Source organism: Mytilus californianus, unplaced genomic scaffold (assembly GCF_021869535.1).
Source record: "Mytilus californianus isolate M0D057914Y unplaced genomic scaffold, xbMytCali1.0.p SCAF_10, whole genome shotgun sequence".
NCBI classification, from domain to species: Eukaryota; Metazoa; Mollusca; class Bivalvia; order Mytilida; family Mytilidae; genus Mytilus; species Mytilus californianus.
In genome coordinates, this window is record NW_026262582.1 from 26,323,701 (window position 1) to 26,395,789 (window position 72,089).

General features: G+C 32.9%; 3 protein-coding genes and 2 long non-coding RNA genes across 6 annotated transcripts in view; 4 read left to right on the forward strand and 1 right to left on the reverse strand.

Moving 5' to 3' along the window:
* Nucleotides 1-2,932, reverse strand: part of LOC127717850 (chitin synthase chs-2-like) — an 11,350-nt gene extending 8,418 nt beyond the window's left edge. The window contains exons 1-2 of the mRNA XM_052223707.1: nucleotides 2,815-2,932; nucleotides 1,573-1,780 (exon numbers count right to left, since the gene is read on the reverse strand). Of these exons, the coding sequence (XP_052079667.1) occupies nucleotides 1,573-1,780; nucleotides 2,815-2,928 (322 nt within the window). The 5' untranslated portion in view covers nucleotides 2,929-2,932. The remainder of the gene's footprint in view (nucleotides 1-1,572; nucleotides 1,781-2,814) is intronic.
* Nucleotides 2,933-22,994: 20,062 nt separating this feature from the next.
* Nucleotides 22,995-26,194, forward strand: LOC127717855 (uncharacterized). The gene is made up of 3 exons (XR_007989441.1): nucleotides 22,995-23,667; nucleotides 24,332-24,497; nucleotides 25,162-26,194. It is a non-coding gene; the product is annotated as an uncharacterized LOC127717855 (long non-coding RNA).
* Nucleotides 26,195-40,132: 13,938 nt separating this feature from the next.
* LOC127717856 (uncharacterized) lies at nucleotides 40,133-43,143 on the forward strand. Its single transcript, XR_007989442.1, has 3 exons — nucleotides 40,133-40,478; nucleotides 41,534-41,857; nucleotides 42,800-43,143. It is a non-coding gene; the product is annotated as an uncharacterized LOC127717856 (long non-coding RNA).
* Nucleotides 43,144-43,466: 323 nt separating this feature from the next.
* LOC127717853 (uncharacterized) lies at nucleotides 43,467-46,950 on the forward strand. Its single transcript, XM_052223712.1, has 3 exons — nucleotides 43,467-43,505; nucleotides 44,488-44,591; nucleotides 45,289-46,950. The coding sequence occupies exons 1-3, from the start codon at nucleotides 43,492-43,494 to the stop codon at nucleotides 45,624-45,626; spliced, it is 456 nt and encodes a 151-aa protein (XP_052079672.1). The 5' UTR covers nucleotides 43,467-43,491; the 3' UTR covers nucleotides 45,627-46,950.
* A 15,629-nt stretch (nucleotides 46,951-62,579) lies between these two features.
* Nucleotides 62,580-72,089, forward strand: part of LOC127717851 (uncharacterized) — a 15,232-nt gene continuing 5,722 nt past the window's right edge. The window contains exons 1-6 of one of the 2 annotated variants that reach the window (XM_052223709.1): nucleotides 62,580-62,879; nucleotides 63,919-64,251; nucleotides 66,731-66,835; nucleotides 67,259-67,286; nucleotides 68,031-68,134; nucleotides 69,371-69,973. In XM_052223709.1, coding sequence (XP_052079669.1) covers nucleotides 62,759-62,879; nucleotides 63,919-64,251; nucleotides 66,731-66,835; nucleotides 67,259-67,286; nucleotides 68,031-68,134; nucleotides 69,371-69,636 — 957 coding nt within the window. In that variant the 5' untranslated portion in view covers nucleotides 62,580-62,758 and the 3' untranslated portion in view covers nucleotides 69,637-69,973. Of the gene's footprint in view, nucleotides 62,880-63,918; nucleotides 64,252-66,730; nucleotides 66,836-67,258; nucleotides 67,287-68,030; nucleotides 68,135-69,370; nucleotides 69,974-72,089 lie in introns of those variants that run through there. The other variant, XM_052223708.1, reaches the window with a different exon arrangement.

Here is a 72,089-nt window from a genome sequence, read left to right on the forward strand (position 1 = left end):
TCTTTTTGTTGTTGGGATGTACAAGTACCCGACCACGTCCACTTGTATTTTTGTCCATCTGATGAGTTATGCCTTTTTCAACTGATTTTTATAGTTCATTCTTATGTTGGACTGTTCTACCACTGTCCCAGGTTAGGGGGAGGGTTGGGATCCCGCTAACCGTGATGTTTAACCACGCTACATTATGTATGTATGTGCCTACCCCAAGTCAGGAGCCTGTAATTCAGTGGTTGTCGTTTGTTTATGTGTTACACATTTGATTTTCGTTCATATTTTTATATAAATAAGGCCGTTAAAAAGTTCTCGTTTGAATTGTTTTACATTGTCATTTCGGGGCCTTTTATAGCTGAATATGCTCATTGTTGAAGGCCGTACCATAATTATGACGTCTTGAAAGGCTATTTATTATATTTTTTCTTTCTTTGACGCCTTACATCGTCGCAGAAGGGCGTCAAGGCAAAAATTTAGAATTGCCTTCCCAGACGTCATAATTATATGGACTAGAAACCTTAAATTCCTGCTATGAGGACGAGATACTGATAGAATCCCACACTTTTGTTTGTGGATTAATAAAATATATCATTGCGTGATGTGTGATTAATGTATAAAGTAAGAGGTGATTAACCCAGGCGGAGTAAACACATAGACTGACTGAGAAGATAGGAGTCTCCATATTCATTTGCGCACAAAAAGTCCGGTGCTAATAACACAAAAAGTCCGGTGCCACTAATTTTTCAAATTAACCATCATTTAAACCTTAATTGTGCATGAAACAGTTCCGAAAGGGAAAATGTCTACATTTAATGAATAATAACCAAAAATTTACTTGGAAAAGAAAACAGCATGCTTAAAACACGCTTCAATTAGACATCTTTCCATGAAAAATGTTTGTTTTCAAGTTCGGGTACCACGTTGGTGGAAACAATTTGAAATAAATCGTAGCTTCCCATGAATATATGATTAGCTAGCCAGCAAAATAAATAATTTCCCAATTCCGTGACATCAAGCTTATTTGGAAATATCAATTCTGCTTTAATACAAGTTGAAAGAAATAACCACTTACGCCAAATGTTGACATCTGAAAACGCGATAAGTCCGTTGCCGAACCCGATTAGTGCGGAAACGCCGAAAAAAAACCGATAAGTCCGTTACCATTCTACACCGTGTAGTTGTGTCATTGGTAATCATACCACATCTCCTCATTTTTATATTGAATGTTAATTAAAGCTTTTTAAGTGTTTTCCGTTATGGGTCCAATGTTTGGTTAAATTTATTTTGTTTTCAAAGGCTGTCTTCAATTTTATAATTATATTATATAATTCTGTTTCCAGATTATAATTACTTTTTTGTTTTTATTTTGATAAAGTGGTCTCTTAAATCTAAAAGCGGACTTGTTGACCTTCTTTCAATGCAAAAATACTGACGAATATTTGATTGCTGGTCCAATATTGCGACATTTACTTTTTTGTGGGAATGAATTTAAAGTGCGTAATGATTTTTCTGTTCCAGTGTTCTCATTTCAATTTATTTTTGTATTTTGTTCCGTGAGGTACCCGGACCGAGTATTCTTACCTGTTCCTATTGGATGAATTCTTCCACATGCAGCTCCTACAATCTTTGATTTATTCATGCGCCTCATCAAACTGAGCACTGCTTCCGGTTCAAAGTCAACGTCGCCATCAAGCGCTAAAATGTATGTATTCTCTGCAGCTATTTGTAAGTCCTCTTTTTTGAACTCGCGCTCTAATTTCCATTGCAGTATGTAAAACATGTACATGACCTACGGAAAATTCAAAAGAAAGAAATTGATGTAATGTTACTGTTTTGTTATGTGTTGGAAAGTTTAAATCTGTGGAACGTCTAAATGACCGCCATTAAAAACGAATATAAGCTTATTGTTCTAATTTTGAATTTACTGATAAAAATTCTAAATCATTTTAAATTCAAGTGATATATCTTCCTCGTGCATAGCTCTTATTCCATGTTTAGATACTCCTTGTTTTTAATCAGATCTTCAACGCTCGTATAAGGTTTTGTGCATTCAAATATTGTAACCTCGATCATCACTGTAGAGACATTAATTATCGAAATGCGCATCTGATGGAGCAAGAATGGTACCGTAATTGTATGGTGCTCTAATTTAACTTTAGCCATTGTAGCCTGCGATTATCTATCTCATCGTGCTCGTCTTTTTTTCTTATTCTATTGCATTGGTTTTGTGTTTAGGAATTCTTAGAATTCAGACACTCTGATTTTTTGTTACCTCAGTCGTTATTCTATGGAACTATCACTTTGTACTTCGATTTTAGATCTGTTGTTTAACCTTCTGGCATTTGTTATCATCTTTTCTTATTTTCAATTTGAATTGTCCTATATGCCCCAAACTTGACTGTGATATGCATGAAATGACGTAAAATTTACGCTCAGGATGTGCAATATTTAATTTATTTTCAGTTGAAAGATAATATGCCATGTTAACATAATAGAAAAAAGTGAAAATATACAAAGAAGGAAGTCACAGATCATTTTAAATTATCTAAAGTAAGACATTCAACACCCATCTGTTAAGAGACAAAATACCAAAAGACAAGCAATTGTCCACAATAACACGATTTTGTTTGATGTTTATAAGCGCAGTTATTTCTAGCTTTTTTCAAAGTTTATTTTAATGACCAAGAAAATTATTCACTTATTTTAAATGCAATAATTAAGAGTACGTCTAGCTTTTTCAAAGTTTATTTTAATGACCAAGAAAATTATTCACTAATTTTAAATGCAATAATTAAGAGTCAAACATTTCAATGTTTCACATACCTGACTCCATCTTTTCTTGTGTCGAATTTTAGTTTTATCCTTGAGATGTATGATTAATTCATTTCCTCCCGGAAGTTCATAATGAAGTCTGCCTCCATATGGAGTTCGATACATTTCACCTGGTGGAACGCTAATTCTTTTGCCGTGAACAATGCTAAAATAGCAATAATTCATGAAATAGAACTTTATTTGTATTGCTTTAACTTCTCAATAATGAGCAAAATAATATTGTTTGGGCATCTATAATGTTATGTTGCGTCTTTAAAGATTCAGAAATAAGAAGTCAAGTTTTCTTTAATTATACAAAATATGTTGCCACGTTCATTGTTTCGCACTTTCCCATAGTTCTCTCCTTTTTTTAATGTCTGTATTTCCTGTTATGAAAATTAACAATAATTAAACACACCAACCACCAACAACCAATTTGTTCAAAGATTAAAACGTACAACGATGGCAAACTATATCTAGCAATGAGCTATACATTGGATAATAAATCAAAGAGATACGCAGAGTTTGTGTTTTGGATGCAATTGTCAAAATCTGCTCGCTACCGCTATAGCGAATTATAAAATTTTCAAGGAAGACAAAGTTGTTTATTACTGCAGGTTAAGACTACACAATATCAGACAATACAAGATACAATAAATTTCACGAAGTGTCATCACAGAATTCATTGTAAATTGACATGGCAGTATTTGAGAAATGATTAAACCAGTACTAAAGACCCTCTTGAACTTGCAGTCAGGTGTGTTATTTTTCTCCTTGTTGAAAGTCTTGTCATGACTTTGAAATGAAGAACAGCAAGAAAAGGCAGTTCATTGCTATGCATTGGGTTTTGTCACGTGATATTTTCTGTCACGATTTATGTTTATTTCTTTTTGGTATAAAATATAACAACGACATATCTATTTTTTTCAATTTCAAAAATTTTACAATCATAGTATGTATCCGTACCTGCCAGCCTCTTCAATGACGCTTGTAAACGTTTTCACATAATCATTAACATACGGAAATTTCTCTCCATCTTTTAGTGGTTCAAACGCATCATCAAAGAATACTTGTGCTAAAATGAAAATACAGCTTAAAGGGTTGAAATACAATTAATGTTCACGTATTTGCATAACTGTAACGGAGCCTGATGGACGAAACGGTCAATAGGGTGTCGGATGGAACTTAACAGATTTGATCACTGTTTGTGACTTCGGTGGACAAAATAATCTTGAGTGCTAATCAAAGGGAGGTAATCGATTTATATAAGTATCACTGCACAATTGTTTTCAAATTCTAAATTACCAGTAATGACGATAACCCTTACAAAATACTACTTTAACATTTAACATGCTTGGTAGCAGTTTTACTACTTGCAAAATACCTTTATGAGTATTAAAAAAAATGAACTGTATAAAATTATGTTATTGCAGACTGTAGATATCTATTAAATATGATGAATATTTTCATGTATTTTTACAATAGCTATCGGATTTGAATTATCCTATAATGAAAAGTTCATTTAGTACTGTCATGTCCATTGGCGGATCCAGGGGGAGGGGGTGTTCCGGAGGTTAGAAACCCCCCTTTTTTCGATTTATTTGGTTTTTGGTTTTTGTTTTATAATTTTGTGAACGTTTCATGGTGTTCCGGGGGAGTGTGTGTTCGAACCCCCTTTTTTAGATGACTGGATCCGGGCCTGATGTCCGTGCAATATTCAGTTTTACTTTTTCTCTTCTATTTACGGTTGGTAGCGGTGACTTAACTAGTTTTCACAATTAGTTTTGCTAATTGCATGGAATACCGATATTCATTACAAACATTAAATGTTCCCTAAACTGTGGCTTGTGCCTTATACCGATAGAAAAACCATAAAGTTTTTTTTTAATTGCTTAGTACTTTAGTTTGCTGTTATTTTGTCTTTGCTAAATTTGCGATCGTTTTCGATTCTGCTCTCTTGAATTGCTCGTTTGAGAAGCCATGGTGGTGTACGCATTGTCTTCAGACTCTGAACGGCATCTAAAGTAATGAGTTCATTTATATTTACCTTCAAGATCAAAGGTTTCAATGTCATTTTCGTCATCATCTCCTTGAATTTTTTCAGCTATAAGATTATTTTTGTATTGTCTCATGTCCAACCTTGAAAATAAATAAGAATAGATATCGTGTGTGTGTGTGTGTGTGTGTTTTGTTTGTTTGTTTTTCTATATACGCTCAAATGTATAATCTACATTATACGTTTAGATAACTAAAGGTAATAATTTACAAAGCGTAAAGAAATACCACTGAACGTTCGTTTTCTGTCTCCAGATTAAGCGCGGGAAGTTGATTGTTTTGCATGTTACATAAGGCAGTTTAAAATGGTTTCTCTGTTCAATAGGTACATGTATCCTTATTCACAATTTAGGGGAATTTGAATTTTAGATATCTTAAAGCTGCATACAGTCAACAAGAACACTTCGGAACGTATGGAAAAATCCAATTTGTTACTGTAAATAATTCAGCATAATACAAATCATACCTAATCATATTTATCCATATTTTCTCATAGCTTTATGCATTGATTTATTTTGAATTAATAGGGCTTGTTTTGTTTAGTTTTGTTTATATTTTTTTTTATTCTGACCTTGATGTCTAATGTACCGTAAGCCAACTTATTTTCCAGAAATTCATTCACGCAATTTTTCGACTCGATTATTAGTCGTCGAGGATATGCCAAACTTTGATTTTCCCTTGCATGAATGCATGAACAAAGTCAATTTAAGAAAATCGCAAGCAGTGATTCGCGAAGTAGGATAGAAAGTGCTAAAGGCGGAAAAAGTATCAGGCAAAATAAATTGGCTTACAGTATAAGGTCGGAAAGCCAATACAAACGCACCAAGATCAGTGCGCGAACTGGTGACAAAATATTACCTCTCCTGTAAACAGTGCGCTCTTCTGACTAGAGGCGATCGGTAAAGAAAAACGGATAATGCCGGAATTGTTTTGCTTGTTTGAAATGAGCTAGCACAGACGAACTCAGACGTGTCAACATAATGTGAATATGATAATGAATCAGGTAAATTATTAATTGTTAAGTTTATCACCTCATCGTATCTTCATATGATAGGTAAATGCGTGAATTTTCGATTTTTAGTGTCGTCAGGGTTCAAACTTGTAATCATGTCATCCTTTCATTATTTTTTTTTAATATTATCCAATGGTTGGAACACCTTGATTTTCTCCCAATTTGTAAAGTTGATCATGTTGCATGATATATATTTTTATCGGGGAAAAAAATTGATATGCAGCAAAGATTGGCAATTTTTTATTTGCTTTGCCATGTGAAATAAAGGGAGATAAATTAAAGTAAACGAAGGCGCGCTTTTTCAAATAGTAAACAATTTAATGCAGATGCATGGTATTTTGTCAAATGATAAAGAATATCGTAGAAATTTACTAGAAATTCATCTAATTTATGCATTTTTCATTAAACATACTGAAAGCCGAAAAGGGTTAAAACCACCATACATTGCACAAATTAGAGGGGGGGGGGGGATGTCGGGTGAAAATATTACGAAATTTAGATTATTTTTATCTGTGGTAACAATCATTTGATTTTCTGTGCAAACATTGGTCTAATATTTTCAGGTTCTCTTTGGATTGCCAAATAATATTATTATCACCTAATAGTGAATGATCAAATTATTTTGCAGCGATGTTCTGTATGGAAGGAAGACTGTCACAGAATCCAACAGTTCCGAAGGGGCCTTTAAACTGCTTAACATCAAGATCGATGTAAGATTCAAGTGCCTGATCCAGTGCAAGTTGTAGCCAGTTTTTCCTTGTAATTGTGGCAGAAAACTCACTAGCTCTCAGCTGGGTAAAAGACCGTTTCTGGCATTGAAAGGATATCAAACGGATGTTTTATGGAATAATCTCAAGTACATATGACGATCATATGCATAGAAATGTGGAGCTAGTCTCTTTCATGCAGCAATTTGTAATTCCCAATTTAAACTCCGAAAAGACAAGAGCAAAGAAATGTAAATTAATGAGAAAAAGTCTGTGTGAATAAAATTATTCCAAAACTTAAATGTGTCATTAGTGTTGTATTATTTATCAGTAGAGATAATCAGATTACAGTAAGATTGCCCAACTGAAGGCTTTTGTCGGTAATGTTTTGTAAATCTTGAAGACTTCTTTAGCCTCCATTGTCAGTAAAACCACGTCTTTCAATATTTTGTTTGTGGTTTGTTTACATGTAAATTCTGAATTCTCATGTTTAAAATTTCTATTGATAAAGAAACTGAGCAAAAGGGAAAGGAGAGACCCACGAAAGTTCATCTGTAAATTCAATTTTGAACATTAACATATATGTTTTGGCATCAACGGCATTTAAAATAAGACCATAGTTTAAATTTTAGTCTAAAGTTTCATGACATTTTAAGCTATATTGGGACATATTTGACAAGTGTCCGACCTTCTTTTTTTTGTGGAGGACCCTGGGGTTTGATCATAAGCTATGATTGTCTTGTTACCAATTTAAAAAAACTCCGCAGGCTTGTTCATATTATGATACGATCTGTTTGCCGTCTTAATTCCACATTTGGCACACTTGACATTTTTATCAAGGATGGGCTTTTGGTTTCAGTTTGCATGACATTGTAGTTCACAAAGTTTATGACAAAATAAAGATTTAATTTGTTTATTAATACGACATGCCAAATTATAGTCCGAGGTTACCCTGACGTCCAACGGCTGTTTTGCAAGACAAGCTGGGCCGTGCTTGTCTGGGAAAACAGTCGTTGAACGTCAGAGAACTAGCCAAGTTATTTTAAAAAAAGCTCCTCGCATGCTACCCGCCTGATTTACAAACTTTCATCAGAGTCTGAATAGGGGAGGGGGCAGGGTTCCCGGCCGCTCCTTTCAGTGCGAGACAAATTGATTAATTATATACGAAATCACTGAAGCAGGACTGGAGCGGGCTTCCTTTTTTTAGGCAGTCAGTGGGCATCCCCTTAGGTTTCAACCATTTTTACTTCAAAACGGGGGGGGGGGGGGGGGGGGGAGGGTTTGTTTTTTTTTGTCCGAGTCAAACATTTTTCATATATTAATAAATTTAGATTTAACATATACTTTCCTATATGTAGTGTTTGTATAAAAGTATTACCAACAAAATTCATCAAATTGGGGATCATAATATTTTTAAAGAAAAATCCCATAACCCCCTTTTTTCTTAAAGTTAATTGGTCGTTCCCTTAGGAAAATTTCTTGAACTGCCACTGTTTATACTTTAATATGCAAGTTAAAGATAAAGATTTCACATGCGGACTTCTGAATCAACACCTGCAAAAAATTTTCAATTATACAAAAGATAAGAAAAATTAATGCATTTTTAATTTGACTCGGATGGATATTTTTATTTTGCACACACTCCAACATATTACATGAACTGACAATAAACATAAATCAAAGTTAGAGAAATGAGTATATTCATATCAAAGAAATACAAAATAAAAATACCCATGATTTTTGAACAAAGAAAAAACTATTGCGTAGTGTGTAAGTATTTCAATTTTTCTTTTTTTTTACAGATTTGAATTTGTAAGATGCGCATACCTGCTCATCATAAAAGTGCAAAGTCTATTGTTTAACACACGTGGTTAATTTGGATCACATGTTTTCTAGTCCTATATTATAGGAATTCGAAGGTTCATATCATTTACATTCAACGTTTTTATGCGATTTTTTTTTCACTATCAATGTTGAACCTCGAGTTTACATTTATTTAATACAAAAAAAAAAATCCGATAAAAAACGTTGAATGTAAATGATATGAACCTTTAAAGTCTTATATTATAGGACTCATGTTTTTCAAACATAATATGTTGATCATTTATATTATGATGATTTCAATACACTCCACATTAGGTAATTTGTCACGTATATTGATTACACTATATCGAGTTCTCCCAACGATACACTTATCGGTGTGCTCGATCATACGAATTTACAGACATTGATATAGACAAAATGACCCAACTTTGAAATATTCTTGTGGCGAAACTACATTTTGGAACACGTTAAAAATTGGATCCTCAGAAAGCTACATTATTAAGGTTTTATATATATTTTTTTTAAGAAAAACGAAACATATGCAGTCAAGATTGGCAGTTTTTAATACACCCTATGTTGAGCAATAAATTGTTCAATTAACAGCATATTTGGCATCTAAAAAATCATATATCAACAAATTTAGCTTTAAAATATACTTTACTTATAGTGGTTATATAAAAGTTATATTATGGTTTTGTGTTTTAAGAGATATTCACCCCTATGCATATCGAGTTTTATGTGTAAATTATCTTTCCTTTATATTGACCTTTTCTATCTCTTTCATAAGAAGAGTCACTTTTCTATTGTTCTAGTGTCACTGGAAATCTCACCGAGATCAGTTTCAACAAACTCGATTCTGGCATGATAACGCTGTCAGAAGATAGTTAAGTTTCAGAAACCAGATGACGGAATATTGGTTTGTAGGTGATGTGTCATGTCAGGGCCATATGGCGTTACTTTTTAAACCAGTTGGTAACCCTAGGCAGATTCTGCTACTCTACATCTTACGTTAGGTCTGCCGAGGTGCGCCGAATGTTCTTACACTTGCCGTTCAAAGGGAGGCGATCTAAATGAAATTTAAAAAGTAAAAAACACCATGAAGTGACGAGTCACCCCGACTGGCGACTTTCATAGCCGCTTCATCTGGTTTTCTGTTTTGTGTGCGTGCGTGTTTGTATGTTGCATTGGTATTTAAACATATTAACCAACCTGAAAACAGACTTTAATATCTGTTTCATCTCGTTTTTCTGTTTGGTGTGTGTGTGTGCGTGTTTGTATGTTGCATTGGTATTTAAACATGTTAACCAACCTGAAAACAGACTTTAATATCTGTTTCATCTCGTTTTCTGTTTCATGCCACATTGTTGCACAACAAGCGTATAACATCTTACGACCTGAATTTCTGGCGGGTATGTTTTCATCTGTCTACAACAATATATTTTATTCATTTTATCATTTTGGATTGCTTCGTAATCGTTTTTCTCTTTACGTAAAGTATAAGTAAATATGATATATCCACACGACATTATTGTGAATATAATACACAAAAGAATAATTGACCCGTCCATTTCGTATTTAAAATGCTCCTTACATGTAGAAAAACAGACTAGACGCTTTTTTCTACACAGTCAAATTCAAAATTAATGGTATATCTGAACGGTTTTTATTTAATCCAAGATGTTAGACATATTCGATAGCATATATGTAACCATGAAATATCATATAAATAACAAATAGCTAAGAGAGTGATAGAGCAGATTGTTACTCCGAGAAAGCATTGTCAACCAATGCGAAGCCAAGGTTGACTTTGTTTTGTTTAGGGGTAACAGTTTGCTTCACCACCCTCTCAGCTACATGTCTTTCAGTTATTTGATATATCAAATTGCTTGTTCTGTTATTATTGTCTTTTGAATTAAGGGGCCTGGGTGGCCAAGTCGTCTAAGTAGTCTCTATGGTCGGGTTGTTGTCTCTTTGACACATTCCCCATTTCCATTCTCAATTTTAAACTTCTGTATCAATAGAATGTCAACACTGACGTTGTGAGTTCGAACTCCAAGCTTAATTGACTAGGATTGTCAGTTTTCCCGCCGAAGGTCGGTGGTTCTCTCCGGGCACTCCGACTTCCTCCACCAATTAAAACTGATCGCCACGATAACATACTATATACCTTTTTCAAAATGGTGTCGTATTCTCTATCTTCCCTTCGTCGATTCAGCAGTAGCGAAATGTCCAGAAAGACACCGCAGTAGAAAGGGGATACAAATATCCTTTAACATATTACAATACATGAAATAAAGCAAATTTGTTTAAGCTATTTAACTAATCTGGTTTAAATAATTGTTTCGAATTTTGTAAATGGAAATTGAGAGTGTAGATTTCTTTGTCCGAAAATATATATTGAATGTCGAAGCTCAAAGAAGTTGACAGAAGTTCCTTGTTTGGATCGAGTATCGCCATCTCTTCCCTTTGTCCAAGTGTTGTGACCTCATAGTTGATTAAAAAAAGTATTAATTCTAAATTGTGTCAATTACATTTCATTTCTGTATATATTTAAACCATATCAAATACTCTCCTGGCGTCTTACATGTGCATTTTAAGAACATTGATGGTTTTTGGTTGGGTTCGTGTTGCTCAGTCTACAGTTTTCTATATAAGAATAAGACGATGTAGTATGATTGACAATGAGACCAGAGACCGAATCACGTAGAAGGTTAGCAACTGTAGGTCACTGTACGTTTTACGTCAAACCAGCTATGTTGTGTTCTTGTTTTGTATACTGTTGTTTGCATGTCTTTTGGTCGTTTTTTTTTGCCATGGCGTTGTCAAAATATCATCGGCTGATGAGTTTGAATATCCTTTCGGTATCTTCTGCCACTATTTGAACATAGAACATAGAACAAGGCTTTAAATGTCCGAATGGGTGGGTCTCTCTTATATTGAATTTTTTTTTAAAATCTTTTGACAGAAAAACAAAGAAAATGGGGTATCCATCCATGACGATAAATTAGTACATGCACAGCCAAAAAAAAAAAAGCAAAGGAACAGCACTTTTATTGCTGTTCTTCATCTCAAAGTCATCGTCTTTTTTCTGTTGATAATCTTACCGTGCAGTCTCGCCATGTCTGTAACCGTTCACCTTCAGAACATGTTTACAGATCAGAATCAGTGACAAGTAGAACATTATAAAAGCACCAATTATCATGTAGAATTTATCTTCGAGACCACTAAGGTCTTTTATACACCAATTCGAGAAGAAAACGTCACACGATTCAAACTTCAACGTTTCCGGTCTATACATCAAACCAGATAACGTGAAAACCGTTGCTACTGGCAACACAAAAAGCAGAACGCCAACTCCAAGCCTTTGGCAGTTGATAACACATATACTTTTTATAGCCTTATAACATAGATAGTCAGAGATGATATTTATGATTGCCACAACAAATGGTACATAGTCATAATAGTCCGGGTAATTTCCGACTTGAACATTTCCATTTGTCAATTCTAGGTCTGATTGTCCTTTGCCAAAAATTGTTTTCAGTACATCCATGGAATTTGCATTTCTGGCTGCTGCAGTAAAAATACTGATAACGACCAAAAATGTAAAAAAGATTTTCCACATGCTTGTCAAACAAGATATCTTCGTACGACCTTCTTGGTGTTTGCGTTTTATTTCGCGCATTGATGCAAACCGGTTTCCTTCTAATGAAATAAAGTTTTCCCAGTACTTAATAGAAACTAAGATACTGCCAGCTACATACATTCCGATAAGCCGACCCCGTTCTATATAAGCCCCTACCAATATTATTCCAACTAATTGTAAAATAAGCCCAAATAATGGAAAAGGAAGAAAAGCTAGTTTCGACTTTCTAGTGAATATTTTAGATTCTTTCCCCTTATTTTGGCTCGCAGAAGCTGTGTCAATAAAGTCAATCGCTGCTGGTATTACTGCTACACTCATATACACTATGGACGCCGACGCTGGATCAAACGATGGTAAGACTACAAAAGCTAACATGGAAAGACCCACAGTATGGATTGTTTCAACTAACATTACCTGAAATGTAGCATTGTAAAGAGTAAAAAAAAAAATCATTATTTCACATGTGAGGCATATTGCTTCTTTCTTTATTTCACCATGTGCTTTCCCGAAATTTTCTACATTTGCATTACTACTCATATGGGTTTTGTCATTTTCACGTGCCTAAGAGGGCCAGTCCACTGCCTTTCAAATATAATCTTCAATTGTAAAGATATTGAGAACAAAAGGTTTAGTAATTTGCATGGATGTTGTGCGTGCAATTCATACAAATATGATGAAAGAAGAGAAATGCTATGTGTACATAATTATGATACTTTTCAGACACTTACTCAGTTTTTCCCAAACCAAGCATGTAGACGGGTGATAATCACAGCATCAAATCAAATTCTGATGCATGTATGCCCTGCTTTGTATATTTTTCTTGTTTTATATAATAGTTCCAAAAAATCTATTGAGATAGTATTTAAAACTATCTTAAAGATGTTTAGGGCTTCGATTACATTCATTTATCGTCTCGGAAGGAACATAACACGTAGCCTGGCATCCTGACCCAATCTTATACTTCGTCGATATACTGTAAGTGTTAGCAATCAGTGAGCCAGAACCCCAGGCTACATAACACGTTATGAATTTGATTTACATGTATCATCATTAGAAACGCTGAACAGTAAAACTAAAATGACAGCTACATGTAAGTTTGTATGAATACCACAACACGACTTAACGTGAAAAGCTGTTAAAATGAACTAGGAAATTCAGTTCAATTCCATCATACCTGTCGACATACTATAAGCCTCTGATGTTGCCGCCATTTTTAAACTAACAGCCAAAAGCGCACAATGTAAGGTAAACAAAGTACACGACAAACTTCGATGTGTTGATCATTGTGGTGTAAAAAGCGATAACAATTAACTGTACAGTATATTAAAACAGCAGTGAGGGATATCTGTTTGCTTTGTTTACATGACTGATACATAGACACACAGTTAATCATATGTACAATTATTTATCAAGAGAAATGATTTAATCATAAACGTGTTATATTAAAATTTTGTCTTTGGCAATTCATAATTTTACTATAACAACTGTTGTTATAGATAACAGTTGTTATTATGATAGTAAAAGTATGATTTGCCAAAGACAAAATGTTAATATAACAAACGTACTACTAATAGAACTTTCCATTCTAGTGGCTTATTTGATTTGAAGCAGATTCTAAACAATGTAGAGAAAAACGTCAGAAAGTACGGCGCAACTATGATAAAAAATAGTGCCCAAATCCAGGAAATATCAATCGTATCTCTCCCTTTCGAGGTGGCATACGTAGTACCGCTGGTGCATTTAATACAGTTTGACCTCAGAGTCCCACCAAAAGAGGCAATCGCAGTTGTATTTGTTGTTGGTGGGTTGAGATGCCATATAAGAATGTGCAAGGTGATTCTGGAAACAAGCCCACTTCCGGTTATCAGAAGGAATAAAAAGGCGGAAAACACAATCTTCAGTACTTTCTCCTTCGTCCATTGTGTATCTTTTAAAGGAAGTTTAAACGATGGCGCTATTCTGCAATGATATACAGGAATATATATACATATATTGTATTATATTTGCCTTCGGGTTTATATGATCCGTTCATCCTATTTCGACTCTTCAAAATTCAAGAGTCTATTCTAAATTGAGGTAAATTATATGGTCTTCCAAATACCGTTTCGATTCCTAACATCACTGAAGAGACATTAATTATCGAAATCTGGATATGGTGTACTAATGTTTGCTCCTTTTTTGCGGTATACCATCTTTTCCGCAAGTGTATTGTTTTCTGTTTGGTATTAAATTAATAGTTAATTTAACTTGTATATATATATATATATATATATATATATATATACAGCACAAACAACAATTTCCAAAAGACCAAAAAAAAAAAGTGAAAAAGTCTATTTTAACAAAACACATTTGACAAACAGGTCGAACAACTGATGTTCTTAAACCCTGCTGACTGCCATTGGCGATTGCCAAATAAATTGATCACCAGATCTAACAAAATGGATCTTAATATTAATTAAATACCAAACAGAAAACAATAAACTTGTGGAAAAGATGGTATACCACAAACATTAGGTGCAAAAATTTGTACACCATATCCGGATTTCGACAATAAATGTCTCTTCAGTGATGTTAGGGATCGAAACGGTATTTGGAAGGCCATATGATTTACCTCAATTTAGGATAGACTCTTGAATTTTAAAGAGTCGAAATAGGATGAACGGATCATATAAACCCGAAGGAAAATATAATACAAGCCCAAACGAAAAAATATAAAAAGTCTAAATTGAAAACAACGTTCAAACCTATGATTGCGTTGGATAAAAACCGCAATTTTTATACGTGTGCATGCAAAAACAAATTTCTTGGTAGAGGGGTCTAAATACAGCACAAACAACAATTTCCAAAAGACCAAAAAAAAGTGAAAAAGTCTATTTTAACAAAACACATTTGACAAACAGGTCGAACAACTGATGTTCTTAAACCCTGCTGACTGCCATTGGCGATTGCCAAATAAATTGATCACCAGATCTAACAAAATGGATCTTAATATTAATTTACCTCAATTTAGGATAGACTCTTGAATTTTAAAGAGTCGAAATAGGATGAACGGATCATATAAACCCGAAGGAAAATATAACATAGGCCCAAACGAAAAAATATATAAAAGTCTATGTTAGAGTCAAATATATGTTTGGACTCAGATCTGTGTCATGACAGTCAAATCTGTAGCCCTTTGTCTAGACTAAAATCTATGTCTTGACTCAGATCTGTGTCCTTTCTTCAGATCTGTGTCCCGTGACGTCATGACGGCCAAATTTGTGGCCCTTTGTCCAAACACAAATCTATGACCTTTCCTCAGATTAGTGTCCCTTGACATCATGACACTCAAATGTGTGGTCTTTTGTATATTCGAATCCGTTTCCTATTATAAAATAGACTTTCTGTAATGGATGTAATTTGGGAATGGCACTTATAGAATGCCAGGGGTTAAAGCGATCCATCCTACCCTAATTTGGGACCGTTGCGTAACAACATATAAGTGAAAAGAGCCTGACTCATCAGATCGGCACAAAGCACACAATTCAATAAAACATAATTAAAAAAAAAACAACGTAAAAAGAAACAAATCTATTTTACTGTTTGGTCTTAAACGTGTTTTTGGAAACTAACATTTTTCTTCGAAGATGTTTAAAAAATTATGATATCAACACATATGACAGTGCATTACGTATTGAAAAGGACACAGATTTGAGAAAAGAAAGGACATAGATTATAGATTTGTGACGTCAATGACGCATTATAGAATAATACATATTTGAGGAATGACACAGATTTGTGACTGGACATAGATTTGAGGCCTAAAAAAAATATATATACATATGTTTGTTCAGGTTGATGATTACAATATCGAATAATTCAAATCGATGAAAAATAACCTATTATACAATTAGACTTTAATAGTTATTAATTTAACTAGTTCAGTGATTTTTAAGTCATTCATATTTAATGTATCTGACACGAGTATGAAATCTCGTGCGAGTCGTCAGAGGTTCATTATTATTAATTTTTTTTCATCATTTTAAGATGTATGATTGATTTTTAAAATGAGATTTATCTCATTTCAAATTTCATCATAGCATGCCAAGCGCTAAAATAATTACACTGCGATAAAAAATACTATTGAATTTTCGACATAACTAGATTGTACTCTTAGTGTCATTTTGTCACGTTGAAAATAATGATGTTGCTCAATAGAATATCTATAAAGGAATACAGAGAATAGAACCTTGCACAAGCATATAATCGGAACAGGTGGCATAACATTCGATATGGGGAGCTAGTCCGTGATCTTTAAATGAACTTTCAATTGCATTTCAAAAATCGATGTGTCATTTTCTATGGAACAACTTTATACAACCATTCAGCCGTTCTCCGGGTCTACCAGTTTTTGCTGTTTTTTTAATTCCTAAATGCCGTGTGAATAAGGGAGATGAACAAACAAGTCTCAAACTGCACGTGGTATTTAGGAATAAGGAACAAGAGCAAAACTTGATAGACTTGGAGTCGGACTATTGTGTCTGAGTAAGATGATATGTCTTCTTGCGGATTATTGCCTTGGATACAAGCACATTAAATTGCCGCTCAATGTGTCTGTATAGTACAAAGCATAATTCATGTTCATATCACATTAGAATGATCTAATAATTTGTCTTATTTGCATGATATATTTGTCACTGGACTAAATACACTGATCAATCATCATCACCAAGAAGGAAACATTTTGTGTTGAACAGTTTTATAAAACATGCAAATGGTTTTTACAAGAGTGCAAGCTGGTTAGAAAATATAGGGGAATTGAATTCAATAAACATGAATTATAGCTGGTACTAAAAGATTGAAGGCAAAGTCAATTATATTTACAAACACAATAAGTTCATTTTTAGGTTTATAGTATGTAGTTAATAATTTGTTTTGTTAAAACTTACGTTTTCTCTTTAGGTTTGGCTTTTGACAAAAACTGGTCCGCATTGGATATTCTTCCTTTCTGTGGGCTAATATGGTTTTCCATCTGTATAGCTGATTTTTTTCAAAAACACAAAAGAAAGATTGTCAATCTGTACATGAACAAAAGTCAAAATGAATTAAGGGCTTCACAAGTAAATAACGAGACTTAGTATAAAATAACAGATCGTGATTCTTTTAAAAACACAAAAGAAACATTGTTACTTTGTACTTACAAAAAATCAAAATGAATTCAGGGCTTCAAAAGTAAAGACGAGACTTAATATAAAATAACAAATCGTGATTCTTTTAAAAATACAAAAGGAACATTGTTACTTTGTACACAAAAAAAACAAATTGAATTAAGGGGTTCAAAAGTAAAGACGAGAATTAATATAAAATAACTAATCGACACTGTGAAAGATTAATTTTTCAAAGGATATCTTTGATTTACCAAACGTTTTGGTTGAAGGTTAATCTTCGATCAATTTAATGCATGTTTGACATTGACAATACAAGATCGCAAAAAATAGATAAAAAATTATGAGATAGTATTTCTATAAAATTAAAAACAAGAATCGATGACAGGTGCTCAAAAGGGCGAGCACATCATCTTCAGGAGCAATACAATGGTATAAATAAATAAGGTAAACCAAAGTTATAGAACACAGACAAATGCCTGTGTTATATATAGAACACAAAATCAGACAGAAGAGCTTAAAGTCATTATGTTTATACAATACAACATTCATAATTAAGACAAAAAACGCCTAAAAAGCAACATCACATCTGAATATTAGTATACTCGTATTGTTTTATAGTTGTTTATTTGTCAATTACCTAAACTGTCTAAAGACTATGTGTAAGTTATTACCATTACTAGGAGACAGTCCACTGTCATCTGTATGTTATATATGTAAACAAGTCTGTAGGGAAACTTGTCTTTTTTTTTGTTCTATTAAACTTTTTGTGTTGCATAATGTAAAGGATAATTGAATTATTTAGATTTTTCTAATTGCATAAAATTCATAAAATTGCAACTTTTATGAAATGAAACAAAAAATATTTCAAGAGAAGCAACATTCCTACTGACAAATCTTTTTACTGCAGATTTTTTTCTGATTTCACAACTTTTGAAAATTTAATGATTGAATATAAAAATAACAACTCAAGAGAAACAATTCACCCATTACATGTTGTTTAAATTGTTATAAAAACACAAAGGTTTGATTTGTTTATTTAAATTTTTTAACTAAATTCACATTTCGCCTTAGTACAATTCCCATCTCGCCTTAGTATTTTTTTTACCTTTTTTACCTGTAATTCACAGCTAAGGCGAAATGAGAACACACCATTCCAACATATTCTCATTCACTGCAGAAACATATAGAAATGTACCCTAGTAAATTTTCAGATAGTCTCTTTTTATCTGATTGCTTTAGTTCGTTCCGTTTGAACCATGTTTTTTTGTTTGTTTGTTTGTTTGTTTTAGGGGTTGGGGGTCTTCCTATAAAGGTACACAGACATGCGCTATTATGGATACCAAAAAAATTCACATTGTCAAATATATCAATGGGGTGCATTTTCACAGAGGCTATATAACAATGGGTAGATATTAATATGTCAATGGTCACACATGTTCATCTTCTGCTAAGATGTCTGTAAACACTGTGTACTGATATTTTTTTTATGTAATTAAGATAAATGATACCGTATGAACATTATTAAATTATGATGTCACGTACATATTGTCTAACTGATAGCTGGGAAATAAGATTTTCCTATGAAATATACGTAAGAGTAGAGATTTTCTCAAAAATCAACAAATGAATGGGGCTGGTTTTAAACCCGAGCCGGACGACTGTACCGACATTTGTATGTTGAGACCTCCCGTGGTTTAAACGAGAAACCATAGTAAAGTATCTCCGTTCTTGTCTCCTCGTAAACTTAAATGCTTAATCAAGTGACATGTACATTGGAACGATTACTTTTGAGTTATTTTTAAAGATTATCTAATACGTGTTGATCTATTCGCAAATATGTCAGCTACGATACCGAATATATTCTAACTGCGTAATGTAGAAAATAAAATATATCATTACTTATTTGGACTTAGTTTTAGAACTACGTAATTTGATCTGAGCAGTCAAAATTATGGATGAGAAAGGCATTATTTCATCAGTGTCGAATGACCGTTTTTTCTAATTACATTTTTCTGATATTTGACTGCTCTCCTTAGATTAATTTGCTACTAATTTTCCGATAGCCCCATAGAGGATTTTTTTTTAAATCCTAGATCCTCCCGGTGTTGACCCTAATTGTCAGTTTTCTTACGTTTTTGTATGATATGCTAGTCATTCCAAACTATAGGAATATACTAAATGCCATTACTTGTATCTAAAATTGGAAGATGAATTCTTTATTACGAATTTTATTTTACTTGATTTTTTTAATAAATAATTACAAATTAAAGAAATAAGAATGTAGTAAATGTTTTTTAACTTTCAAAAATGTGAAAAAAGAATCATTAAAATGGTTTTACTATAGTGTTTTATTTGAATCCGCTTGGTAATTTGTTATGCATATTACATGTACATGTAAGAATGAACAAAATGTGGAACAAATGCAAATTAAACCATAAGGTAGCATGTTAACAGTGACGACGATACACCATTCAACAAATTGAGACACTATTCGTACAGAAATATCAAATACATTCAGTTTGACAGATTAAATTCTAACAACAATGGTCAACAACAACTGTTGAATAAACTTCCAACAACATCTGAAAAAAGTTTCTGCCAATCGTTCTTGATATTATGTGCTTCTCTTATCATTCGTATGTGGTGATTTATGCACAAAGTTTCACCAAAAAAATCCCTTCAGACGTTTTGTTAGCCACTCATATCAATAAACACGTGTTTCTTGAATAACGTTCAGTAACGTAAAAGAGTAACGCCTTTGGAGGCCAAATATTTATTCAGAGAATAAACGCCAAACACAATAGCCAACTTAATCCAAAGTCAACGAAATCAAAGGAGGGAGTTACAACCTTTAGTTAGACAAAATGCCTAAGTATTATATATGATTACACTCAAAATGTACCAAATCCTCAGATATTTCTCCTTATTTGAATATTAGTAATTAACCTTTACTTTTGAGTCCCTTTGACCTCAAATGTAGCTACATGTAGTTAATTTAACTCTTTAGATCGCACTGTGAGTATGCTTTGTTTAACAGCTTGTTTATTTTTTTTTCATTTTATACTTTTGTTATCGCATGCTTGTGATACCTTCTGCATTTTAATTTTGGTGGTCAATCGTGATACTGCTTCTTCATGATCCTTCATACCTGTCCTTTCTTTAAATTATACACGAATCGCAAAAGCCTCCGACTTGATCATAGGAAGACAAAAATAATTAGACATTCCTGAAACAAATGCATGTATCTTTATTTTGCTTATAAATAAAATAACAATGTAATGCCATACATGGTTAGTCATCCAAAATACCCATCAATTTTAACATGTATGACCAGTTCCCCATGAATATGTTTAACTGACGAGGTCAAGATCCGAATTTTTATCAAAATACTAATAAAACGGTTGTGAAGATTGAAGCAATTTTAACGGTGAAATAAATTCAATTGAAATTTGTCTAACCTCTTTTTATTAGCGTTAAAAAGTATTTTACAAAATTTAATAATTAAAAAAATCAGAACTAAAAATAAGTATATATTAACTTACAACTAGGAAGTTCCTTCAAGTCTTGTTTTACAGACAAGTCTGTGTTTTCTATAGCAACATCAATTACGTACAACAAAGGGTAGAAAGGTTACATACACGTTAAAAATACATGCAATATATATCCGAGGTTTGATATGAGACTTATCTAAAATTCTAAAAACCTAATTTCAATGATTATTGTTTGCTTTAGTGAAGTAAATTCGAAAAAGATTAGTTATATCACAAACGATAACGTCTTTACAACCTTCAATGGTAAATCTCGTATAGAAAATATATCTCAACAAATTGGCAATGTTTTATGTAAATCATTTTGTTATAGAAGTCTTTAATCATGATATTAACCTTTGAAATTGTATACGGAAAATTTACGTTCACAGTTACGGTAAAAATGTCTTGAACATTACATTGTAGATTATATATTTGAAGACTGTAACTTGCTCTGTTGGTGTCATTGGTTACTAGTATCGTTCGGTTGCTGTCTCATTGACGTATACTCCACATATCCTGTTATTCATATCAAATTTATAACGTAGTTTTTCTCCTGTTTTGTATAGATACAGAAGAATGTGTTTTTGATCCAATATTTTTGTTTTCTTTTTTCTCTTTGGAATTTTTAGTTTTGAAGATAACGTCCCAACTTGACATTAATTATATTCAGCATTTTTTTTATTTTTATTTGTATTACTGCTAAATTATATATTATATTAAATGTACTGCCCATCGACATGGTTTTATACCAGTTTTCTTTCATTTACATCGTTCTGAACATGAATGAAATATTTGCCACTGGACGTCAAGCAACTAACAATCAATCAATCTTTCATTTGCACCGTATTGTTGTTTACATGTTTGTACTGTCGCTTTCTTGTTTCGGTCAAGCTATTACACGTGATTTTTTTTGTATTTATTCTTTGTTCGATTTCTGAAAGAATTTTATATTTCCTTTTTTGTGATAAATTGTTTGACGGACACTACCTTCCTACTGCTTACATATTTTTCACTCTTCCTCAAACCACATTAACATTACTTGGGAGGACGTCAACAAATTTACAATAAAAGCTTTGCCTTTGTTGATATCCATTTGGACTACCAAATTATCTCCAATATAAACCACATTCAAATTTCAATGTTTATTAAATGCGTTAATTTGGTGAATTTATTTCATTGTCAAAAAAAAAGAGGAACGACATACAGCAGTCTACTAAATTAAATAAAAACTTTACCATCAAAGATTTCTACTTTTAAAAGACTGTTGTTTGATTTTTCTATTTCTGTTTTGCAAAAGTCTGTCTGTTTCTCTTCGAATATACATGTTGATTGTCCCTTTGGGTTCATCTGCATCTTTATTAGTAGATCCATTAACATGGTGACGCTTCAGTCGCTGTTATTTTCAACAGAATTGTACAGAAAATAGGTTAAACGACTGTAATTGACATAAATACCCTGGCACGTTCATTCTGTGTTTTTGTTAGTTGTTTTTCTGTTTTGTATCAATCTGATGAGTTAAGCCCTTTTAAACAGATAATAGTTATTGTTTGTTCTTATGTAGTACTCCTACACCACTGTCCCAGGTTTTGTGGAGGGTTTGGTGCCAACAAACATGTTTAACCCCGCCACATTCTGTATGTGCCTGTCCCAAATCAGGAGCCTGTATTTCAGTGGTTGTCGTTTGTTGCTGTTACAGTATATCATATATATTTTTCGTTCATTGTTTTGTACAAAAATAAGGCCGTTAGTTTTCTCGTTTGAATTGTTTTACAATTTCATTTCGGGGCCTTTAGAAGCTGACTTAGCGGTATCGGTTTTGCTTTTGCTCATTGTTGTAAACTTCTATGTCATTTGGTCTCTGGTGGAGATTTGTATCATTGGCAATCATACCACATCCTATTTTTATAAAACGGTAAACATTCAACTGTTTAAACTACAATCAACGTCGGTTCTTTTTCGGTTTTTCTTTGCGAAGTGTGCATTTCTTAGTTTGTTTGATATGCGGATTTTTTTGCTGTAAAGTATCGGATTGCGAGAATGGATAATTAAGTTCATAACAGAAAACGGTTACATCAGAAATATAGCTTTCACAAATTGGTCAAAATTACTCAATTTTATTACAAATATGGAGATGTTTGTGGAAGTATGATTTCCCCTACATGAATTTGATAGAAAGAGGTATTTCACATCCTGTGTTCACGGTAACACGTTTGGTACATGTCGTATTTGTTTGAGTTAAGGGATTTGTTTTTGGTTCCTTTGTTGTTTTTAGCTCACCTGGCCCGAAGGGCCAAGTGAGCTTTGCTCATCACTTGGCGTCCGTCGTCCGTCGTCCGTCGTCGTCCGGCGTCGTCCGTCGTCGGCGTAAACTTTTTACATTTTGAACTTCTTCTAGAGAACCACTGAATGGAATGAAACCAAACATGGCATGAATGTTCCTTATGAGGTGCTGACCAAGTGTTGTTACTTTGTAGTCGATCCATCATCCAAGATGGCCGCCAGCGGGGGACTTAGTTTAACATAGGACCCTATGGGAAATGCATACAAATGTCTTCTTTTAGAGAACCACTGAATGGAATGAAACCAAACATGGCATGAATGTTCCTTATGAGGTGCTCACCAAGTGTTGTTACTTTGTAGCTGATCCATCATCCAAGATGGCCGCCAGCGGGGGACTTAGTTTAACATAGGACCCTATGGGAAATGCATACAAATGACTTCTTTTAGAGAACCACTGAATGGAATAAAACCAAACATGGCATGAATGTTCCTTATGAGGTGCTGACCATGTGTTGTTACTTTGAAGCCGATCCATCATCCAAGATGGCCGCCATCGGGGAACTTAGTTTAACATAGGACCCTATGGGAAATACATACAAATGTCTTCTTTTAGAGAACCACTGAATGGAATGAAACCAAACATGGCATGAATGTTCCTTATGAGGTGCTGACCAAGTGTTGTTACTTTGTAGCCGATCCATCATCCAAGATGGCCGCCATCGGGGAACTTAGTTTAACTTAGGACCCTATGGGAAATGCATACAAATGACTTCTTTTAGAGAACCACCGAATGGAACGAAACCAAACATGGCATGAATGTTCCTTATGAGGTGCTCACCAAGTGTTGTTACTTTGTAGCCGATCCATCATCCAAGATGGCTGCCAGCGGGGGACTTAGTTTAACATAGGACCCTATGGGAAATGCATACAAATGACTTCTTTTAGAGAACCACTGAATGGAATAAAACCAAACATGGCATGAATGTTCCTTATGAGGTGCTGACCATGTGTTGTTACTTTGTAGCCAATCCATCATCCAAGATGGCCGCCATCGGGGAACTTAGTTTAACATAGGACCCTATGGGAAATACATACAAATGTCTTCTTTTAGAGAACCACTGAATGGAATGAAATTAAATACGGCATGAATGTTCCTTATGAGGTGCTGACCAAATGTTGTTACTTTGTAGCCGATCCATCATCCAAGATGGCCGCCAGCAGGGGACTTAGTTTAACATAGGACCCTATGGGAAATACATAAAAATGTCTTCTTTTAGAGAACCACTGAATGGAATAGAACCAAACATGGCATGAATCTTCCTTATGAGGTGCTGACCAAGTGTTGTTACTTTGTAGCCGATCCATCATCCAAGATGGCCGCCATCGGGGAACTTAGTTTAACATAGGACCCTATGGGAAATGCATACAAATGACTTCTTTTAGAGAACCACCGAATGGAACGAAACCAAACATGGCATGAATGTTCCTTATGAGGTGCTCACCAAGTGTTGTTACTTTGTAGCCGATCCATCATCCAAGATGGCTGCCAGCGGGGGACTTAGTTTAACATAGGACCCTATGGGAAATGCATACAAATGACTTCTTTTAGAGAACCACTGAATGGAATAAAACCAAACATGGCATGAATGTTCCTTATGAGGTGCTGACCATGTGTTGTTACTTTGTAGCCAATCCATCATCCAAGATGGCCGCCATTGGGGAATTTAGTTTAACATAGGACCCTATGGGAAATACATACAAATGTCTTCTTTTAGAGAACCACTGAATGGAATGAAATTAAATACGGCATGAATGTTCCTTATGAGGTGCTGACCAAATGTTGTTACTTTGTAGCCGATCCATCATCCAAGATGGCCGCCAGCGGGGGACTTAGTTTAACATAGGACCCTATGGGAAATACATAAAAATATCTTCTTTTAGAGAACCACTGAATGGAATGGAACCAAACATGGCATGAATGTTCCTTATGAGATGCTGACCAAGTGTTGTTACTTTGCAGATGGTCCATCATCCAAGATGGCCGCCAGCAGGGGACTTAGTTTAACATAGGACCCTATGGGAAATACATACAAATGTCTTCTTTTAGAGAACCACTGAATGGAATGAAACCAAACATGGCATGAATGTCCCTTATGAGGTTCTGACCAAGTGTTGTTACTTTGTAGCCGATCCATCATCCAAGATGGCCGCCAGCGGGGGACTTAGTTTAACATAGGACCCTATGGGAAATACATACAAATGTCTTCTTTTAGAGAACCACTGAATAGAATGAAACCAAACATGGCATGAATGTTCCTTATGAGGTGCTGACCAAGTGTTGTTACTTTGCAGTCGGTCCATCATCCAAGATGACTTAGTTTAACAAAGGACCTATGGGAAATACATACAAATGTCTTCTTTTAGCGAACCACTGAATGGAATGAAACCAAACATGGCATGAATGTTCCTTATGAGGTACTGACCAAGTGTTGTTACTTTGCAGTCGGTCCATCATCCAAGATGGCCGACAGCAGGGGACTTAGTTTAACAAAGGACCTATGGGAAATACATACAAATGTCATCTTTTAGAGAACCACTGAATGGAATGAAACCAAACATGGCATGAATCTTCCTTATGAGATGCTGACCAAGTGTTGTTACTTTGTAGCCGATCCATCATCCAAGATGGCCGACAGCGGGGGACTTAGTTTAACATAGGACCCTATGGGAAATACATACAATTGTCTTCTTTTAGAGAACCACTGAATGGAATTGAACCAAACATGGCATGAATGTTCCTTATGAGTTGCTGACCAAGTGTTGTTACTTTGCAGTGGATCCATCATCCAAGATGGCTGCTAGGGGGGGGGGGGGGCTTAGTTTAACATAGGACCCTATGGGAAATACATACAAATGTCTTCTTTTAGAGTACCACTGAATGGAATGAAACCAAACATGGCATGAATGTTCCTTATGAAGTGCTGACCAAGTGTTGCTACTTTGTTGCCGATTTACTGTTCAAGATGGCCACCAGGATATTTTATTAAATAACGGGACCAATATTAATCAAAATTTGGCCTCAATCATTATTTGGGTATCTGTTATGATTTTTATCTTTCTTTACATGATTTCTAAAACCAAAGTAGAGTCAGGTGAGCGACACAGGCTCTTGAGAGCCTCTAGTTTCTTTCCTCATTTCATCATTTTAACAAAATTGTTTATATTGTATATATATAGATACCAGTCTATTGTAACGACAATCTCTTCCGCTCTAGATGTCGTTTGGCAATTTGTATTGTTGGATTGCAATCTTTTTTACCTCAAATTTCTTTTCATTCATACTAAAATGTAAACAGATACTTATAAAACAGTCTTAAAAATTTCAAACATTTTAAAACTTATAAATTGGTTTTTTTTTTTAGGTAAAAAAAATAAAAAAAAAGTATTTTGCATGTCTACGTGTTATAAGGTGGCTGTCTTATTGACATTTACCTTAATCCTCTCTTTAGTTTCGTTTAGTGTTAGTTAAATTCTTTTTTCTTTCTTTTTTGTAAATAAGTTTCCATGAACGATTAGTTTATTTTCGAAAATGTGTTTACGGACACTAGATAATTCATAAGATTGTCTAAGATTTTTTATATCTCAACTGAAAAAAAATGTGGACCAGTTTGTCTCCGTTATCGCCATCTGTAACTGATGCTAAGATAATTCTCTGTTCATGTCTTATTGTGGGTTTTTTTGTTTTTATTGAGTTTTTCATGGGGATGGGGGTTAGATCATTTTCTGTCATTACTTGCTTTCCCTGATCAGAACACAGACAGAATTTAGGATTCTAAAACATCGTCAGTGGGTGTCTTTTGTAGTGTTATTATCATTTTGCTGTTTGACAGACCTAAGCGATATTCCTTGTTCATATAAGCACCAGTGTTGCTCTTGAAATGATCGATTGTATCCTTAACATTGTATTGTATATCCGCTGTATGTACCAGATTGTTGTCTGTCTTGCCACATGTTGGTCCTTGAACGGTATAATACGATATTTGATTTGACAGTAATAATACATGTACAAATATGTCCTGCTGTCTTTGACATTTGTATCAAAATATGCTGGTAACAGAAATCTTACATTTGAGTAAAAAGTAGCATGCACCCGAAGTTTAATAACACATTTTCTTTGAACTGCAAGTAAAACGTTGATCAAAAGAAATAAAAAAAAAGTTGATTGAATGTTTTTCTCACTGTTTAACACTAAACAATTGCGTATATCTTTTCAGGTGGAATAGAAATTCAGCAAATCACTATCAACGATGAATTAATGATAATTATAACCGAATCATATGGGGGGATGACACGCCTTTGAGATAAGTGATATAGGTGTGAAAAGTGGAATGTGGGATATAGGGGTAAAACAGTGGGGATGTGTGATAAGGGGGTACACAAATGTAATCTTGGAAAAAAAAAGGGAAAAAAGTTGTAAGTTGAGTAGCATAGGCTAATGATGATTGTGATGATGATGGATTGGTGATAAACGTCCAGTAACAAATCCTACATTAGGCGACGAACATGTTACAGTGATATTTCTGCTTTGTACTGGACTGACACGCTAAGCGTTAACCATGTGTGTTAACGTTTTAGTTTACAAGGCCTGAATTTTAAATTTCTATGTTTTTTTTATATCTGACCTAGCAACACTCCAGTTGATTTAATGAAATAAACAAAAACAAAAAATCATAGTCATTTAAGTCTAGTATATTTCCTGACAAAATCATATTATACAGGAAAATCATAGACACGTGTTTTAAAATGTTTTAGTCGCAATAATCATTCAAGCCAGCACAATACTATTGAAATTGTTACATAACAGGTAATATTTTATTTCCTAACTATAGACTAATATGTCAGATTTTTAAAATTCTATATAGTTTAGTAGTTTTTAGGTATGGTACATTTCTAACACTAATAATATATTTATCGGAAAGAAAAAGTTCAGCAAAACTCTCTTGATAGTTTAAAAACAGGGGGAAAAGAAAAAAAAAGACATCACAAAAAAAGGAGAAATAGAAAAAAAAGACATCACAAAAAAAGGAGAAATAGAAAACAAAGACAATAGTAAATGATAACAGTGATGAAGGTTATTTTGGCCAATACATGATGGGGCCACAACTGGAATATATATATATATATATCAAGTATTCAACACAATGTAACATTAGTGTTTATTTTTCTTTTTTTCAATTACAGAATAGTTCCTGTTTTGTAAAAATGAGGATTACGTATCTTGCTTATTGGATGGGGATCAATTTATGTATGTGTGTCACAGGTAATTGTTTTTATATGTTATTACACAAAATTATGTATTATAACTTCATACGGTATAAAGTATTCACCATAAAATCATAAGCCGACATTTACACAGAGTAATATGAAACATGAAGGACAACAATGAAAAATGTCTTGACAGCATGTGGACCTTGAGATATCATTTAAAATTTTATGATGTACGAATTTGAAACTTAATATCTCGTGAATTAACCAAAACAATTTTGTTTTGAAAATCAAAAATTGAGAGTGGAAATGGGGAATATGTCAAAGAGACAACAACCCGACCAAAGAGCATTTGCTGTCGAATGATAAAAGCTTTAAGAAACTTTTGTTATTTAAGATTGTATGGATAAGAGACATGAGTAAAAAAAGTAATTTGAAATATCTTAATACACAATCAAGAAATGAAGGAAAATAAAAAAAGGTCCACACTCAAAGCACCTTTTGTACAAAATACTATTTTCAAACCTCTATTTATTTCGAGTATTGAGACTTTCTACTAAGAACTGAGAGCAGAATATTTTGAGCCATATACTTAGCTGTCCGTTCAATGAAATTTGTCTATTTACAATAATGCATAGAATAAATTTATTCTATACATACACACAACTTTCTAATCATACAGAGTTAAAAATTAATTTATTCCATACATACAGAGAACTTTCTGATCATACAGATTTATAAAATAAATTTATTCTATACATACAGAGAACGTTCTGACTATCCAGAGTTATAAAATAAATTTATTCTATACATACAGAGAACTTTCTGATAACACAGATCGTGATGGAATGCTCACATCGAGTGCGAATATCTCTATACCTTTGTCATTTGATTTGTGAGAGTAAAGATATATATACAAGAAGACGTGGGTTAAATTTCCGTCCAGGTCACGCAAAATTTGAATGACTTAAAATCTTCTCCGCGGCATTAAGGACTAAGAGCAAATAGAAATAAGATGTGGTATGAGTGCCAATGAGACAACTCTCCATCCAAGTCACAATGAGTAAAAAGTAAACAATTATAGGTCAAAGTACGGCCTTCTCGCGGAGCTTTGGCTCACACCGAACAGCAACATATACAGGGCCCCAAAATGACTAGTGTAAAACAATTCAAACAGGAAAACCAACGGTCTAATCTATATAAAAAACGAGAAACGAGAAACACTTATGAACCACATCAACAAGACAACCACTGAACAACAGGCTCCTGTCTTAGGACAGGTGCATACAAATGCAGCGGGTTTAAAGATTGGTTGATCTGGAGTCAGAATAATCGGGTCGGTCTAGAACAAAGCAGGGTCAAATTCGAATTGTCAGAATTCCGATGAGAACGAACTGTGCGCTTCTCCTTGCCGACCTCTTCTTTTTTTCATATGAGTCGGAGTTCCTTCTGACACTTGTCAAAAAAAAAAGAAGATTCAAAAAGCCAGATCATTTAATTTCACATTCAGATTTATTGATGATGGTTTTTCCAATCCAAACTTTTCTGATTGAGTTCCATTAATATATCCCCTAGACCTTGAAATTGAAGAAACAATAGATACGGCTTCCTCCGCCTTATTTTTGGACTTACATCTCAAATTTGACATAAGCGGTCATCTCGGTACCAGATTCTATGACAAACGAGACGATTTTAATTTTAAAATTATAAAGGTCCCCACGTTAGCAGCTATATACCAACTTCACCTACATATGGAACATACATTTCCCAACTCATACGGTTTTCGAGAGCTTGCAGCTGCTACTCAGACTTTATAAAACGTTACCAGTGTCTGAGAAGAAAGTTGATGAACCAGGGTTATGTTAACAAATGTCTCGTCCTTTTTCTTAAAAACATCATTGGAAGATACCAAAACCTTGTTGATAAATATTCCGTATCAATTTCACAAATAGTACATAATGGTCTTCTCTTCAAGTACAGATTATAGGTACTGATGTTGTTTATCATCTTAATTACGTGTTAAAGTGTTCTTTTTATTTGTCTTTGTATATTTTTAACCTTTACTTTTTAGTCCATTTTTGGTAATATCCTTTTGACTAGGCTCGGTATTTATACATCCCGCCATTGTGTAATTGTGCTATGGTCATTTTTAGCTCACCTGGCCCAAAGGGCCAAGTCAGCTTTTCTCATCACTTGGCGTCCGTCGTCCGTCATCGTCGTCCGTCGTCGTCGTCGTCCGTCGTCGTCCGTCGTCGTTAACTTTTACCAAAATATTCTCCTCTGAAACTACTTGGCCAAATTTAACCACAGTTGGCCACAATCATCATTAGGGTATCTAGTTTAAAAAATGTGTCCGGTGACCCGGCCAACCAACCAAGATGGCCGCCATGGCTAAATATAGAACATTGGGGTAAAATGTAGATTTTAGCTTATATCTCTGAAACCAAAGCATTTAAAGCAAATCTGACATGGGTAAAATTGTTTATCAGGTCAAGATCTATCTGCCCTGAAATTTTCAGATGAATCGGAAAACCCGTTGTTGGGTTGCTGCCCCTGAATTGGTAATTTTAAGGAAATTTTGCAGTTTTTGGTTATTTGACCCCTTAAGGAGTTATTGCCCTTTATAGTCAATTTTTAACCATTTTTCGTAAATTTCTGTAATCTTTTACAAAAATCTTCTCCTCTGAAACTACTTTGCCAAATTTAACCAAACTTGGCCACGATCATTATTGGGGTATCTAGTTTAAAAAATGTGTCCAGTGACCCAGCCAACCAACCAAGATGGCCGCCATGGCTAAAAATAGAACATAGGGGTAAAATGTAGATTTTAGCTTATATATCTGAAACCAAAGCATTTAGAGCAAATCTGACATGGGGTAAAATTGTTTATAAGGTCAAGATCTATCTGCCCTGAAATTTTCAGATGAATCAGACAAGCCTTTGTTGGGTTGATGCCCCTGATTTGGTAATTTGAGAAAATTTTGCAGTTTTTGGTTATTATCTTGAATATTATTATAGATAGAGATAAACTGTAAACAGCAATAATGTTCAGCAAAGTAAGATCTACAAATAAGTCAACTTGACCAAAATGGTCAGTTGACCCCTTGAGGAGTTATTGCCCTTTATAGTCAATTTTTAACCATTTTTCGTAAATTTTGTAATCTTTTACAAAAATCTTCTTCTCTGAAACTACTTGGCCAAATTTAACCAAACTTGGCCACAATCATCATTGGGGTATCTAGTTTAAAAAATGTGTCCAATGACCCGGCCAACCAACCAAGATGGCCGCCATGGTTAAAAATAGAACATAGGGGTAAAATGTAGATTTTGGCTTATATATCTGAAACCAAAGCATTTAAAGCAAATCTGACATGGGGTAAAATTGTTTATAAGGTCAAGATCTATCTGCCCTGAAATTTTCAGATGAATCGGACAAGCCGTTGTTAAGTTGCTGCCCCTGATTTGGTAATTTTAAGAAAATTTTGCAGTTTTTGGTTATTATCTTGAATATTATTATAGATAGAGATAAACTGTAAATGCAATAATGTTCAGCAAAGTAAGATCTACAAATAAGTCAACTTGACCAAAATGGTCAGTTGACCCCTTAAGGAGTTATTGCCCTTTATAGTCAATTTTTTACAATTTTCATAAATTTTGTAAATTTTTGTAAATTTTTACATAATATTTTCCACTGTAACTATTGGGCCAAGTTCATTATAGATAGAGATAATAGTAAGGAGCAAGAATGTTCAGTAAAGTAAGATCTACAAACACATCACCATCACCGAAACACAATCTTGTCATGAATCCATCTGTGTCCTTTGTTTGATATGCACATAGACCAAGGTGAGCGACACAGGCTCTTTAGAGCCTCTAGTTTGTATTCTTGTCTTTCATTTTTGCTTAATATGTGCTTTGTCTATAGAGTGTCTATATGCCATTTTGTTTTTCTTTGTTGACATAATTGTTTCTTTGTATAGTGATTAAGACTGTAACACAATGTTGACTACTGTACCCCAATTTTCGAATGTTTACCTATTATGTCTGTTTGTGCACACATTGTTGTCAATACATTTGAATTTTATGCGACTGTCAAACAAGTGAGAGATTTAGCTAGATATAAAACCAGGGTTTGTTGGTGTGGTTCATAGGTGTTTCTCGTTTCTCTTTTTTTATATAGATTAGACCGTTGGTTTTCCTGTTTGAGTTGTTTTACACTAGTCATTATTGGGCCCTTTATAGCTTGCTGTTCGATGTAAGCCAAAGCTCCGTGTTGAATGCCGTACTTTGACCTATAATTGTTAACTTTTTATACATTGTGACTTGGATGGAGAGTTGCCTCATTGGCACTCATACCACTTCTTCTTATTCATATTATTCCACCATTTTTTACATAAGGAAATGCCTGCACCAAGTCAGATATATGACAGTTGTTTTCCATTGGTTTGATTTGTTTGAGCTTTTAATTTTGCCCTTTGTTAAGGGATTTTCCGTTTTGAATTTTCATTGGAGTTCGGTATTTTAGTTATTTTACTTTAGTTGTATCACATTTACAAGTCCTCTTCCTGAATATGCATTTAGCATGACACTGGACGTTACAAATCTATCCACTCATCTAATTATCCACTTTGACCGGTTATATTTGTATAATGAAACAAAGGAGGATGAAATCACCCAACCTCGATATATTAATATGATGACCATTTGCATAGCAGTGAAATATTACAAATGTAGACCAAATTACAGAATGAACAAGTATAACGTAGTTATTGTGTATGATTCAAGAATCTTATATCTATATTAAGATCGAACTAATGTACTTAGTCCAGAATACTCGATACATTACTAATTTGGAATTAAAGATCAGCTCAATAAGTTCTTTAAATAATTTCGCATGTTAAGTTATGATAATTTCTTTTATACAGGAATGCAGATAATGGAATATAGATACTTTTCAACAGGTGGAGAAATTATACTTAAATGCAATTGTAAAGCTATTTACTGGAATGGACCAGCATGGGGAAATAAGGAATTTGAAATATCGCAAGTTGAGGCAACTGATATTTATGGCGAAAGGAAAGTGTGGAATATATCGATTTACTCATTAAGGCATACAATTGCCAATACGCTGCCACAGAATCTTTTTAGAAGACTTCGTTTGATTGGGGAAAACTATGATCTTCACATCTCAAACTTGTCTAACTCTGACGAAGGTATCTACATATGTGAGTATGCTGCATATTATGGAGAGCCTAATAATAGATACCTTCTTCAAAAGAAATGTAAGTAGACTTTTATAACAGGTATGAACATGTATAAATATCTATTATATTATATATCTATTCTAATTTGCAACACTGATATTATTCCAAAACGTACGTGTTCCTATTTACTAAAACCTTGTATTGCATACATGTACCTGATATTACACATTGCATCTCGTAAGATGTCCGATACTAAGGGGGAGCCATTTTAAATCTAGGCGGAAGGGGGGAGGTGACAGGATGATTTTGTTTTCGGTGGCTAGTATTTATATTTACTTGCTGCTAAAATTTTGCGCGGAAAAATAAAAAGGTATACAAAATCTGTATGCTCCATCAAGAAGTCACTCAGATCTTTATTTTTATTATATGATAGTTGTTTCATCAAAACAAAAAAAGGTATCACTCTTCCCAACACTACCCGTCTTTGTGTGCGTTTCCTAAATTTTCAATATTTTTATGCCAATTTGTTACTTTTTTCAAACTTTTAAAGTATTCTTTCAAACTCTTTAAAGAATATTTAAACAAAGAAAGGTGTGTAATAATTATTTTCGCTTTTGTACACAATTATTTCTTGCATTTGTTTGACAAATTATGAATTTTTATCTTGTCGTTGGCAAGATTATTTTGCTCAGTTCTTACAGTTCTAGGTCAAAATATTCACTGCCATAATCCTCCTGTCCCCCAACAGCCTCTGAAAATCAAATGATCGTCCCCAATGGATTTCTTATATTGTGTGGTGTACATCTGCTTATAACACATGTGCCTGTCCCAATCAGGAACCTGTAGTTCAGTGGTAGTCGTTGGTTCATCTTTTGTATATCTGTTTTTTCGTAAATTGCATTTTTATAAGTTACGACCTTCTAGTGGTAAGGCTGAGCAACTGAAACATTCAACCCACTTTTTTCATATATTGTGAATATAACAAAAATGCATACGAAATCATATCTTGTGAGTAAAAAAATATACTTACGCTATTTTATGGAGAGTTTAATGGATTTGACACATATCTGCTGCATTTATGACTGTAGTTTTAATCGCATCTGTGAAAAAAAATCGGCATCTGATTAATTTCAGATACAGAATCAATCAGCAATCGTGTCATAAATTTCTCTTTAAATTCTCAAACTTATCGAATATCATGAAGCTTGAAAACGATACCTATTTCAGCTGCACATCCCTACCAAACATTGCATATGCCCCCCCCCCCCCTTTGAGACCTGTAGCATTTTTCAACCGATATGAAAATAATAAAGAGCGAAAATGGGATGTGCACGACTCATTTTAGGTCTCCAATAAACGTCAAGGCTAAGGCTAAGTTAGCTACAAAAGCGACGCAAACATGTATAATAATTTGCAGTTCTTCAAGTAGTGATTAGGTGGATATAAGCATATACGATCAACAAATTATGACACAGTATCCTTAAAACTATATCTCAACTGCATATCAGAATACGAGCTCACAACTCGGGCTTATTTCAGCTTCTTTCAAATATTTTAGTATCGTATTCGGACTAATGCTCCAATGATAAAAAATATATAATCCGGATCTCAAGATGCATTATACTTACAATCAATATATTAAGTCCAAGTATATAGGTCACAGTGACTTTTGAAAGATCTGCAAAATTAATTCGAACTATTGTCTAATTATCTCAGCTAAAAAATAACAAGTTTTGTTTACATCTTGATATTCCTTTATCCTGGTGGACTTGGCATAGAACGGTTGAAGCAACATGTCTCTATTTAAACCCTCTGATATATTGATACTGACTATTTCTTCTTGAAATGTGTGTCCATTCGAAAATTACACTTTACGGACAACCGTTGGACAACAATCATGACTTTTCTCAGAGAGGATGGTCAGCATTTTGTACCTGCTGACTGATTAAAAACATCAAAAAGGAGTGTTGGCAAACAATAAAAGATACAGAAAAAAGTGTTAACTAATTTGTATTACACATTCAAGATGTTAAGCACATATATAAATTAGTAATACACGGTTCATGCAAGTATCTTGTTTTGTTTAGTTGTTTTTTTGTTTTGTTTTTGTTTATTTTCGAAAGTCAGGATTTTACATACTCCTATACACTTCCACCTGACAAATGTATCAAGGGGTTCAAACATAGAAATTTGCCACTGGACGTTAAGCAACCAAAAATTAATTAATCAATCAATTAAATATAGAACATTTTGAAGTTCACAATACATGTATAAAGTGCTGACTAATTGATTTTTACAATACGAGTTTTTAAGTTAACATTGACATTTATTTAGATAATCTCTCTCTCTCTCTCTCTCTCTCTTTGTCTCACACAAGACTAATACTTTCGTCACTCATCTGTTTGAAACAATATGTATCGTTTCTTAATTTGTAAACAATTGTTTTAAAGACAAGCATAGCCTTGCTCAACGCTAATTAAACATGTTATTTTATTTCTACTTTACTAAAAAAAGAAAATATGAAACAATAATTAGTTTCATGTAAAGGAGACCAAATTTTTTCATAAACTTGGGCTTTGCAGTATAATATTAAAGACATTTGTACTTCTTTATTTTATTCTTTAATTGAACCATATTTGTTTTCTTTTTTTAATGTAATGTGTATATCTAATTCGATGTAATTGTGACTAACAGATGCTGATAAACTTCCATGTTTTCAACCAAGAAATACATCCTCTCTGTTCAAAACAAATCTTATCCAAGACAGAAGGAAAATTAATATTCGGCCTCAAAGAATACAAGACATTTTCCCTCGAAAATAACATTGCCTAGCCAGAGTTGTAAATGAATATTCTGTCTGCCAAATAAAAACCCACCTCCCCTCCCCCTTCAAAGGAATATAAAATGGTCGTCCCGTCAAGATTGAACAACAGACATGGGCCCAATAACTGTGGTTAATCTCTAATACTCCGGAAGTGTACGCGTACTGCATCACTAGAAACTAACAGCTGTCTTGTTATTCATGACAGGTAAAAGTTCCATGATACGTCGTATAAGGTCGATCAAAACATGATTAATAAAATTTTGGTTCAATAGTTATATTGTAAGCAGCAACCTTTGACAAGACAACAGTTATATTGTAAGCATCAATCTTTGATAAGACAACGCTAGCCCAGACCGGAAAATATATACTTAATATGCAGGTGATGCTGGAATGTTGCTTTACGGAACATAAAAATGAAACGATCATGAATACTAGTAAGTTAAAATGAAAATGTCTCTTTTTTCGTTAACATTAAGTTTTCAACCAAGCCTACTGTCAGTTTCTACAATTGATGTAAGTCAAAAATGAAGCAGACCTAACTGTAAAATAATATTTAGTATACATTAGTTCAAGTTCAATTTTAACAATAAACATTGAAAAAGGATGCAGCATGCAAGAATAATCATTTGTTAATTTTCAAGACATTATTTCATCAATGAAAATACGGCTTTATAAATTTGGTGCAACCAAAACTCTTTCTAGACATACCTGCACATTTTTTTGCCAGTTTACTGTAAAATAAATGGTAACTAAAGAAAACCTTTAGGACAAAATGACTCTGTTAGTGTCTTATAGTTCTTCTTTCTGTTAACTTGTTTAATTTTGTTATATCAAACTATATGTGCTATGATTAACTAATAAAGCTTAATTTGTAAGACATAATGATATTTTGATCTGTTCTCATATGTTGTTTTTTTTACCGAGTGAGAGCAATATTTGTATGCTAGGAAATTTGTTAAAGCAACTTTGTCTGTCTCTTAAATGTATAAATTTATTTCATTAATTTGTTATTTGATGATTTATCAAATAAATATTGTTTGAATTATGTTGCCTCATCTTGTCGAAAATATATTATTTCTGAAAGCACAATACCTTTAAATAGTGAGGTCAATCACTTTGAAATGCGCTCCTAGTGATGATGAGTATTATATTTCAGTGCTACCATCAGAGCCGATTATCCAAAACGTAACTGACAATTATACTGTAAAAGGAATAGAAAATTCCCCACTGGATCTTATTTGCTTGGTGAAAAGTGGAAAACCACCTGAAGTACTGAGATGGAGAAAGGATGGAATCATCATTAAGACAGGTGGACCAAGAAAACTTGTCTATTCATTTGTTCCCGATAAAACCAATCACAAAGCTGTTTATTCATGCGAAGTACAAAATCAAGACATGAAAATACCGCTTACCAAGACAATTCATCTAGATATAAAACGTAAGAAATATTCTTCTGGTGTTAGGGTAATGATCTAATGCTGAAGAAAACGAATTAATAATTTGGCCTTGAAAATCAGTGAAGATACATTAATTGTCGAAATGCACATTGGGTGCAGTGTACATTTGTAATTGGTATCATTAATGCTATTATCTTATATATGACTTTTGCTATCTTGTGTTTTTGCAATGTTACATTACAATGACTTCCGTCGTCATATATCGAAGCTAGGGACGTGAGGGGGTGGCCTAGCAAAAAAGCCCAACTGAGACGAGAGCTATTTCAAAAAGCTATTTTATAACAAAGATTTTAATAATTTGAAACCGATATTACATATCTATTTTTTTTTTAAGTGGAGAAGTATCAAATAAATGTTAATATAAATGTATATTTTGTACGTTTAAATGCAAGGACTTCATTCGTAAATATAAATCAACGAGCAGACATCTTATATGTTCAGGTATTTAACATCCCATCTTTTATGATAATATTCTATACAAAGCAAAAAAACGTCGTCATTCACCCCAAAGGCTAACCAAACTTCAAAGAGGTCCTTAAAGAGGGCTTTTCTGGAATTAATATTGATTCACTCATAGGGTCTTTGCATCGGAAATAAACACATTTATTCTAAAACCAGTTGTTAGCATGACATAGGTTATGTTCTTCCTGAAGATTTTATGATGGTATGATACTAAACCCCTTACTGTAGGGAATGTGCTTGATTTTCATATGATGAAGACATACTATTTTAATCAGTTTAATTGAGGTCTGGAGCTGTCATGTCAGTAACTGCTAGTAGTCCTTTGTTAATTTATGTTGATCCTTGTCATTTTGCTTAGTTTCTTGTATTACCTATTCTAACATCGGACTCGGACTTCTTTTAAACTGAGTTTTACTGTGCGTATTGCTGTGTGTTTGTTAATTCCCCATTAGCTAGAGGTAAATAAGAGGGTTGAGATCTCACAAAACATGTTTAACCCGCTGCAATTTTGCGCCTGTCCCAAGTCAGAGACCTTTGGGCTTAGATATTCTTGTATGTGTCTTTAATTGTGGTTCATTTATATGTTTCGGAGTATAATGTGACATCCTTTTTTGCTGAACAATTATACAATTATTGTTTAGGGGCCAGCTGAAGCCCGCCTCCGAGTGCGGGATTTTCTCGCTGTCTTGAAGACCCATTGGTGGCCTTGGGCTGTTTTCTGCTCTTTGGTCGGGTTGTTGTCTCTTTGACACATTCCCCGTTTCCATTCTCAATTTCATCTACGAATATCGGCAGCATCAATACATTCAAATAAAACTTGTTAATCTACGTAACGAAAATGATTCATTGCATCAAGTTATACCATGACAAGTCGATGCATATAATAAATATGAGGCTTTCATATGTACTTGATATACTACCCAAGATATATGCTTACTTAATGTGATATAATTCCATTTCAATGGGTGTTAAAAATCCGAAATCGGACGTCAAACTATATCGAAGGCAATGAAGCGAATCTATGTTTTAGTCGCACATTTTTAATTATACTCTTTTATACTCTTTACAGTGTAACTTTAGATAAATATGATACAAGATTATAGGTCCTTTATAGTTATATGTACGTGACATCTGACCTCAATGTATGTAAAAAATTATTACATTAATGACGTTTAAAATATTTATCTCGGCCAAGGCACCACGGTTCGTCGTTTGGTTTTGTTGTAAGGTCAATAATCAATATCTCCCAACTACATCTGCACTTCAAACTGTATTTACGAACTCATACTATGTGGCTAAAAACACGAACATGTATGCATACGGGGTCGCCATCGGAACTCTAACATTCTCTTTAACTTTTTTAATGCACATTAATAACTAGTTCAATAAATCAACATTTAAAAAATAGTATTCAAGAAATTATTGCATTTTCTCGACTTGTAACATATAACAATCTTTTTTTCAGTCAAACTTTCTATCAAAGTAAATGTTAGTGCCGCTTTGATTATGGAAGGTGAAACAACGCATCTCTGTTGCACATCGATGGGTAATCCGCAACCAACATCACTATCGTGGTTTAAAGAGAATGAGAAATTAGTTTCAACAAATAATGGATCTTCATTGTGTTATATGATGAGTAACGTGAGTCAACATGACACTGGCAACTACACATGTTTTTCCCAGAACGACATTGGTAATGCGTCTAATGAGATTTCACTCGTTATTTCATGTAAGAACTTCATTTAACAATATCTGATATTTCTTCAAACTCTTCCGAAATCCATGAATGCAAACAAGAGGAAATTAGCTTTGTTCAAATTCAACATTTTGCATGTGCTTTCTTCTTTTAGTTCAATTTCTTTTTTCCCCTGAATAATAATTAATTCTTGTATCGCCCTATTTTATGCATACAACATACAAAATGCATATACACACATTTTAATTTTGGTTTTATTTACAGATCCTCCAGTTGTTAATATACTTTACAGCAATTTTACTGAAGACAGCAAAAATAGGGAAATGAAATGTATGGCACAAGGAGAACCAAATAGTTACAGATACTTTCCCTGGGAACATCGATCTCAATTTAACGAGCATATTAGATATTTAGGCGCGACAAATAATGGAATTCTCCAGCTACCAGAGAGTGACTTATCAAATAGATATCAGGATACCGGGATTTACATCTGTAATGTCTCAAATGGTATTCCTAATTATTATGGGAATATTTTTCAACAAGGGAGAGTGTACATTGTATCGGAAGGTAATCATTGTAACAGTTATGTTTTTGTTGTACAAAAATAAACATAAATATAATGTTTATACATGATTTTAATAACAGTTTTGATTAATGCGTCAATTCGTTATCCCGCTCGCAGCGTTATAGCCTTTGTCTGCTGATACAAAATTAGGCAATCAATCATTACCCTGGGTAAGATATTTTTTTAATCAAGTCATATACATGCAGCAGAAAATCAAATTATATAAGTAGTTCTTGAAACAGCCCCAATAACTGGATGGAAAAGATTAGAATTAAATACAAAGTTGTCACTCAAGACCCTAAATCAAAGAAATCTAATAACCCTTTTCCTTAATCATAAGTCAATGCAAACACAATACTACTATGAAACAAGCGAAGTATCTGTTAGGTCAATTTTCTTCATTCAAAATTATGTTTCGGAGAATTGCTGAAATAGAATAGAAAAATAAATGTGTTGTGAACAAGCATATCGAAGAAATCTTATACAGTCTACATGAATTAAAAAAAGTCTCACCAATAACGATATCTACTTCAAGCAAAGCAATTCATGAATATTAAGCAAAATGAATATAAAAATAAGAAGATGGGGTATGATTGTCAATGAGACGTACGGCCAATATTACTCATTACATGAATAATGATGCCACAAGCAGCTGAAGAACACATTAACATGGGAACAATGACCTAGAAAACATATGAATCGTAGTACTTCTTTTCAATAGCTTATGCCTATATATTTTGCCAGTACAAAGGCACTAACTACTTTCTCGGCTGAAAGCAGCAAATATTGATTTTGAAGTCTAGTTTTATCCAGCTGAAGATCGAAAACTCCACACTCCGAGCTTGAGGCGAACAAGCTTTTATCATGACCACGTGCACGGTACAACCGAGACACTCCTCTTTTAATTTTTTGAAACAAAAAGGTATATTCATATTCGATAACCGATGTTGGACCAAAGTTGAAACCTGTTCGCATGCGTATAGCAAAGGACTCATTAAATACCATGTCCGACTGTAATCTTAACTATCTCAAAGTACTCATCTATTTTGTATTTAAGGTCCACCTATTTTTATGAAAAAGAGCCAGACCGTACAATATGGCAAAGAAGGAAATCCAAAAGATTTGGCAATTTATGTGTACAGTGTATCGAACATAACATGTTCGGTGGTGTCAAATTTGTACGGATATTCATTTCAATATCATGTTCGAATGGAGTTAATTATAACCAGAGCTAATTTTCACGGTACAACAATTACACTGCATGGACGGCAAGTAGTGTTCAGTTTTCCTAAACTAAGAAGATTTGATTTCCAAATGTATATGGTAACATTATGCAATAGATATGGAAACATCAGTATTCATGTTGAATTAAGAAGTAAAGGTATGAATTAACGAATTTTGAAACTTCGTTGTATTTCATTGTAATCAAAGCAACGTAGAATTATGATTAAACACTAGATGTTTCTCAATATAGCATTCATAACTTGAAGTTATGCATATGATGAAAAAAGAAGTCGGAGGGGGAGAAAATACAATGAGCAAAGGATTCAAATTAATCAGTTAATCTAATATGTAGCGTATGTATGTCTTTATATATTGAAAATACGTTGCCTTGTATCGTTTATTTTGTTGACTAGCACATTTCGAAGAATAAAATATCTGCTCAGCAAATAATATATATAGATAATAGATACATGTATGTATCTTGTAGTTATTCAAACAACCTTCGCACATGTAAATCAATTATTAATGATTCATAGTTTTCTATATAATGCATGCCAACTATTTCTTAAAAATGTAAGTGCATCTGCTATCTTTGAATAATATTTTTCTTTGATATATAACTTAACTTCTCATCTTCTGGAAATTGAATAAGTAATAAGCACTGGATCGATACCGCTGCTGGTTGACTGTCAGTCCTTGAAGATATCATCAGCTCAGTAGTAGGTAATTCGGTACTGACATGATTTGTAATACCCTGTTCAAAACATGTCCGTTTATAAATGTTAAATTAATAAGAAACTAAGGTTTCAACTCCCTTACGCAAAATTGATCTTAGATGGATTTGACAATTATTTTTATGTCAAGTTTGGTCATATAGCTGTTCAACTGTTTCTGTTCTTATACATCCGTGGCTTTCAAATTTTTCAGTTTTCAGCGTTCCTTATAAAGGTAAATCCAGAAAAGCACTTAGAACGCCTGAGATTTTTTTTTTTCATTTTTTTTTGCTGATTTCTTATTAATATATTGATTTGAATTGATAAAAAAATCTGTACTATTTACGTTTTACGATCGTTTTAATATTCTATCCTATTCATTTCAGTGAATTACTCATCAGGAGAACAAACACTGTCGGCCGAAGGCATCTTTATTACCATTATAGTATTTCTGATAATTATTTTGGCTGGGATGGGTATATATGTTAGTAAGTACACATTGTCGGTTTTAGATATAACGATGTCAAGTGTTTAGTGGAATCAACATACAATCGAATGTAACACATTAATAAAGCAATGCTAAATCCAAATAATAGCGATTCATGTGACGACAAGAAGTTCCAACATGTTTGTCTTCCAACATGGAATTCATCAACCATATGTATTTCATTTACAAATCCATAATAAATGTTAATTCTTGCACGAGGAGAATAAGTATTCATTTTCGCAAAAGGGCATTTCATAAATAAACACATTTGTGCAGGTTCATTGAGAAGTATCAATCAGTTTGAATTCAAGGTTCCAGAAATTAATAATAAATCAACTCAAAACAGTTCATGTCTTCTTTTGGCGTTAACTTTCTTTCTCCTGAATATAATTGATCTTATGATCGGTGCTATCATTAAGTTAATTGGTTTCAATATTTGGTCAAATTATTTTGGACTTTCTGTTATATTTGATATTGATCTAAAGTTTACTACATTTGATTTGACTTTTAGATTTTTTTAAGTTATAAGTACATGTGACATGTGAACTGTAATTTTCTTCTTGTGTTTCAACATCAGGATTCCTGAAACAGATGTACAGAAAAAGGTTAGTCATCTATTTTTATACATTTTATAACCTCTGTAGATAATACTTATTTAATTTGATTTGCATAAAGATGAAATCACGAAGAACCTGGTAAATGGTAATTAAAGTATTGCTAGTGCGTTGACTATTGATTGCAAGATGAATTTTGTCATAAGAATTCCCATCTATTTAAACATCTTTGTCGCTTAAATGTTTGTCTTTTGGGCTTAATATAGAGATTCGTTTGAATACATAATTTATAAAACGTACAATGCAAAATCTTACGTCCAAGACAACCGACTATACCATGGTAAAAAGAAAAACGACGAAAAGACAAACAGTAGTCTCTAAAACACTATATAGAAAACTAAAGACTGAACAATACGATCTCAACCAAAACCAGGGGTAATCTCGGATGGGTAAGTAGATCAAGCTGCATTAGTTTTATCCGTCGTTTTGCTCATTTTTAATTTGAACGTTTGAATTTATGCCCTAATGTTTTTGTACACACTGTCAAGTAATTTTTATTCCATTCAATTAAATATAATATTCCACTAAAATTAAATACGTAAGGCTTCACTTTAAAAAGGCAAAATAAACAAATTCAGGATTCAAAACATAAAAATTGAATTTTGGAAATAACGAAAACTTAATGGAGAACAAACTCTGTTACAGATAAAATTGCAGGTTATTAAGTTCATAAAATTATTATGTACCTTAAGCATTACAGAATGCTAAGTAATGTTAAAAAGAGGCGGGACATAACAAAGGGATATTCAAGCTCAAAAGTCGAAACCGATGTGACATTGCTATTGAAAAAAATAATTAAAACAACCAAAGGACAAACAACTGTCTCCAAACACAACATTAAGATTAAGATGTAGTCATTTTCTTATATTATAATAGTATGAAAAATTAAAGGCAAACTGTACACAAAAAAAGAGGAACGGCGACTTTAAAGACTTGTACTGTGAAATGTTTTACATACATTTTTTAATTTTAGGATGATAACTTCAAAAAATATTCAAACACCTGAAGTTAATGGTGACGAAAGCGCGCATTATGCAGAAATAATTCAAACTGATGACATACTTGACACAGGACAAGGTATGCCGAAAAATAAATGTTTACATGTAATATAACGGAAAAAACATAAAATATTCCGTGTATTCATTAGTTTTGTGCAAATTAATTTCAATGTTGAAGATTGTAAAATGACTCCTACGTTGTAAAGTGATATGTATGAGGGACCAAATACTAAGTACATTAAGATATTTCAGAAGATAATCGTTAACGAGGTTCCTTGACAGGGATATATAAGTGCGACGTGATCACACTATAATTTAGAGAAATTCACCCATAACCACCATCTTAGCTTATCTTTATCACCAGACCAACAAAACGTACATACAAAACAAAATCAGTATAGGCAAAGGAAAATAAAGGGAAATGTCCTGTTACCTTTATGGTAAGATAAATGATACTGAACTGTTAGAATTTTAACATGGTTATGTATGTGTAGCAAACAAGTTTTCCTGTCTCTGATTTTAAACATTAGACCTTCGGAATATGCACATACATATGAGTAGTTGAGATTAAAATCATATAATTTCAAATTGAACAAACACAATGAATGCAATTTTATTTCAATATCTTTAAATAATCCAATGCAGACAAATGTGGCATACACGTTTCAATGTGTACGGCTATAATGCAATCCTATTTATTGGCATTAGTTTTAGAAGCATTATACAAGTTTCTTCGTTTAAATGAATGGAAAATATAATGACTTTCACGATTTCAGGAAATAATGACCAGAGTATTGCATTGGCTGATAGAATACGTGTAGTGGTGAAAAATAGAGATATAACCAATGTGCCTGAAGATCATTTTTCAACAATATCGGATAATGATGCCAATGGTTCAGATATTTTGGACGATGGTTATGAAAAGCCATACTCCACACTGATGGAAATTGATAGAGATGACTACGAACATGTTTATCTCTCTGTAAGAAACAACTTAACCAATGAAAATTCAACCTTTTTAGAGAATACTGCTTCTGGAAATTCTTCTGGATTCACAGAAGTGCATTATATACCCGATAAAACAAAATCGTTTAGTTATCGAATGACTTTCTGAAAAATGTGAATTTGAGTTATGCTGAAAATAATTCTAACGGAAGAGACAATGATTTTCAGCGGCCATACTTTTATAAACAAAATGATACAGTAGAATACATTAACTTGTCACTTAAACAATAAAGTAATAATTTGAATGCCTGAATTTCAATATGAAATATGATAGCATTTCCTAAATTTGGACATTGTTCTCATGTTTTATTTCGGCTATAAGTCTTGGGTCAGTAGATATAAGTAAAAGCCTGATTTCATCAAGGAGAAAACTCCATCTGTCATTTGTTATAACCACACTAAATACGTATTGCAACCAAATCACGAGAGGGTATTAAAGACCTTCACCCTCAAGGGCGTAAATTTCTCTATTGCTTTAATTCACGTCTATATAAAAGTACAATACTACAATTATAACTACCGAAAATCTTGGCAACGTAAACAACGAGCAACGTGTTGGAGATGTAGCTAAAGACCCGAAATATCAAGTTCTGCAACCCATCAATTAGAAACCAATATAAACAGTTAAGGACTTTGCCAGAAAATAGCTTTAGTGGATGCATAATGAATCATAACTTTACACTTTTTTTTCAATGGACCAAATTTCTTTGGTCTTGATGTGAGAAGTCCATAAGAAAAGCGTAATATTCAATTATTACGCGGGTTTCTCTCCTTTTTAAACCAACAGCAAATTTATGAATTCCACTCATACACCACATGATTCAAATGAAGCGATATATTTCAGAAATATTAATCCTTAATCCGTCATTCTCTCTTCTGGTATTAACATATAAAAGGACAATGGAAGATTTGTTTTTTTTTTAAACTACAAGAAAATGCCTTATCTGAGAAACTATGTATATATTGTGGATTTGATTTCGTTGTTTAGCTGAAGTTAGCATAGAAGCCAATATAAAATTAATAACAATTCAATTCGTGGTTCAACTGTACTCCCGAATGCACGAATAGTATTAACCAAAGAGTACTAATGAAGCCACATTAATGTCATCAATATTCAAGAGTGTTTTCATTTTAACACGAAGAAACAAAAAAGTATTAACAAAAATACCGAAATCCAATGTAAATTCAATAATGGTGAAGTCCATAAAACACAACAAATTTTAATCTGTTTCGATTGAAATCCAGACAGGCACAGCACAATAGTGTTGTCAACTGGTAGACCATTGTATTGTTTCATCCTGAAACGAAAGTTGTTTCCCGACACAGGACATTTAGCAAAAAAGTTTTGAATTGTCTTATAATAAGTGTATATATATACATGTGAAATATAATAATATTTTGTATACTATTAACAATAAAGATGATAGTTTCAATAGCTTATTGGACAATTTTAGTACATCAGAAACCAAATGACGTGCATGAAAAGAACTATCGGTGAAATGAACTGTAAGTCAACGTACGGTCTTCAATTATGAACAAAACTATACTGTATTGTAAGAAATAAACAGCGCCGACATGACAAAATCTAAAATCATGCAAACAGCGAAAAAACAATGACTTATGACAATCAAAAAACAAATATGACAGACAGACAACAATATACAACTACTGAAATTAGAATCCTGAGTCCGGACAAAAACATGATAAATGCAGAGGGGTTTAACGTGTTTACGAGTTTTGAGCAGTTCCTTTACCCGGAACAGTAAATTTACAGCACAATTTAAGAGGTAACTATTAAAATCAATCTGGAAAAGTTTCAAACAAAATGGATCGTATCTTGATTTACAGGGTTATAAAACGGCATAACCGTAAAATTGTCCTGTTTCTAGCTTTCAAACGTTTAATATAAACAACAAACAACTTGAAATTTGGCTGGCATTTATTCAACATTATTAAACAACAAACAACAAACAACAACAACAACAACAAACTTGCCAACTATTGATCACAGACGGGAAAACCAACAGTGAATAGAAATCAATGTCTAGCTGCTGGGTAGATCCATAACAGCTAAAATAATATAACTTGAATAAACCACTGCCTATTTAATTTGTTTATGTTGATGTCTTATGTACTTTATCATTGAAATGAATGCCATGACAATAGATGATTCTTTTTTAATAACTAATTTATAGAAACTCCTTTTTTTTCGGTATTCATAGCATCTGTTGATAAATGTTGAAGCTTGTGATGGTACCTGACAATCTGACGATACATTCAATACATATTGATATGTTCACCATGCAATCTGAAAAATAAACTAGGAAAACGTGGGGGGGGTGGGGGGGGGGGGGGTTGTCTTGTTGCAAATTTGACGTAAAATGAAAACGAGCGGGAACACGTGTTTATATATGGATAAAGTCCACGAGGCGCTTGATGTCAAATTCTTTAGTATGTTTAAATTAGCGATATCGCTTATGAAGGATTATATGGCAAGCCGTATATAATAGACTGTACATTTAAACACAATAAACTAATAAATATATATTTAATGCAAAAAATCAATTTAGTTATCAGATCCTTAATTCTTAACACTTCATAATGTTACAAAATTGGTAGATTGTAGTTTGAAAGCCACCTCGAGACAAAAGTGCGAGTTAATGCTTTGTTACTAGCTGGCACGAATTTTGTTTTTTCAAAAAACAATAGATATGAATGATGAAATTTAAGTATAGATATCCGACATGTTTCGCTATTTGATAAATAATGTCCTTGTTGAGTCTCTCCAGAAAGTATTCGTTTTAAAAATAGTTTAATTATATTTGGATTGATTTTTCAACAAATGTGATACATTTTAGTTATCTTAATGTTAACGCCATCAGTGACAAAATGACAAGTTAAGCAAGAAAGATGTGATACTCATACAAAAAAGTAAAATCACAAAAATACTGAACTCCGAGGAAAATTCAATCGGAAAGTCCCTAATCACATGGCAAAATCAAATGACAAAACACATCAAACGAATGGACAACAACTGTCATATTCCTGACTTGGTACAGGCATTTTCAAATGTAGAAAATGGTGGATTGAACCTGGTTTTATAGCGCTAAACCTCTCACTTGTACGACAGTCTTATCAAATTTCGTTATATTTACAACGATGCGTGAACAAAACAGACATCATAAATAAAATAGTCAAAATATGGGTACAGCAGTCATCACTGTGTTACAATATCAAAACAAACAACTATTTACAAAAAAGAACAAAAGCATCTATCAAATTAAAAACCACATTCATTGCTTCGCGTGTCTGACGTCAGAAAATGTAAACGTCACATAAGAAGAAATTTTGTCATTCAATGTTTATTCAAAACAATTTTATAATTTCACATGGGGAATGTTGGTATACAGGGTTAAAAAATCAAAAGTTATGTTGGAATTAATTTCAGAAATAGACCGAGATTTAAAATTGTCCTGAAGTTCTTTAGAATTTTTAAGAACAGTGCATAATGAATAGCACAACACAGTTGAAAAGAAAGTACATCTTACCGTCTTCAAATTAGTTTTTCAAATATTCGTTTGGCATGTGGAATATGAGTCACTAGTATTTTTTCCAGGTTTTATATTTATTGAAGAGGTATTGGCAATTTTTTCTTACTGTTGACAATGCCAATTTCTTTCATATAAAAGTTTAAAGTACTTTCGAACTTATCTGCAGATCAAGGTAAGATAATGTCATTTTCTGCAATTATTACATGTAAAATAGGATAAAATTTCAAGGCAAACTATATAATAATGAAAGGTACCTAGACTTTTAATACGTGTACTATGCATTTTCAATACAATGTCATGCTTTACTTTTAAATATATAATTAGGTTGATGACTGCCATTAATAACCAAACAGCTGAGCGAAATGTTGATGACAGCCCTCATTATGCAGAAATAATTGATTACGTATTGACCACACCGCAAGTTACACACTTTATAAAACATACATGTAAACGTAAAGGATAATAACCAAAACATGACACAACCGTACATAAGATTCTTGGAAAAGAAATACGTTTATAAAACTTAATCCACAAAATATGTAGCTGTTAATAACATCCCTCGTAGTAATTATTACCAAGGAAACAAGTTTTCGCAAAAAAAAATAAAATAATAAAAAAAAAGTAAAAAAAAAACAAAAAAAAAACACACACATTCAGATTGGTTTGGTGACAGGACCTGAATATGCAGCTGGTTATACTACATTTTTAGGAACTGAAGCCTCCTCCAATTTGATCTCAATCGGTGTAAAAATTAAACGTATAAGAACAATAATTATGTCAAAATAAGTATACGAGAAGCACAACAACTGGCTGATTATGATACAAGCCAACAGGGTTAATTACATAGAGTTTTTAGAAACTTTCGTCATTGTTATGTTTGAATGTGGTTTCATGTACTTCTGCTGAATAGTAGACATTAGGAAAATTCTAAATACTATTATTTGTATCATCTTATGATAATTTACATTATGCCATATTGAAAATAAAAGAACACAATCATTTTCCTGCAATATAATTCAATATCATTTAATAATCAAAAAGAGTGTAATACGACATTCATGTTTCAGTGTTTTGCGATTTTAGGGTTAGAAGAAATATGCAAGTGTTATTGTAAAATGAATTAAAAAAACAAACTTTTTACTTTTATAAATTTTGACTTGGATGGAGAGTTGTCTCATTGGCACTCATACCACATCTTCTTATATCTATTTACTGATTTCAGGAAATAGTACCCAGAATATTTCAGACACTGAAAGAATAGGGACTGATAATAGAAACACAACTCCATCTACGGAGGAACATTCCTCAGCATCATCTAACAATGACATCAATTATACAGAAGATATGGAGGATGGTAATGAAAAACCATACACAACCCTGGTTGCAAACAGTGCAGCTGAAGACGAACATGTTTATCGCAAAACCGAACAAAACTTGACCGATGAAAACCCAACTATCTTTACAAGTTCTGCTAGTAGACATTCCTTTGGAATCAAAGAAATGGGATGTTCCCTGGATAAAACTAAAACAAATTTTTATGGGAATGAAGATCAAGGAAATGTAACACCGAATAACGATGAAAACTACTCTGAAGAAACAAAAGATGATTTCTAACTGTCAAATGTGTATAAACATAGGAAAACCATGGAATATATCAACTTGTCACTTAAACAATAAAGTTTGTAAATGCCTAACTATAAACATGTTTTGTTTCTTGATACGAACTATTATAACAGAATCTAAAACTCTACAGCTCTACAGATTAATTCAGATATCATTCTAGAGAAGATTTAGGTGAATGCCTTATAGCACACCACTTGCTGAAAATACGAAAAAGGAAAGTGACAATATCAAACTCTTAAATCAATGACTAATATTGACGTCATAAAAACAATTTCATTATTCATTGAACCTTATTTATTTTGTAGAGATAGCAATTGTATTCGTAGTCTTTTTTTAAGACATTGTTCGTTACATTTACAAACCACTGGAAATATATACTTGTTGGTTGATGTCAATGAATCTACAGAAAAGTAAAAGGTACAAAGTCTAAAGCACCAAAACGCATACACAATTTGACCTGATGGTCGATATATATCATCCAAAAGTGAAAACAGTTACAACGAATGCGAACAAGGAATAACGACACTGTTTTAGAGATATACATTCCTGATAATGTCACATGAAGTCCATAACGAAAACATTTACCTTCTGCTGATAACATTTTACGATGTTGACTGAACTGCACCAGGTGATTGAATAGCATCTTTGATATATTAATGATAAAACTAATCTGATAAAAACATTTTAACGTTCAAATTGTTTTGTATCTACCTTTTCATTTTTATGTACACTTTATCATCAAATTAAACTAAGGTCATTAATGTCTTTACGAATTAATTCAGTTATGAAATGTTTTTATTTTTATTACATGTTGTTCTCCAAAATCGAGGAATTGAACCGTCAACGCCATGTCAGAGCCAACTTACATATTTCCGTTTTTTTATTGATATCAAGTACTTCGTATCTGACTAGCATGATTTTTTAAAACAGGAAACGAAATTAAAAACAATAACTATGAATAATATATAAGTCAAGTATATCCGACCAATTTCGTTATTAGACTATTGTATTTGGAAAACAAGTTCCCTTTTGAAAGTGTCCAGGAAGTTTTTCGATAAAATAAAGGGTAAATACAAATTGATTTTTGAAAAAAGCTGTGAAATTCTATTTTGAAACAATAACAATACCGAATTAAAATTGAAGCAAATACTAAGTTCAGATTTTCGTTGTTCAAGTAAAAATATGTCTTTGAAAAACGAACCAAATTCAAAAGACAATTGATATTCAAATTCATGACCGAACAACTCGTAAAAGGATACAGGACTATTGGTTCCATTAATAATAATTACGTATCATCAATAGAATATGAACATTACATAACACATTGAGATACCGTCTAAACGTCAATGATATAAAAGAAAGAAGATGCCCAGTGCTCACAAAAGTCTTTATCATTAGAAAATTTTGCCATCACTATACAAATAAAACCCTTTGAGACATGTTCGTTAAGAGAGAGGCGAATGTATATAAAGTAACCAATAGAACATATGGATCATGGATAGGAAAATTAACAAAATCAAGGGAATGAATAAACATCTTTTTGTATTACCTTTTCGTATGCAAATTACTATACGGAATTGTTAAAGCAAGATCTAAGAGGAATATGATAAAGTTAAGCTCTATCGAAAGGTTTTTTCTGGAAAATTACACAAAGTGTATCTAATTTATGTTTTGTTTACAAATTTCTCCGTCTTTCTCATTTACCGAAATGAACCAAATGTATCTATATTGTTAGCCGAACATATCTGCATTTAGTGTATAACACTATCGACTGTGGTCAAATGGAACACCTTTTTTTCTACATTAGTCAAGGAGAAATGCACATTTTAATTTCGGGTACTTTATTGTTGACTATAAAGTAAATATTTTACTCATTTTGTTTTTACTATATGGATTTACTTACTAGCGTATTTACCTAGTACTAACTAAATTAGGTTGCGGAACAGGGATGCAGGAGGGAGATTGCAAAAGGCAAACATATATTACACCTACCATAATTTAAATTCATAAAAAAATCATAAAAAAATTAAAAATTCGATCAAAAATGCCGACTAAACGCTACTCTTCCACTCTTCCATACATAGAAACTCCATACATAGAAACTTCTATGTAATATGGTCTTTTATGGAGAGTTGTCTCATTGGCAATCATACCACATCTTCTTATTTTTATATAGAAGAAAATGTTTAGAGGCAGAGCTTTCGCTTGCATTAGTTAAGTATCAGTGCTGTTCGGTACAGAGAAGATATGTTCTATTTCAAATTTCTTTGATTAGTTACTATGTATGTTGTCAGATTGACTTTCAATAAAAATGAAATATAAAATGGAAATATTGATTGTTGCATAATTTGTTATAGTTTTTTTTTTGCTTAACGGCTTTCACAATACAAAGCAATTACGTCATACTGTTTTTGCATGACATATCTGCGTTTAAAGTATTTTTCTGCAATATATTGATAACTCTTATCTAGAACGCTAAAATCAATTTTTTGAAAGCAATGGATTTATAAAGAACATTTTTTATTTACCAACGTTGTGTCACACTCACCTTTTAGAATGCTTACTCGTTGTATGGAATCTATAGCGGTATGTGCATGCGTATGTTTGCATCGATCCAACAACTCTTCGTTTAAGTAACGACTGTTCTAATTATATGAGTTCACTGTTTGCAATTTACGCTAATTGTCTTCCCATTATATGCATTTTCTATGTTTAACGTATTATTTTGTTTGTTTGGACTCATTAATCTTTTATAGTATTTTTTTGTTGTGTCGTACTTGGTCATGTTGGTAGATTTAATATATTTTTGTTTTCATTATCAAATTAAGTTCTGTTTTAAATCTATGATGTTTACACAATTTTGACTGCTGGATACAACATGTACAAATTAGGGTTGCTCTGGCTGATATAACGGAACAACATACATCTGTCATACAAGTTGTAATCGTAGCTAGCCCGAAAACCTTGTTTGACCTATCATTTTTTTCTCGGTAAACCCCGTAACAAGTCAGGAATATGAAATTTGTTTGCCAGACGGTCTGTTGTTTAATATGGTAGAAAATATTATTTTTTTCAGGTTTTATGGACTTCTCTCTTTTGAATTAACCTTGTAATTCGAAATTTGTGTTTGAAACATGATTTTGATGTGTATATAAGAATAAGGAGATGTGACATGAATGCCAATGGGACAGCTATCTATCCGAGTTCATACTTATTCTATTCATTTGTAGTTCATTTGCTACTAACATTTATGTAGGCTTTATATATTTTTAATCGATGTTTGTGAAAAATTAGCAAAAAGGACAATCACAACTATACATGTAAGTAAGAAGAACAGACAATGCAAAGGGTAAAAGCAAAAACAAAGAAAAGACAGACTTCATGCCACAGACAACTTAAAACTAAGGAACATGAACTCAACCAGAAACGAGAAGATACAGTCAGTTAATTCCGAAGGCTAGGCAAATCCGAACGCTTAATCAGTTCCTGCACAACCAGTGAAATCTGTCTAGTTATTTGTTAATATATCCCATTATGTTTCATAATTATTTCGTCTTTAGTTTTCCAGTGAATATAGATTGAAAATGCTGTATCAAGAATAAAAATACTTGATTGTATCAGGTCATAGCTTTAATCAACAATGTTTTTATTAAGTTAGGAACATTAACAAGAATTGTCATTTCATTGCAATGTTAAGTGATCGAATGTCAGTTTGCAAAAATCCATCCGGAAGTTAATACATTACATGTAACAGAAACATAACTTTTAGACAGTCTGTTGTACAATGCTGCAACAATCTTTCCAACCAATGTCACAGACAATACACATTTAATACAGCAGTTTATAAGTACAATGTGATATCTTGAAAAATAAATATATCAAATTGTATTGTGGGGAAAGTCGAGTTTTTTTCAATCACAGAAGCTTCGATCTTCAGACCGTTTGCAAGTGGTTCTTTCTAAAGGAAAGCACCCAGCTGTAATTATTTAGACCAAGGGAATAATTCTAAATAATGTTTGTAGAATTGAATAAAGAAACGAAGAAGAGAAATATTTCCAAATATTATCGATTAATTCAAGCTCAAACATTTATTAATGAACATGAAACAAAACATGTAAAAGTCGAGGGAAAAATGCTTTCCTGTTTTTATTTATATTCGAAAGGAATATTTGAATTTTTATTTTCCTGCACTTTGATAAAAGTAACAAATGTTGATTGAAGATCGCACAGAAAATTCATTTTGTAACCTCATTTACAACAATCAAGAGTTGGTTTCCTGAAAAAAATATTCTACAGTTATTGTTTAATCAGAAAATTATTCAATTGAACATGTGGTTATAGTACAGGTAATGCTGAATTATTTTTTTCTCTTTTAATTTTATTGATCAGAATATCTCAGATTTATCTGTAATTTATCGCGCAATTGTTTGTAGATATTGTATGAACATTCTACAATGCATCTTTCCCGAAAAAGAGAATACTTGAAGGACAAATAATCTGGCGAGATCAAGAGAAATAGAAAAAGAGATGCGAAAGATACCAAAGGGATATTCAAACTCACATGTCGAAAACGAACTGATAATGCCATAGCAAAAACCAAAAACGATCAAAAGACAAACAACAGTTTAAAAACACAATACTGGAAATCATAAACTGAATAACACAAACTCCACCAAAACCCGGTGGTGATCTTTGTTGCTCAGGAAGAGTAAACTAATCTTGCTCCACATTTGGTACCCGTTGTTTTTGCCCATGTTAATACAAACCCGGTAATATGTCTTACGCGGTATGTCACATTCGAGGAGAAAAATACGGGATTGTGGTGACGACAACTCGAACATACATTTATCTGTCGTCATCTGTGACAAAAATCTCCATAACGGTCAACCAACTCGTGATGGCGTCCATAACATTTTCGAAGGTATGATTTTAACTTCATCCCTTCGAAATCATAGTTTAAAAGCTGCCTTGTACGCGGCAACCCTATAACAAGGAAATCATGACAAGAAATACAAGCGCGAATAACGTATCAACTGGGAGATACATACTCTACATGCAGGCGCTGCTGGAATATTGCTGCATATAAATGGAAAGCTCGCAATTAGGAATCTGAAATCATCTGTTTTGTCGAAGAGTTTTGCTTTCTCAACCACATATGAAGCCGACTTATCTGTATAGGAAGTATCTTGTATTTCAAGTTCGACGGGATAAGTGCGTTAAACATAGAAACCAATTGTTAAGTGGGAGGACATCTATATATTGATATATAAAGAAAGAAAAAATGACAGGACTATGACAGAGAAAGAAAAAAAATCAACAATGTTGAAGCAATTATGATGATGCAGTGAAACATATTTTAAAATCTGTTTGTATTTTCACATTGTAGAATATTACCCGTCTAAAAGCTAAAAATGAAGATTACATGTCTAGCTTTTTGGGTTGGAATCAATATAGTTCTGCAAATCATAGGTAAAAACAATGTAATTGATAATGTATAACTTTAAATATATTATTACATACCATCATACGCATGAAGTATGATCCCAACCATAAATGGCGTCTAATATACACAAAATGAATCACATTTAGATGTCAGCAATTTGCGTGAATTGATAATATCATTAACGAAGCCAATTAAAAGAATGAATTAAAGTTTGTACAGTGTACCTATTTGTCCGATATTTTCTAATAATATCTTTCAAAGATGTATGTTTCTGTAATATACACATGTACAATCCTAAATGTAGTAAGATTGGAAATATGGATGACAGTACTTTTTTCAGAAACAATATATTGTATAATATTGTCGTGAACAAACTCGTCTTCCACTTTGAAAAAAAACATAACATGAATCTACATTGGCACAGATATGTGAAACGGATCTTTTCGGATATAAAAACAATTAAATTTCAGAAATGGCAAAAATAAATCGCCATGATGTCGACCAAAATGTACTGAAGGCTAAAACTAGTATCCAGGAAAGTCGTATTTTGTATTAATAGATAAACGGTAAACACATTACATGAAAATAAGGGGTGATATATTGTAGCTTAATCAAACGGTCAGTTTTATCTACCATACACATCCATTATTTAAATTATTCTCCGACTTATTGCCAGTTCTTATACTTACTGCATGCATTCGGTAATAAATTTTGAAATTTAAAAAAAAATAAAATAAAGTGTTTTGCAGTGTTAAATAAAAACAACATATAAATTGTGTGCGTGCAGAGCGCCTCTGTGGGTCAATGTCATCAAGGACGTTCAAACCTTTTAATTTAAAAGCAGCGATGTGAAAATACGTATTTTCTACAAAAGGAAATACCTGTACCAAGTCAGGATTACGACAGTTGTTTTCCGTTCGTTTGATGTGTTTGAGCTTTTGATTTTGCTATTTCACTAAGGACTTTTCGTTTTTAATTTTCCTTGGAGTTCGTTTTTGTTTTGCTATTTTACTTTTTATATGACAAGAAAGGACATAAAAAGAAAAGCCAATTTATCTAATCTTAACTTTGTATGAGGGGTCGGGACATTTTTTCTTAATTTATTAACGCGGAATTTAAGTGAAGTTTGAACTATTTTATCTTTGAATGGTTTAAGTCATTACAGTATATAAACACTGAATACTGATCCGATAGATCCATCGAGGACTAACAGTCCACCAGCAGTAGTATATACCCACTGCTTGTAAAAGAAACTAACAATTTTATAAATTCCATGCGTCCAAAGTTAAGCAAAGAAATAAATTGACAATGGCATCATAACCATCTTCAACTTGAACTTATCCTATAATCTTCATGCTAACCGTTCTTTGCGGTGTAGCCTTTTTGTGTGGACGGAGAGTTTATTAATCATAAATCAATCAATCAATCACAAAAATCGCCATATGACACCTGGTTTATCTTAAAAGCCTTTTGAAAAAATTCAAAACAATATGTTTACCATGTTTCTTTTGTAAATACATGAAGTAGGCATACTGGAGTTTCCATCTACGAATAAACCTTCTATTCATTTAAAATTTAAAGCGCATCTAAGTTGGATCTTCTGAGTAGGGTTCAAAATAAAAATCTCATGTCATGAAAATGAATTGCTAAAATTTCCCCCTAACAAATAATTTATCCATAAACTAGAATATTCAAGTCCTTATATCGAACCAACTCCAATCAACCCAAACATAGCTTAAAAGTTTTTTTCATTCATTAGTGACTAACACTTGATAAAAGAGAGGCGAACTATTCCAAAATAATATTCAAATTATATTTTCAATGGCAAAAAACAAAAACAAAAACGACGAAAAGACAAACAACAGTACACAAAACACAACATAGAAATTGAAGACCGAGTCCCACCAACATCTGGTGTTGATTTTAGGTGCTCAGGGAGGGGGGTAAGTAGATCAGTGCTTGTTTTTCGATTGCCAAAATAAATGCTTGTATCCAATTGCCCAGATAAAGGTTTGTTTCCAATTGCCCAGGTAATTACTTTTACCTTACCTCCTATACATTTCTAGGAATATGATTGGTTAAAAGCAACCGCGTGGAGACCGTGTAAATTCCATGTTGGGTTAGTAGGCGGGGCTTATTTCAAAACACGGTTAGTAGTGGTGTTACGTCCTTTTATAAAAACAACACGGTGTGGAGGAAAAATCTTAAATGTTACAACAGACGAAGAAATTGATGGCGAAAAATTGAAATAAATTCATAAAACACATTTAAAGCTAACAAAATGTTATTGTTGGCATTTGTTTTTGTATAGACCAATGGAAGTAGGTTCTTAATACTAACGGTATTGAAGACTTGATCACTTTGATAGGCCACTAATCTAAATACCACATGTTAAGCTAGTCGGTAAGATAAATTCGTTACATACTGTGCTAGTGACCTAATACGATATATATGGGGTCAGAAAATTCCATATCGGGATTCGAGCTTCGCTCTCAGCCCATATATATCGTTCGAGCTTCTCTCACCCCATATGGAATTTACTCACCCCATACATATCGTATTAGGTCACTAGCACACTATGTAACTAATAGTATCCAATTGCCCTGATAAGGGCTTGTATCCATTTGCCAAGATAATTGTTTGTATATATTTGCAGAGATGAGTGCTTGTATTCAATTGCACAGATACATGCTTGTATTCAATTGCCCAGATAAGTGCTCGGTTCCAATTACCCAGATACGTGCTTGTATCCTATTTCCCAGATAAGTGTTTGTTTCCAATTGCCCAGTTAAATGCTTGTATCTTATTACCCAGATAAGTGCAAGTTTCTAATTGCCCAGATAAGTGCGTGTTTCCAATTGCCTACTATGACCATGTTTGTATTATAAAACAAAGGACGAAATCAACCCATACTGAATCAATTATCATTATGTCCAGGCAGGGAAATCTTTCAAACAAACATTGGTTTGCCAAAATATTTCAATCTTAGAATGAACAAGTTGTTGATAATTTTAATGAACAATTCATGCATGATTCAAGAATCAGACAGTTCAAATACATATCTCAATAATATCTTATAAAACTAAAAATATTCAATTGTTGTAAAAGGTTCTACAAACAACCATTTGCAAACTCAATTTCTTGTATTCCTATTATTTAGCAGAAATGAAGAAGGTGGAGTATAATGTAACATACTTTTCAACTGGTCAAGCAATAACTCTAACATGCAATTGCAAAGTTTCATTCTGGAATGGGCCTGTAGTGGAAAATATTGGAATTGGAACATCCCCAGTTTTGATATCTGATATATATGGCAACACGAAAGTGTGGAATGTAACCATTTATATGTATGGCGGTAAAGTTACACATACGCTGCCAGAGAAAATTTTCAAAAGACTAAGTGTAATTGGTGACAACTTTGATCTTCATATAACAAACTTGTCTACCTCCGACGAAGGTCCATACATATGTGACCTTAAGGAATATTGTCCAATGCCACAAAGTTCATACCTTCTTCAAAATAAATGTAAGTAGATATGTATTAATAATATAGGCAGGTATCAAGTATTTGGTTAATTTAAAGTGTTAGACTGGTTTTAATTGTGATAAAACTATAGTCTTTAACGGTACATGGGTATCATAAACCCATAAAATGATACAACATAGTATGAATCTATATACGAAACATCTTAATTGATTAATAGTTATCATACACTGGGCATTGTTGTCCATGGGGATAGTTTGGGCTTGTTTCTGTTTGACAACAAAGACTAGAAACACATGTATAAGTTAACATGGTACATGTGACATCATAGAATCAAAAGTGTTTTTATTTTTTTTTTAATTTATTCGAAATGAAAGCAAGTAACAAATCACATGTTGTATGAAGCGCGAAATCATAACTGAGCTAATAATTCTATTTTTGGGTTGGCTTATACATATATTTGAAACATATAACAGTATGATCAGGTGATTCGTTTATGATTATATTCAAACTTTGTTAATTTTGTTAAGTTGCTGCTACACTTTTTTCGTGATATATATTTAAATTTCAGTGCTTCCATCAAAATTGGAAATTCTAAATGTAACTCATGAAAATATTGTAAATGGAAAAGAAAATTATCCACTGAACCTTGTCTGTTTGGTGAAAAGAGGGAAACCACCAGAAATACTTAGATGGAAAAAGAATGGAATCCTAATAAGCCAAGGAGGACCAAGTAAACTTGTATTTTCATTATCTCCGAATAAATCAGATCACCAATCTGTTTATACATGCGAAGCACAAAATGCAGACATGGAAAAACCGCTTACCAAGTCGATTCATCTAAATATTAAATGTGAGAATACTACTTTTATACTTAAAGTAAATAAAATAATTTTGATTTGAAATATCTGTAAACATTATCAACAGTAATGCTGTAAATTTTACGGACAAGTGAAAATAACAGTTCCATTTACTAGATCGTTCACTTGTTAGTTGTCTGTACTGGAAAATACTTACAATTACCTTAAATTTCTTTGAAAAAGAATCACTTCAATTGGTAAATTCGGAAGGAATTTTCTTCATATTGTCTGTTTGCATGTAAATTTCTCTGAATGGGTTCCCATTGCTTTTCCTCATTGAATCTTTATGGCTCCATTATGCTTTTTCTCGAATTGCAATTTTCTTAGTGCCTTTCCATGAAAAGCCATCAAGGTAAAAACAAAACCTGAGTGAGTCGCACCCCCCCAAAACAGCGTGCTTTTACAGGATATATCTTCTCATACTATACATGCATCACCCGCCATGCGAATTGACACTCAGTCAAAATGTGATATTCGGGAATAGGGCACAACCCGTAAAATAATAAACCAGACGACTTTACTAGTATCTAAAGATCTACAATTGTTGAAAAATGTCGCTAGTGATTAGAGACACCAACACTTCGTATCGATTAACAAGTTCTTGATGGTGACCGTAAAACTTTTGCAGCTTGGTTTTCAGTCGTTCCGTCCCCTTACTCTGTTGGAACAGTTTAGGAATAAGGAACACACCCTTGTTAAGAAAGTCTGAATAATGTGAACATGCACGAACGTAATGCATTAACTGAGAGGTATAAACGCCATTCGATGGGGCAGATGGTATTTCACGGGTAAGCAATGGAAGGTTCACATCGTGCATGTTCACATTATTCAGACTTTATTAACAAGGGTGTGTTCCTTAAAAAAAGTGAAATAATGATAGAATCTATATGTTCTAGTTTGATGTCGTATATCTGTTTCAATATTTAAAATCACGGACATGAGATGCAATATTAAATGAAGTGTAAAAGTCAGAGTGATCAACTTTCATTGCAGGGTACTACAAACTAATGAATGCATATATATTATTTGGTAAATGCAAAACAATAAATATCTGACATCTGAATTTGGGCTTAACTCTAGTTCAAAGCAGTGGAATTAATAGAATACGCTAATATATACCTCTTTTGTCAGAGGCTACTATACGACCAGAGACGGATCATAACATAATACATGTATGATATGATTGCATCTGTCACGTTGCATTTGAGTATGAAGTAAGACGTAAACTTACTTGAACATATGAAATCCGATGAAAAATCAATTATATAATGACGTACCTTTTATGAAAAGCTGCTGCTCTTCTTAAAAGCGTATCTTAATACAATTTGATATGATATAGATCATTTAGTAGATGAACACTGAACTATTAAGTAAATCTAAAAGTAATGAAGTTTTTAACAGTATCGTAGCAACTGAGTCATGATATGAAATGTAAATTTCATCTTATTAATGACACACTGGTGGTACTCCTTAAGTTCCCTTTAGACTAAAGGCATATTCACAATGTGTTTAATTTTGGAAGATTGACATTTGAATGAAGTACTAATGTTTGTTCGTAATATTTCTCTTCCGATTTTATTACATATATATGCAAAATTGCTTTTCAGACAAGCCGTCGATTAAAACAAATGCTAGCAGCACTTTAAATATGGTTGAAGGTGAAACGGCACATATTTGTTGCAAATCATGTAGCAATCCGAAATCGACATCAATATCCTGGCGTAAGGAAGATAAAGAACTAGTTTCAGCATTTAATATTTCTTCATTGTGCTATCAGATGAGAAATGTTAGTCGGCATGACACTGGCAACTACACATGCAGTTCTCAGAACGATATTGGTGATGCATCTAGTGAGATATCGCTTATTATTTCATGTAAGAACTTTACTTCAAGATACATTTCTTCAAAATTTTCAGAAATTTGTGCGTGCTGATGATGATTGCACAACAACCTTCAAGTGTTTTTTTCTTGTCTAAATTTCGAATATTTGCTGGCTAACAAATAATTATTGATCCGCCATATTTTACTCATTTATCAAACACGATGCAAGTAAAATCTTCAAGATCATTTAAATTTGTTTTAATTCTATTTATAGATCCTCCTGTCATAAGTCTACGGTACATAAATTTGACTGAATATAGCAGCAATAGAGAAATTCGATGTCTTGCTCAAGGGGAACCAAACACTTATAATTACTTTACGTGGGAACACCAATCCTTCTTTAACGAACATATAAGATATTTAGACGAGACAGATGATGGAATTCTTCGACTCCCAGAGATGAACGTATCAAATATTTACCAAGATACAGGGTTTTACATATGCAATGTTTCAAACGGAATTCCTGATTATCGTGGAAACGTTTTTCAACTTGGTAGAGCGTACTACCTTGTATCTACAGGTATACTTTGAAATATTTGATGTTTGTACTAAGAATAGCTTTACCTGTTCATAATATATTGCGAATATTAGTGATTGCATAATTCATCTTCGTCAATTAATTAATGTGATACAGAGATATCTTAAAATGAAGAATCAACAAAAAACTAGTAATGTGAGTATTCAAATCTCCATATTAAATAAACTATACCTAAGTGAGTGGAAAAACAAATGACAAAATTAATAAGTATGAATAAACGGATATTTTGATAGGCGTCAAAGAAGATATATATGTTATCTCAACTACGGAGTTACATAGTAGACAATTTTTTTAAATGGTGTATTGATTTATCGTGATAAATTTTGAGGGAATGACTGCATTATTACGCTCTTGAAAGTAAATATGACTTTCAAGATTGAAACAAATCTAAGTAAAATCGTTAGACATTACAATTTTTATTTTGTTCGTACTTTTTAGCTATAAATTTTATATTGATTCCAATATGTGTTCATGTCACTACCAATTAGGCTGAAAACGCACCCGGTAGTTTATCTGAGCGATTATCTAAGTTTTATATTGTTGCCTTGGTTTGTTTTCTAAATATATTCGTGAGATTTGTAAATTTTAAACATACCTACTCTCGCCTAAATTCACCGTACAACATAGTTGAATTAATTGCGAATATTTATTGAAAATACCTAGTTTCATTTCGTTGGCTGTAAAATACTGTAACATGACTCTAGCCAACGGAGGTTGTTTTACATGTACATGATGGCTATGTGTACAACCACGACGAAACGTATACGTAACGTTAAATCAAATGCACAGCTTTTATGGGTCCAGATGTTCAAAACAATTAGTACGTGAAACTTTGACATGCTGTTAAATCAAGAGCATTTCTATAAAATAAAGACTAGCTCATTCGTGTTCCTTGTTCTTTAATATTAGTATCATTAAAATGCATTTGAAAAAGGTGATGGGTGATGGTTCAAAATGCAAAATAACTGTCTAGCTGTTCTTGTATTTTTTTCCGTTTTTGTTTTTTTTTTTTTCATATTAGGCCCTCCTGTATTTTCTGGCGACAATAGACGAATTCCAGATAATAACAAAGAATCAAAAGTTGAAATAAAAGTAAAAGTGTACAGTCCGTCGGAGATAATATGTCACCATATAACAGAAATCGGTGGTAAGTTAGTTCGATTACAAAATATGGAAGTTAGAATGAAGCATATACTTATCAAGGAGAGTTTTCATGATGCAATCGTGACAGTGAATGGTATAGAAATTACTTTTGTGTTACATGGACTTTATTCGTTTGGATGTCGTAAATTCAATGTAACTGTGTGCAACCGCTATGGACAAAGCAGTGTTTATGTCGACTTGCAACAATACGGTATGTTAATAAGGTAAAATTACATTAAATGAATAAATATAAGATCAAACGTAACTATTAAATACTTTTCTCCATCGTATGGCATTTACGTAGCTCAATTGATACCCCACGTTCAGAATTATTTTCTTCTCACTAAAACTGCTTTAACAAAGTAAGAAGGAAGAACGACTGAAATAGACACTAAATAACTTAAAGTCACTTTTATGAATTGGTTGACCAGTACGATATGTCAGTGTCTAAACTCACTAGCTTTTTCGCAGTCTTAGATCTGGAAACACTAGGATAGTCGTCTGATCTGTAATTTTATAGACTGAGATGCTTACTCTGTCGACGCATCCTGTTTCGGATCTTTTAGAGAGTATGCGATTCCCCCGGGCGTTTGACATTGGTTGTCTGCTTAATTGAGTAATTAGACACGAACATCTATGACATCAATATCTAAAGGTAAATGGACAGCTAAGCACGGTAATACATGCATTTAGATTAAAATACATTCTACATCAGATTGTTTCCATAATTGTATGTATTTCAAGCAATCTTACACGAAATAATACACATCAATAAATGTTAGATGCATTATTTATAATATTTATATATTATTACATGCATTTTCCCTATCGAACATTGTATCAAACCAACAAGTTAATATCGAACCGAGGCCTTTGGTCTAAAGTCTCAAAAACTGCGCAAGGAATAAAACATGGGACCACATGACCATTGGCGTGTAATGATCTATTTATCTCATATTGAGTCTATGAAGTAAGACTAGGAAATAGAAACATACAATTTGGTAAAGCCATTTTTTAAACAAATTGTTTGTTTTTTTAATTTGTTTTTGTTTTGTCGACTCTTGATTATTTTTCGAATTGTGAAAGTTACAATTGTTCTTCAATAATTTCCGTAGCCATATATAGTCTCCATTGAATTTTAACAGAGACTTATTGTTTCTAGCAACGATGTCATACTATCGGATGTAATTTTAAAAATAAAAAAAATACCTTAATTAATTGGAACACAGCGCTTTTCATACAGTTATATATTATAAACGACAGGTTCTGCTTCAGACTAAGTAAGTCTTACTGAATGGCCGCATATGGATTTCGTACGTGGCGATAATATGCCCCTCAAATGATACACATTGGAACCAAATTTCAGCCTCGAGTCTACATTCAATACTTGGATTTTAAGGCAAAAGTAGGCTGTGTGCCAATGGGTGAACCGCTTTCATGCGATATTGTTGATTTACTAATGTGTGTTTTTGTTGGCGTTGTCGGTTTATTTTCGACGTATGAGTTTGAATGTCCCTTTGGTATCTTTCGCCTCTCTGTTTGAAATTATGAAACATAAACTATATCATTTCAATCATGAGAAGGTATTTAATTTTGCACAAAATATAACAACGCCGGTTTTCTCCTCTACAAAACGTAAATGGAAGAAACAAACGAACTTTGGAATTCGCAAACACCTTAAATTTACGTATAGAGTTTAAACGAGGGCATTACCTTTTTAAACAAATGTATAAACACTTAACTTCAAGCAATATTCTGGATACTACTAAGACATTTCTGTATTGGAACAAACAAATTGTAATCCCAAAAAAACGGTTTCAAGGCTTGTTAAAAGACCAAATTATACGCCACAAAAGAAAGACAGGGTACAACAAAAAAAATCAAACTAATTCAAACCTTAAGTTGAAGACCTATAAAAGGCGGCAGTAAATAAAAAGATGCTCAAGCTCATAAGTTGACGACAAATTGACAATGCCATGGCAAAAAAAGAAGACAAAATAACGACAAAACAGACACAATAGTTTACAAAACACAACATAATAAACTAATGAAGGAGCAATACAAATTCAACAAAAAAAATTGGTTGATATCAGGTGCGCCGGGAGGTAAGTATACTCTGTTCCACATGTGTCACCAGTCTTGTTGCTCGTGTATAAATGAGAAGTAAATAATATAATACAGCAGTCAATAAATATACAAAACCGACCTGTTAAAAGTTCCATTTCAAATCAATTTATAGCGAATAAAACAAGTTGCGTTCATTTTCCAATACTCAATAGTTTTGACGATAAAACACCATTCTGGAAACAGTAGACCTATTGGTCGTTTATTTTATCGTTTTGCCATCTGTCTAATTTCATTATATGTCGAAAATGCATAGCCTGTTATCAATTTTTATGTAGATTTGTATCATTCCTTGAATGGAATGTTTGCCGAACAATTCACGAATATATAAAACAAAATATGTTATAGAGTTATTCAACCTTAATGCATTGAAGGACATGTTAACGATAGATGTTTTTCAATCCAATTAATAAAAAAATGAACGTCTTTGCTATGATGATGTATGATATTTTTCATATACAACTGAACTTATGATTATCCATAGATGCATTTATTTCAGTTAATAGAAGTTCAGTACAGTTTTGCGTTATATGTTTGTTTTGAATATTCTAAAATATGCATTTCAGTGAGTTATTCATCAGAAGAAAAAACAGTGTCCTCCCAAGGCATCCTCATTTTAGCATTACTGATACTTATTGTAATCCTAGTGGCTGGGATGGGAATATATTTTCGTAAGTACACAGTATATGTTTAGATATATATTACGATGACTAATGCTTTGAGGGTTTAACAAACATACAAACAAGTCCTTCTTTTGTACAGAGAAGACTGATATTATTATATGCGTTTTATTTTGAAACAAAAGCGAATAAAAAGGAAAAAGAAGTATGCCATATCTCTGACATTATATCATCCCTACATGCGGGAAGGTAGTTAACTTTAAGGCTCTGTGATTAAATGTACATGTATGACTATAAAATATATTTGAACAATGATAAAATGATAACTCGGGTTTTTCTTAAGTTAATTGCCGGTCATGGTTTAGGCAAATGATTTGATACTTTGTTCCATATGCTATACTTATTTAAGCAAATTTTGCATTTTTGTTTATTCGTACACGGAGTGTGTGCAATGTAATTTTCTTATAATTCTAGGGTACCTGAAAAAGAGATACAAACAGAGGTTAGTCCAGTGTCTTATATATCAAATACATTCCCATCCCTATTTTAGAGAAAGGGTCAATATACTAATGTCGCAATAACACACCATCAGACAATCAATGTTTGGTTATATGTCTCAAATTGCTTAATATTACGAAAGCTTATGTTCATCCGATTAAATGTAATAAACCACCAAAATAAAATGCTACTTACGAAAACAGAGGGATATCAATCCTTTAACCAGAATCAAAATATGAAAACGACATTTTATTTGTAATGGAGAACACATTCTATCACAGAACATGTTGTAAGACTTTAAGTGCACGCTTTAAATTTGGCTACTTTTAAATATTAGTTTATCTTAGACATGAGTAACATGAACAAGGGGAATAAGGCGATTATGTCAATCAAAAACCCTAATACGAAGAAAGATACGCATCAACAAAATCAAAGAAAAAAGGCTTTCAAATTATGTTTCTCTATTTTCCATGCAATTTCATGTTAATGTCTTTTACTTTTTTGGCAGGGTTTATATGTATTGAGATTTAAGAGGCAATGTGTTCTTCTTGTAGACAAAGTCAGTTGCTTTGTATTAAAAATATTTGAAGTCCCCATTAACTTGGTTGTAAATCTAGAGTAATACAAGATCATTTAATTTTATTCATTTACGATGAGAAGATACAGGCAAACTATATAATCCAAACCTTTCCTTGACTCTTTAGACATATATTTTGTAACTGTTTCCAAATAGAATCAATAATTTTAGGATGATAACTGCAGTTAATATTCAAACACCTGAACGGAATGGTGAGGAAAGCGCTCATTATGCAGAAATTATTGAAGATGATAACATACGGACACCATCGCAAGGTACGAGATGGGACAAATTAGACAAAACAAAATATAACATATCGCGTGTTCAGTTGTTCCATTATAAGATATGTTGGTGAACCATTTGCCACATTACAGATTTTGTAAGATATATTTGTGAATTGCAACCTTTGCTGATCATTAACATTTATGGGGCAAACAAGTGAAACAAATTTGAAAGATATATGACAATAATTGTGTTTTTACAATATGCTCTAAATTGTTTTGAGTCTCTAGTAGTTTTGAAATTAATAAACTGAAACAATCAAATGTCTGCCATCAACACGAAATCATACAACAATCGTCGAGGTTGCCAGATTTTGTTTAGCCACATGAATATGCGCAGGGGTTAAATGTATAACAAGCAGACGATACCAAAAAGACATTCAGAACGCGTAATTCGAAGCGAAACTGACAGGACAAGTAGGTCGACAAAATATCTCAGGTACTCCGGAAGGATAAGCAAATCCTGCTCCACTACTGTCATTCGTCATGTTGATTATGGTAAGTACAATTTCAGTGATGTTACAAACAATGAAAAGCAGATAGGGTTATGGTAGCAATATCTGGAACATTCGTGGCAAATTCCATAACGGTCAAGCAACTCGTGATGGTGTCTGTAAAACTTTTAATTGGACGACGTTAAATTTATCACTTGGATATCTTGGTTAATTAGTTTCCTTGTGAGCACCAACCCTCTATCAAGGACATTCTGATAGAAAATTTTAAAATTAATATCAACAGGGAGATATATACTCCATATATTAAGCTGTATTTTGGAGCCCCCTATTCATTTTCAATATATAGACTCATCAAACGTACTATAAAAAACATGCAATGAAATTCAGATAATAAAGACAAAAATAACGTTATTATTAGAATACTCACGGTTACATCTTCTTCAGAATTAATTATACAAACGTATTTAATAAAAAAAATCAACACAGTCATGGATGAATATGTATTCCTGTTTCTGTTTTAAATCACTTGATTCATTATGTACAGATAAGCATTATAAATTAGAATTTTACTGATATATAATTTTTCATCTATATCATGACATATTGAAAACACACAAACACAGTTCATTATTATTCAAATATTAAAAAGACTTAAACTGTGGTATGAATGTTTTAACATAATGATGCAATCGTATCCTCGACATTAGATTGAGAAAAAATATATGTTTTATTTTTGTGTGAAATGAAAAAAAAAATATGATGTTACTAATTTCAGGAAATAACATCTCTATTATTTCAACGGCCGATAGAATGGTTGCTGCTAGTAGAAACTTAATATCTGTGTTCGATGAACATTCTTCAACAGCATCGGAAAATGACACCAATGCTGCAGAAAGTTTAGACGATGGATATGAGAAACCATACACGACACTGGTGGAAAACATTGAAGCTGAAGACAATCATGTTTATCTTATTACAAAAGATACCCCGAAAGTTCAAAGTATCTCCTTTTGTGCATGCAGCTTGTGGTCATTTCTTTGAATTCACAGAACAAAATTCTTCATTGGATGAAACAATAAGCAACTCTAACGCAAATGATGGCCAAGAAAATATGAAACTGAATTATGTTGAAAACTACGAAACAGACGACGATTTCCCACAGTCAAACGGTCATACTAAAAAGAATACAGTAGAATACATTAATTTGTCACTGAAGCAATAAAGTAAAGTTTAAATGTCTGACTCAACATATTTTTCTGTTAAATAATACTTCGAAGCTTAAATGTATTTTTGTTTATTTTGTCACTATTCTCCAGTCTTATTGTATTTATCGAGAGTATGTGTAAGTTAATCCTTTACAGTGCAACATTAAATGTTCGAGAAATAATAGTTTCACAAATAGATATATTCTTCTTAATATATTGCCCTTTCATAAGGTTTTCTAAGTTAAAGTATCAATGTGAAATAACAATATGATTACCAATATAAATAAATGATATGGCGTTTTTAATATTTCAGTTTTAAAACCCGTAAAACGTATATTTTCAATATACCAAACTAACGAAAAGGTCAATTTGTAAGTACAGACACAATTGTATTTCCTGCCTTATAATTGAAAACAGTTTCGGTACATTAACGAGACATTGATTAGGAAATTCTTGGTATTTTGACTTTCAAAGTACCAATTTAAATGCATCAAATGCGAATTGGGGAAAAGTAATGTCTCTTCATTGACGTTCGAGGCTTAAATGTTTGGAGGTCAAAAACCTAATATTTTGACTTACTGAAAATGACAGAATTTAAGAGCTATATATAACAATAATACATTCCTTATAATTTCAAATAATATCTTATCTGCAAAGGAGATGGTATGATTAGACCACTATGTGGCCATTTAATTCATAACTGAAAACGTATGCTCAATCTACAAAAATATATATTTCTGATGTATATAAAACATATGGAAATCAAATTTTATGTTTTTGTATTTTTGACTTAAAGTTGGTGAAAATAAGCAAAAACTTTCAAATAGCATCATTGAATCATTTCAAAATGTCATTTCTCAATCGTTACATAACTTGTGTTCCATTGTATAGCGTAAATGTATTTCAATTGATGCTCTCACTTTACGGAATGCTTTTTCCTCATTGTTGAAGGCCGTACGGTTGCCTATAATTTCTAACATCCACTTCATTTGAACTTTAGTTGATAGTTCTCTCAATGGCAATCATACCTTATCTCCTTTATTTTTTTCTGATAAGCAGGGGTGTCCTCCTTGTATACAATCTGTTTGAACAAAGTTACGAGAAATAACTGCTAAAATCGACATTGCGTAAGTTTAACTGTCGAAATTTTAGATTTGTTGACCGATACGATCTATCTGTAAATGTTACCACCGGTGTCAAATTTACGAGTTTGACCTTTTTAAAGGAGTGTGAATTTTCATTGCCGGTGATGCTTGCATCAGGAGAGACACTTATCTTGTCGACGCACCGTGCTCGCAATGTTCGTTCATGATCACGGGGACAGCAGATAAGTACAATATAGACTAATAAGTACTTTAGAAACTCCATGAATCTGATCTCGTAATCATGTGGCCAAGACTACACTGTGATTGCATATATCATTTATAAGATCATGTATGAACATTTGCATGTATTATCTAACACAATAAAGGTGTGTTTTACCTTGTATTATCTTTATCGACTGTCCAGTAAATGCCGAAAAGAGAGAATATTAGGCAAACGAATATTGATTTTCTTCTATTTAATGTACAAATAAAATGTGCTGGGACTAACATGATTTTGCATTACCACTACGCAGCTGTGAAATAAAAATTACTTTAATACCAAGAAAGAGATAAGAAATATTGTATGTAAATAACTTACTATTTGGGAAATACAAATTAAAAAAATAAACAACTGATAATCATAAATGTACCAACCCAGACAATAGAGAACATACATTGGGTTGCGATACGTGTACTAAGAATTTAGTTAAAAATTGATATGCTTTTTAACTAGAGGCTCTTAAGAGCCTGTGTCGCTCACCTAGGTCTATGTGCATATTCAACAAAGTACACTCTCCAACAGAGAAGACGAGAATAAAATTCATGACAAACATTTCTGGCTTGTTGGTCTTGTATTGCTGATCATTTAGTCTGCTTAGTTTTTCTCTATCTTCTCTAGTTTTTGCTCAAAAGACAAAAGAGGGTATGAAAGTGACTTGTTAGTTGATCTTGCATTATCGATCATTTTTGCTTAATAAAGTTTCTATCTATCTATTATAATTTTTAAGATACACATTTGTATGGCAAAAACGCAAAAAAATGGTAAAAATCATCATCCAAGGGCAATAACTCTAATATGAGTCGGCTGACGATTTCGACAATTGAACTTATTTGTAGAACTTGTCTTGATGATCATTTTTTGCATTTTAATGTTTCTCTGTATCTATTATAGTTTTCAAGATAATAGGCAAAAATGAAAAGAAAA

Bases quoted from the DNA above. Each gene is read 5' to 3' on its own strand.
- LOC127717853 (XM_052223712.1), top strand. The intron at 44,592-45,288 runs GTATGCCGAAAA...TCACGATTTCAG, and splicing joins CATACTTGACACAGGACAAG to GAAATAATGACCAGAGTATT.